This window comes from Asterias amurensis, chromosome 9 (assembly GCF_032118995.1).
Source record: "Asterias amurensis chromosome 9, ASM3211899v1".
NCBI classification, from domain to species: domain Eukaryota; kingdom Metazoa; phylum Echinodermata; class Asteroidea; order Forcipulatida; family Asteriidae; genus Asterias; species Asterias amurensis.
In genome coordinates, this window is record NC_092656.1 from 1969836 (window position 1) to 2041924 (window position 72089).

Here is a 72089-nt window from a genome sequence, read left to right on the forward strand (position 1 = left end):
AAATCTGAAATCAGTCTTTCAATTTATGGATACAGATTTGTGAATAAAATACCCTGCATTTCATGTCATTACTGAACCACTTGGCTTTATGAATGGTTTGTTTGCAAAAGGGAGGATCACTTTATCTTACCTGATTAGCGAACGCACCAATCAGATTCCACCTTGCTAGGGAGTAATCACTCGACCATCCATTGGTCAGATTTTAACCCGCAATTCCGTTGTATGTTAACGTTGCCTAGAAGTGTCGTTAATACAGCAAAGTTATTTTAGTACGTAAAGCATTTGAACAAATTCAGAAAAAAAGTGACAAGTTATCAAGTTTAAGGCATCAAGTTTCCGTGTATGAAAACTAGTTAGGCTTCTTCTAATAAATTTCAAGTATAAGCCTATAAGCAGTTATGTTTTGTTTGTTTTTTTCTTGCGAACATTTTCTGTTTTTGGTCTCAACAATGTTATGCAACACGGCGATTTTAGAGCATCTATGTGAGGTGGTCCCACCGGCGGCAGAAACGTTTGCCGAGCTGCCGGGCCAGTGTAAAGGGCGGTGAAATTCGGAAAAAGACAATCGCATAGAGTGAGTAAGGAACACTCAATATAGCAAAAGGCGCACCTTTCGCTAGTATCATACAACATCACCTAGGGATTGCAATGAAAAAAAAAATCTTCTTTTGGAAGAAATTGCTTGCCTAAAAATGTACCTCCTTGCCGCGGCCTTTGGTGATGACACTACACGATAGGGTTACATTCAGGGCAATCATTTTGACTACAGTCTGCAGCAGATTTACACTATTGTCAAAACACTTCTTGTTGTACAGCTGTACACACAGCGAGCAACGTTATTGGTTGACTCCCGGGTAACCGCCAATAAGTCCTTTATTAAACACGGTCCTCCAGACAAACCAAAGACACTTCAGAATACTCACTGGTTTTGAATTGAGCATTTTCAGAGGAAACTAACCAAATCCTACTCCGAAGCTAGAAATTGCGATGAAATTAAAGACTCAGCAATTTTGAAGCCTTCATACAGAAGGGATGTTCTTTTTACGGACAGATTTTGATCCTAGAGGATTTTATAAGAAATGGGCATACATCGCTTATAATCCTTGACAGTTTAATTTAATGGCAATATTGTAGAGTAGTCGTTTGATTTCGGTTGATGTTATAATTGCAATTTGTTGCCATTATTAAAAAAAAAAAAAAAAAAAAAAAAAAGGGCCAATGATAAGCCTATGTCACATGATAGTTTACACTACGATTGACATCAGCGTGGTCACAAAATTCTGGATGGTTTAATTTGTGCAACGTCGGGGTGATTTTGTAGTTCCATTATATAATGTATGAACACCACGCGAGTTTCATATTAGCTGTAATCGAACTTTTCGAGCTTTTACTCCAACAAATTAGGGAATTGTTTGAAGAACTAAGATCAACAAATAATTTGTGCATGATCCGTTTACACTTCAACTTTATCAGATAATTAAAGATTGTTTACAGAAAAAAACATATTGACAACAATATAGTGGGTAAAATATAATTGAAAAAAGATTAATCAATTACACAAGTATTCGCTCAGTGGCTAAACACATGCAGTGAGACTTGTTTATCACATTAACCATCCATTTTTAACCATGCATGTGTTCTTGCCATGGTTGTGCCGGTCCACTAGACAGGCATACATGTACAGTACGCGGCAAATCACACTGTGTGGGTTCCCTCGAGTTTCGCAAACAAATATTTCCTGACTTCAGTCACGAGTCAGGAATGCAATATTCCAAGACAGTATTGGTCTAAAATGAGGCAGGCATCTCATGTATTGGCTAGGCTGACACCCTAGAAGATGTCTCGTTTTACAGATCAAACCATTTAGCCGGCAACTGTGTACCCCCATAATAGCACTGTAAAGAGGGCTCATCGAGTCTGCCAAATATCACTATAGACTTTCGAGAACGACTTGTCTTACACTTAGCAGTCCATGGTTTGGCTGAAAATGTGATGGTGAATTCTAATTCCGGCATCCATGGTGTCCTATGAGTGAACTTGATGACATTGCACTGCAAGTTATAAAGGTCAAGGGGCATTTGCACAACTCGACGAAGCCGATTCGCTTGGCACTATAATATTGCATACAGTCGAGCAGGTTGTGAAGTGCCCATGACCATGCCCTGTGGCACCGCAACCTTTCAATAAAGACGCATTTTATTGTCTATAGTTTGGATAAATCTATTTCTAATTCTGACGTTCATCGCGTCCTGTAAGTGAACTTGATGACGTTGCACTGCAGCAGGCTGTGGAGGTCAAGGGTATGGACAACTCGACGTGGCCCACTCGCTTGTCCTACACTGCACACAGTCAAGCAGGTTAAAAAAGTACCGATGACTACACCCTGTGGCACTGCAACCTTTACAACATGAATTAACGGGAATTGTCTTTAGTTTGGATGATTATGTGATGTTGAATTATCATTATGGCGTCCATAGTGTCCTGTGAATGAACTTGGTGACATTGTACTGCAAGTTCTAAAGGTCAAGGGGTAATACTCGGCAAAGCATGCCCAAAACCATGTTTCTACACACAGTCTAGCAACTTGATAAAGTACCCATGACTGTACTGCACCCTGCAACCTTTACAGAATGAAGCATTTCATTCTAATGTATGGCATTCACGATGTCGTGTGGGTGAATTTGGTGGAAATTGTTCATTCATTCATTCAATAAGGTTTATTAAAATATCGCAAAACTACACGACAGAAGTTAACAATAATTAAATTACCGTGTTTACACTGCATGTTCTAAAGATCACTTTATATTTTGGACAACTCTGCAAATCACGCTCTATACTTCACAACAGTCGCGCAACACAGAGAGGTTTCATTTGACGTTTGCAATAAAACTTCGGGTCATTAGTAAAAGTTAAATTGGTCCTTCACAGGAATTTGTTGTGTAATTTTTGTTCATACGTCCGTTAGATCGCGTCGAATCATTCAAGAATAGACAACAAGTATTAATGTCTGATTGCAATTCGGCTATCTCCTTTGGCTTTCATTATTGTGTAACATTCTGTCCGTCCATCGTGTTTACGGAGCCGCCTGATGTAAGCCTATGGGCAAGTTGTCAAAATTCAGTTTCCTCGATTAATGAGGAAGCCTTTACTGTCTCCAACAACCACAAGTACAAGACGGGAGACGGGGAAAATGCAATCACCCACAGTCCACGTACATGGCTGTGTCCACGAGACACATGTAATTTCACGCCCGACCATTCTATCAGGAGAAATCAAACGGTCAACTTGTTTTTGCAGGCTTCGTTGAGGACCGCACTCCCCCAAAAAATGAAATTGCTCATTCCGGCACTGTTCCGGTTTGGTCGATATTAAAGATAAAACAGCTAGCTTCCTTTCAGGCCAGGCCCCTAGAACAATGCAGAAGGAAGTTGAACGGCCTCATATTATGTTGACAATGAAAATATCTTCTGCAATTTCTTAAAACGGTGTTAAAAGTTTATGTCTGTTGACAACAACTTGTTCTCAAATTAATGCACTCTGAAGAGCTTTTCATTTTATGCAACTCTTATTGTTAATTGGATATGACACGCGCTTCCTCAATGTTTCTTTTTTATAAGCTTTTAGTGACCAAATCATTCTCATAGTTGAAGTCTTTTTTTTTAATGTGTTATGTGTTTATGTTTAATTGATACTTAGTTAACATGGTAAGTTATGTACGCTGTATTCGGCACTTCTTACCGTTCGTTTTCCCTTAAGAATAAATCTTCCAAATTCAATAGATGTTAAATTTGCATCGGGATAAAGAATATTAATTTTTGGTTTTTACCCATACACCGATGTGTGTTAGCACTGTATACTCAGTACTTTCCCGAAACCTGTGAAAAAATATCACAGGCATGTTACTCGGGTGGGATTCGAACCCACGACCGTTGCAATTCTAGAGCAGTGTCTTACCAACTAGACTACCGAGGTTGCCCGGTAGCTAGAAGCAGTTTGAATCCTATGTTTTGGCAACGGGTACCAAATTCAGTTTGTCAGAATCACCATTGCCAATCTTCCACCCTTTAAACTGAAACTAAATACCAGGGGTGACTTGCCCAGGTTATATGTGCACAAAGTACCCCCTGGGAACAATCAAATTAATATTGACACGGGTGCCAGTAAGGCTACCTATAGGCATCATTGTCTCTAATGCACAGGAAGAGTTTTACATTGTTTTGTCTCGATCTATCCCCGAGGAATGCAAAAAAAAATTATATTATGATTGTGCCGTTTTTTCCTCCTTCGATCTTCTTATTTTTGTTCTACTTAACTTTCTGTGTCTTATTCTCTTTTGAGGAAGAAAATGTTCCATTTCGTTTCATTTCGTTTTGTTTTGTTTTGTTTAATAATTACACGCAAATACTGCGAAGCATGTTTGGCACACACGAACATTTTTGTTTTTGTCCGTCGCTGTCTTCTTGTTTTGCTGCATCGTCGTGTGCAATGGAAATCTTGCGCGCAATCCTAATACTAAGACCGCAAAACTGTGTCTTTGTATGATCGCGCGTCAAGATTTCTATTGCGTGATCATCGCGCGACCGACTATAAACCGGCCTTTAGAGAGCATGCTTAAAGGAACACGTTGCCTTGGATCGGACGAGTTGGTCTATAAAAAAGCGTTTGTAACCGTTTGTTATAAAATGCATATGGTTGGAAAGATAATTTAAAAGTAGAATACAATGATCCACACAAGTTTGCCTCGAAATTGCGTGGTTTTCCTTTTACTGTGCGAACTAACACGGTCGGCCATTTATGGGAGTCAAAAATTTGACTCCCATAAGTGGCCGACCGTGTTAGTCGACGAGGTTTAAGGAAAACCGTGCAATTTCGAGGCATGTATGTGTAAATCATTGTATTCTACTTTTACAGCATCTTTCTACCCATATGCATATTATAACAAACGCTTTTCAAAGACCAACTCGACCGATCCAAGGCAACGTGTTCCTTTAAGGGGAAAGGACGGTATTGTTTGTTTTTGAACCATTTTTGCTATTATTTGGTTTTGATCTCCTTTATTTCCCTCCTTTATTTTTATTTTTTGTCTGGGGGGTGGGGTTGAGCAACCGTAAGCTTAACCTATTGGCTTCTCGGGCACTATCATACAGTGGGTCGATATCCACCTAGGAATATGCAGCTGCTGCGTTGGGGGATTATTATTAAGTAGACTGCTCGTTATGATGTTGATTGTGCGGCCGGTAAAAATTATACGAACATGTGAAACCACGTTATGGCCAGACTTGATCACCAACAGGGGGCGCTTTCGTTTATACCATGCTTCGGTTGGGTTTTGGTCCAAATAATAAAGCATAACAGATGTTTGGAAATCATTTCATCGTGGTTATGAGTAAAAGTCCCATTTTTATCCCAACTAATTCGGTTTAATACGTTCTCAGAAATTCCAGCTACAGTAACTCTTTCTACCTGATTTGTTGCGATGTCTAAAAAACACTAACCGCTTTTTTTTCAAATGAGTGTTTACTGGATATACTTGTATTGTCTATAGACGATGGAATAGCTCTAAAAACCAAACGTGTACGTGTGTGGTCGTACACTGAGATAGAAGTGAGGTTTATGCGCTTTAGGGGAAGGTACACGTTTTACTAAAAACAAGTAATAATTATTGTATTAACTTAAAAACTGAATTGGTAACGAGCATTGGAGAGCTGTTGTAAAATAGTGTGGGAAACGACTAACTCTGAAGTAACGTAGTTTTGAGAAAGAGGTAAATTCTCACTAAATAATAATAAAATAAATAGCCAGAAGTCTTTTATTCCTATCTGAAAGCACACAAATTCGTCCAACAAGATTGTTTTTTTCTATCATCATTTTCTCGCAACTTCGATGACCAGTTAAGCTCAATTAATTTGCACAGGGTTGTTATGTTAATGCTTAAGTTGGGATAAGACGTTTCTTTGACAAAAATAGTTACCAAACGTGTTCAGTGCCTTTAAAATCAAGGGGAAACCTCTTCCGCGGGCCAACTTTATAAATTAAAACCTCTGAGTAAAATCAGCCAGTGAGACATGCTTTCTTGTAGAGTAAAACTGTACTGTAATGTCTGCATCCAATAAATAATAGCACAGCATCTGTTCCATCCTCAGGTGCTCTTTTCGTCTGTGAACAGGCAAGACAATTATTAACACTAAAAATGATGGCTACATGAGGTTTGAGGCTCCGATCTGTTGCAGCTTAACATTACCAGAAACATGATACTGTAACATCATCTTCTGGGATGGGAGACAAGAAAATAATATCACAGGAGCTGCTTTAGCAGGTTTCTTAACAATTCTCTGCTACGCAGATGAACATGATACAATCAACATTGCACATGTGAATGGTTAAAGGAACACTTTGCCTTGGGTCGGTCGAGTTGGTCTTTAAAAAGCGTTTGTAACCGTTTGTTATAAAATGCAAATGGGTAGAAAGATATTGTAAAAGTAGAATACAATGATCCACACAAATTTGCCTCGAAATTGCGTGGTTTTCTTTTTACCTCGTCGACTAACACGGTCGGCCATTATGGGAGTCAAATTTTTGACTCCCAATGGCCGACCGTGGCCGACCGTAAAAGGAAAACCGTGCAATTTTGAGTGATACTTGTGTGGATCATTATATTCTACTTTTAAGACATTATTTCTAATCATATGCATTATATCAAACGTTTTCAAACGCTTTTTACAGACCACCTCGACCGATCCAAGGCAGCGTGTTCCTTTAAGCTGGTAGCCTTACTATGATAAGCGTTTATTGTGCTATGCTTAGCATAATTTTATGTTCGTGCTTTAGCAGCTAGCTCTTCGAAAAAAAATAAATGGACCCTGTACTAGAAGAAAAACATGAACAATTCTCACAAAAAGCCTAGGGGACAAATTGTACATGCGACATGAAAGTTTGGCTGACCTTTTTGTGGTAAGCGTAATTTTGTTGTGCTTAGAATAATGTTTGTGTTTGAGCAGCTCTATGAAATTGGGCCTGACTAGAAGAGAAAAAAAGACGAAAAAAAGACGAAACATTCTCACTAGTCCTATACGTGACAAGAATTCATTCAATGCTGCCAATCATAGTTCTAATCAGTGTTCTTGTTGTTTCAGCTAGGGTAATACCCCCAGGGGGGAACCACTACCGAACTTCACGGTAATAGTCGGGGGGGGGGGGGGTATCATGTATTAAACTCTTCAGGTGAGTGAGAATTGACGGATTTCAATAATCTATAGCCGTTGGTTATTATTCAACAATGGACTGTGATCACAGGGGAATAGATTGGGGGCATGGAAGGGTCATCCCTTCATGGTGAGGAGCTGCACCGATCACTATCCTGCATTTTCAAACTGGACACCTGTTTACTTGATTGGTCGATATGAGTTTATCTTTTACACAAGTCAAGGACAAAATAATGACTTTGTTATTTTGTGTAATAAGGAGTATGCATCCTAACATCGTGGCGAGATTTTATTATGAAGTTTTTAAACCATGCAAAAATACGTACACCACACACCTTTATAATTGGTTTTAATGAGTTTTTTTTTTGTTTTTTTGCCGAAATTTCGGTGTGTATGGACAATGAAGCCATTTTAATTATGCCTACGACCCGTTATGCGCAAACCATCCGGGAAATAAAATCTGTTTCGTTGGGTGAGAGGGTCGCCCAAAATGTTATCTTTGGGGCCAACATTCATACGTCAAAAACACCAACAGTACCATCTGCCCCAAAAGGTGGAACCTTGATTCACCCACAAACAATCCGTTTTCTCGCCGAGTCAAAGGTTAACAAAATAATATTACGCTACTTTTAGTGTAGAAGCGACTCGGTGATCGATAAAAACAATATGTTTTAACATGAACGGTCTTCGATAAGAGACCATTACAGGATGTGGCTATAATGATTGATTTATTATCCTTAACAAACTTGGCCTACCCGAACATTATAAAGTTTCCTTTTTTTTTTTGTAGCCCTAATAACTGTAGGCGACGGCCCATCCCCCCACGCCCTGAGTCGATACAATGACTAAGCGAAGGAGTGAGGGCGCTCTTCATTTTACCAGTATTCAGCTCCCAGACGTACTCTTGCAATAATAATCGACTTAACTTTTAGGGTACCTTACTAACGTTGTTTATTATGGTTTGATCTTTCCAAACAACTGTCGACGCTCACGTAAGTTATTCGACTGCAAATTCCTATTCTAGCAATCAATTGTGTCAAGTATTTAAGTAACATCAAGAAATACTTGGAAGTGATTCCTATTATAAAAGTGCTTATTTATTATGTTTACTTTTCCGTTCAGTGTCACTGTCAGTGTCACAACACAGAGACACAGACAGTCAGTGTCAGTCATCATTATCATGGCATGTCAGTATTCCAAACAAACATAACATTAATTAACATGCCGGTACTACCTCCATGGGTAGGGTAACTATGTTTGTTATTGACCAGTTCAGTCGTCAGTTTGGTTGACCTGTCACAGTGTCAGCACAACAACACAACAGCACAGCCCTAGCTAAGTTCAAGGGACATGTAGTAGTCTATTTCCACACGCAGTGTGCAAGTTAGCGTAGATGTATTCCGCAGGATATTTTGCTGACTTAACCAATGCTGGAGATGGAGATGCAGATGTGTCACTCAGTGACGGTGACAACGTCATGGAGGGAGGTGGTCAGGCATGTCAGGTTGACCATTAGTGATTGTCAGCCAGACCATGATCATTCCATGGCCAGACAGTCTCTAACCTAAGTCTAAAAATGTTATGATTGATTGAAACAGTCCACAAATCCGACACTTTTATGTTATCATTTTTAATGAAGTAAATGGATTGGTGCCACTTCATCCACTTAAAAACAGTCTACCTAGTCCTCTGTTACAGATCTACTGACTGGCGCCTTCAACTCAAAATGTGTTTTCGCATAATATGAAAGGTCCTCTAAAAATAGCCTAAAGATCTCATTTACTACTTTAGTCTTTAGCCTAGGCTATCAGTTACCTTTCTACGTATAGCCTACATGTACTGGGTAATCATGTCGGATCATGTCTCTATTTCAAAGTATCATAAATTATTATTTCATGGATTTACAAAACGATTAATTCAAGTTATTGCTGTCTGCTCTGAAGCCTTACAAACTCTTGGCTTCATCAATAAAACATACCCTGTACTAATAGTATTAGTATATTGTACATCAGCTTTTGTACATAAAATTGCCTTGTTTCAGACTAGCAAATGTCACAAAGGTATGACAGGAGACATGGTGATGATTTTATAGATAAAAAGTTCCCTAGTTTTTTGCAGAAATCTTGAGCCTTTTGAAATTTTGAGTGGACTGAGTATTTATCATTTTAACATAATATTATTAGGCCTTTATGTTTACACTATTAAACAACAAGGAAACTGACTTGGTAAATTTTATATGATTAGAGGTTCAACAAAGACACATTGACCAGTGCAAGATTGAAGTCAAGGACCTCCGGATTAACTTGTTGGCGTATTACGAACATATTGTAATCTGAGCCATCTAGACCTATTATAGCCGTTTTATAGCCCTTATGGTGGCTTATAAACCTGTTTAAAATCTGCTGTAGTTAATTTTCCTATGTTCAACCCCAGATCATTGTTATCTTTTAAAAGCATGCACTCCCATGAGTTTAGTAATAGATCAGTCAAACTGACAATACATTTTTACACTTATAAATTACATTTATCTTTGTTTCCCTGTGCCCAGGATGAGTGAGTCAACGAGGCCCTCTGGGGTTAGACAAGAGCCGGAGGGTTGTCAGACAATCAAAAAAGAAGATGTAGAAACACTCTGTGGAATGGGCATCCCGAAACCATTGGCAGAACAGGTAATTAGTAAGCCCTTTTCACAATCTCTCATCCCTAGTGGTATGCTTCCTGACCACCACTTTGGTCTTTGTGGTTTTGGTTCATTTTGTCCGACAGAGTTTTCGTTTTCTCATGAAAACCTGTGGACAAAATGTTTAGATCAGATTTCACAGGTTGAGATTAGTTGTAATTCAAAAAGATTCCAGATAACACCATCAATGATGACCTAATCGGACGATTTAGTCATCGGATAGTGGGTTTGTGCTCAGTCAGGACACTTTTCCTTGAAAAAGACACTTTAAGCATTGCTTCTCTTAAAGGAACACGTTGCCTTGGATCGGTCGAGTTGGTCTTTGAAAAGCGTTTGTAACCGTTTTTTATAAAATGCATATGGGTAGAAAGATGTTGTAAAAGTAGAATACAATGATCCACACAAACATGCCTCTAAATTGCGTGGTTTTCCTTTTACCTCGTCGACTAACACGTCGGCCATTTATGGGGGTCAAAATTTTGACTCCCATAAATGGCCGACCATGTTAGTTCGCACAGTCTAAGGAAAACCACGCAATTTCGAGGCAAACTTGTGTGGATCATTGTATTCTACTTTCAAAACATCTTTCCAACCATATGCATTTTATAAAAAACGGTTACAAACGCTTTTGTTTTGACCAACTCGTCCGATCCAAGGCAACGTGTTCCTTTAACCAAGCGTCTCTAAGTGGAGCCTGCAGTGGCTTAGACAGTATTATGTTGGACTAACCCCTTTATCTATCATAATGTAATGTGGAGGTTGAACAGATGGGGATGCTCACATAGTTTTGAAAGTTCAAGAATTGTTTTAAATATTGATGAACACTCTTGATGATATTGTACAGTGCCTAGTACTGCATCATGTAGGTAATTTTGACATCTTTTTGCCGTTCGACGTGTATTCATGACACCTCAAATACAAGTCAAGCGTAAAGTGCTTCAAGGAGAGACAATGTCTCCTCTGCTAATCAACCTTGTCTTGAACACCTTGACATCGAGGAAGTAACCTTAGGTGATAGTTTTGTAGTGTTGTTGGGTAATGAACCATCGTCACCCAACCCAGACGTCTTCTCCAATGTGCAGACGATGCAGAAATAATATCAATTAGTGATGAGGAGAGCTGCTTAACGGTCGATTCTTTGCTTACTTTACGATTCGGAAGGCTTTCTGCACGAATGTGTTTGAGCAGAGTTGATGAAGCAAAGACACTTATTCACAACAACCAAACAAAACTTATACTTTAAGATCAAATTGTATTGTAATAATTAATCAATCTCCTTTTTCAATATCTTGTTTTCTAGGCTCTGTTAATTACTGGTTCTAATTCAGTTGAAGCAGCCGCAGCCTGGTATTTTGAGATGCAGGAAACTGAGGAGATCGATCTCAACCTGGAAAGTGGAGCTCTTGCAAGAGTGGGTCAGGTACAACACATCTCAGAATTCTCGGGAGTTTATCATAAAAACTGTAACTAGTATTGTTGTTATATATTTATTTGGTTTGTTGTTATTAGTGTTAGTTTGTTGTTATTGTTATCAGTCAGTATTGCTGTTGTTATTAGTTTTTTTTTTCATGTATTAATCACAAGGGAAAACTTGGTTTCCCTTGTGGTTTACTACTTGAGTTTTTAAATTCAAAGTCGTAACCCCCATAAGGTGATCCCTCTGCTGTTTGACTTGCATGTGATCCCTGGCGAGACGACGGTTATATGGCTTCTGAATGACACCCCGAACAAATATAATGCCAAAGTAGGGAGACCGGCAACACAAGCTAGATACAAATGTAGTTGAGTCACTGACCTGATCAGGTCAGTTAATATGGAGGTTCATTTTTATACAGTTTTTATATCATCAACAGCTCTGCTCTATTGCATGTTACCAAGTAAACTTTATGCCAGCAGTTATTTTGAATAAATACCAATGGTGTTCTAAAAGGAGTTCTAGTGTTCTGCCTTAATACGGATGATGACATTGTACTCACCTAGTCTGTACATTTATGTTGATCCCTTGTCCCTCAGGGAGGAACTACAGCCTCAGTTGCTCCTACGTCTTCGTTTGAGGGAGAAGAAGTCAAGATGGTTTTTGTAGTCAATATGGAATTGAAGATGGGAATTGGAAAGACTGCAGCGCAGGTAATTTGAATTAAGTTTATTTAGTTTATTTTTGGTAACGGTACAATTTTGTGTAAAAATAACCTTGCAAACAAAAGCGTTACTGGCCTGACGTTTTGACCCTACTAGAGGGCTAGGGTTGAAAGGTCAAGCTATTATTTTATATATTTTTTTCCCTCGGTCCTTTTGGTTGGTTAGTTGTTCGCAGCAGCTAATTCTATTTTCTCAAAAAATAACCTTGACAACACTTTGCCAGTGAGTCTGTTATACTGCACATTATAATGACAAGATGAAGCACAGGTGTTTTTTCTGGTGAAATTACATTATCAAGAAAAAAGTGATTGCTTCTTAATATTTGTCCTGACTTGAATCTCATAAAATTCATCTCTGATGAAATTCTTAATTACAGTGAACTAAAAAGATGCTATTATGAAACTATGTTTCTGTCACACAGAAAATGTATTGTTTTGTATCTCCATGTCAGATTAGGCCTATCTCTTAGAAAATAGTAATTGGTTTATTAAAGGAACACGTTGCCTTGGATCGGTCGAGTTGGTCTTTGAAAAGCGTTTGTAACCGTTTTTAATCAAATGCATATGGGTAGAAAGATGTTGTAAAAGTAGAATACAATGATCCACACAAACATGCCTCGAAATTGCACGGTTTTCCTTTTACCTCGTCGACTAACACGTCGGCCATTTATGGGAGTCAAACTTTTGACTCCCATAAATGGCCGACCGTGTTAGTTCGCACAGTAAAAGGAAAACCACGCAATTTCGAGGCAAACTTGTGTGGATCTTTGTATTCTACTTTTAAAACATCTTTCCAACCATATGCATTTTATAACAAACGGTTACAAACGCTTTTTATAGATCAACTCGTCCGATCCAAGGCAACGTGTTCCTTTAAGAGCACTGACTTATTGAAACAAAGTTCAAATAGAAACTTCAGTCTTCATTGGCCAGAAGTGCACCCTTGGACACAAAAAGTGCATTCCCTTGAACCACGCCACCCCCCCCCCCAAGATTTCCACTTATTTTTTGTTAAGTAGAGCTTTGATACAAACAAAAGCTTTTCATCAGCAAGCTTCCGGATTCAAACTTCTTTTAATCATGTTGCACGAAGATAAGTTTAACCAAATACAAGTACATGTATGTTGTCTTTGATTGTATCTTCTGCTTGATTTTGTTACAGGTTGCTCATGCGTGTTTAGGTCTCTACCGAATGTTGATTCAAGATGGAGTCACGTATGCTCCACTGCTGTTTCAATGGGGAACTCTAGGGTATGTACTGAAACAAGATAGAAATCATGAAGGGTAGGGTCATACTTTGGTGTGACCCCCAAAATTAAATTGTGTTTTAAAGGCACTGTACACGTTTGGTAATATTGTCAAAGACCAGTGTTCTCACTTGTTGTATCCCAACATTACGCATAAATAACAAGCCTGTGAAATTTTGGACACAATTGGTCATTGAAGTTGCAAGACAATTATGATAGAAAAAAATCACCCTTGTTGTACAAAATAGTGTGTTTTCAGGTAGGAATAAAAGGCTTCTAGCTAGAAGTCTTTGTTTTATTTTAGTGAGAAACTACCTCTTTTTAAAAAACTGCGTTACTTAAGAGGTAGTCTTTTCTCACGATGTTTTATATTTCCAACATCTTTCCATTGCTCGCTACCAAGTAAGGTTTTATGCTTATATAAATACTGAGTAGTTACCAAACGTGTACAGTGCCTTTAACACCATGCTGAGAGGATGTATGCCCAGATGGTGTTGTACCTTATGGTTACACCATATGGGCAAGTGCAGCCCTTCAAAAAGCCCTAGAATTGTCCATGTCACATTTTGGTAATAATTTCTGAGGTTACCTTGAAGGTCTGAGTTTATAATTGTGGAATATTTACCTTCTGACAATTTTTTATAATCATCAGCCGTCGTTGCAAAAGTTGTTCTGTATATATGTACTTGGCGGAGCAATCAAAATGTTCTCAAAATGACAACTTTGATACAACTTTTCTGCATGAAAAGATTTATGTCTCAAGCATTGTTTTTTTATTTTCTACACACTTATTGAGAATCTTTGCATTTGTTTCACCATGATGGTGCCATAGTTGGCCCTCAACTTAATGGCATACAGACATGATGCATCAAGTCGATATATGAATTATGAATATTGTGTAGTCTCCATTATATGACTTTATGATTCACATCATCTGTCATTCATGCTCTTATCTGAAATTTGAAACCGTTGAAAGTATCGGTTCACAAAAGTACTGCATTTGTAGGCTGTGAACTCTTGTTGAAATGAATTCATATACAAAGACCATTGGGGATCGTGGGGGGGGGGGGGGTGCTCAACCAAGGAAAACCTATCCATGCATAGTACAAATCCTATGATATAGAGGTGTGGGTTACCTCAATGTGGTTGACCTCAACTTGACGTTGTCATATGTGCAAATGTCACTCACCCCTACCTGAAGCATCTTAGATGATAAAACCTTCCTCCATCCTGTCCATGATAAAACATATCCATGCATGGTACAAAGCCGATGTAGGTGTGGATTACATCAACGTGATCGTTACACTGGGGGGATGTCAGTTTACCTCTGTCTGACATGACCATTCTAGTAGGGTCATCAACCTCTTAACTTGACATTGTCACACTTGCTAGTGTCACTTACCAGTAACTGAAACATCTTAGATGATAACATGGCAAGACACTTAAGTCCTTTCTCACCCCTGACTCGTCCATCTCTTTGTCTTACTTCAGACAGCCAACACAAATTGTTTTCAATTGAATGATATTATCCCACTGTGTAAATGAAGTCTTGTGATTATTTTTCAATTATGTTAAATGTTGAAATAATATAAGTAAAACGTTTACTGCAAATGAGATAACTCTTCAGCGTCTTTATGCAGTTCTTGTTCAAATGAAAACAGTTCACATTGTGAAGCTCTGCTGAAAATTCTTTCTCGTTTATGATTTTGGTCTTGTAAAGTTTACTCTGTTCCGAGCGAGAGGCACTGCAGTGAATAAAGTTACCAGCCAAAATACCATATGTTACATGCACAATTTTTGACTGGTGTCCTGCTAATTTCTGCTAAGCACAAAATATGTAGGTTAAGCAGCTCTTTGAAATTTTGCAAAGTTCACTTCACTTTGCAGCAGAATCCTCCGTTGCATGTTGCTGCATTTAGCAGGGTTTTCATTTCAACTCTGTCGCATTTCCTGCATAATAACAGGGTTTTCATAACAACTGTAATGCACTTTGAGGTATTAAACCGAGTGCCTAGAAAACACCCGATGTTGGTCAGAGTAAAAACAGGGGGGTGGATTTAAAAGGAATCGTCCAAGTACCCAAACCTTTTAAAAATGGGTTACACTGGACTTTAGGGTGAACAAACCTGTTACAATCACATGAAAAGTGCACCTACCGTCTTTGTACACAAAGTGCCTCCTTGTAAGTGTGTTTGTGTGTGCCGTGGACAAATTGTACAACGCGGGACTTGCGTAGAAACAAAGAAAAAGAAAACCGTCAAGGAAATTGGAAGGTGTTATTGTAAGAGGCTGGTTCCATCCTCAGTCAGTGTGAAAACAGTCCAAGGAAACTAATTATTGATTTCCTTTTCTGCCGCTCCCAATGACTTTGACCAGGGTATCTGCGTTTGAAAGCCATTGCTTCTTTTGTTACTTTCGTGTCGGGTTGCAGTTTTGTTATGATAATAGTTTTATTTCATTTGATTATTTGACTGTGTGTGTGGTCTGCAGGGGGGGGGGGGGGTTTATCTGTTTCCTTTTTCTTTCTCTCCACTATACCTCACATGATATTGATTCACTCCTGTGGGCTCCCACTGGGATTTGATCAGACGGGGAGTCATCATGAATTGGCTGCCGATGCTAGGAAAAATATTTGGATAAGCTGAGATTTCAAACTGATCGATTGCTGATGACGAAATATTATGATGAAAGACTTTTTCGGTAACCCTGCTGCCGTGGAACTAATATTTCGGAAATACATCGCTCCCCCGGAAAGTGCTTCTGACCTGGGGGAGCAAAAACACTTGGAGAGGGTTGTTTTTGTTTTTTAACTAAGAACACAAAATGAGTAGTTTCTTCTTGTGCCGTTGCCCCCTATCAAAGGTTATTATCCTTTGGATCAAATATACTGTGTCACAATTTGTTCTAAGGGAGTTAAAAAGATGTTGTTTTGGGGTGTTTTTTTTTTGTGTGTTTTTTTTTTTATTTTTTTTTTTTTTTTTTTGGGGGGGGGGGTTTGCTTTCTCGCTGTTCTTTTCTCAGAAACTTGTACGGAAAGGTCATCAAATTTAAACGATTGTCTCGCTCTTCTTTTTCTGAGAAAGGTCAGCAAATTGAAATGACTTTTGTCATGTGTGTTCTTTAATCATAGAAAGTGAATTGTACCTTCTTTAAGGGTTTGGTAATGAGTACATTACACATTGACTCAACACAGTCTACATGCTTCATGGCGACTCTATGTACTTTTAACCAAATTGTTGAACTTTAGTCAAGAATGATATCAGCTAAATTATGTTCCCATTAATTGTGTCAATGGTAGCCCAGATCTCGAAATAACACATGACAGCCACTGCATTTGCTGTGGTGCTTTTGCTGTGGTGCCTTTTGCAAAGTTACAACAGAGATTTACACTGTCCTCATCCAAGTGCCCCTTCAGAGGAAAATGGAGGTGCCCCTTCAAGAGGCAAGTTCAAGGCCTACTGGCCTTTCGTCATCAAGGCATTTGTTGCTGAGCAAAACGCCATCTCCTTTCATCATCAAGGCCTTTGTGCATTAAAGCCATTATACACTTTCGGTAAACAGTATTGTCCAAGTCCCACACTTCGTGTATCACAACTTATATATAAAATAACAATCCTGTGGAAATTTAGGCTCAATCGGACATCGGAGTCGGGAGAAAATAACGGGAAAACCCACTCCTGTTTTCGCGCGTTTCGCCGTGTCATGACATGTGTTTATAACAAATCCGTAATTCTCGTTAACGAGAATTTATATTGTTTTACCGTTTTCTCAAAAAGTAAAGCATTTCATGGACTAATATTTCAAGAGAAGTCTTTCACCATTACCTTCTGTAAATCCTGTAAATTATTTGTAAATCTGTGAACTTTTTTTTTTTTTTCTGTACCGAAAGGGTCCAATGGCTTTAAAACGGTAAATCAAGTTAAAAAAACAAACATTGTGGCTATGCCATCCACACAGGCAAGTGTGGTTTTTCCTTGTGGCTTCACAGCTTTTCTTAAAGGCAGTGGACACTATAAGTAATTAATCAAAATACTTATTAGTACAAAACCTTACTTGGTGGCTAGTAATGGGGAAAGGTTGATAGTAAATAAATGTAAAACGGCTCCCTCTGAAGTGCCATAGTTTTCGAGAAAAATTGTAATTTTCACAACGAATTTGATTTCGAAACCTCAGATTTAGAATTTGAGGTCTCAAAATCAACCATCTAAAAACACACAACTTTGTGAGACAAGGGTGGTTTTTCTTTCATTGTTATCTCGCAACTTCGACGACCAATCAAGCTCAAATTTTCACAGGTACAGAAAAAAAAAAAAAGTTCACAGATTTACAAATAATTTACAGGATTTACAGAAGGTAATGGTGAAAGACTTCTCTTGAAATATTAGTCCATGAAATGCTTTACTTTTTGAGAAAACGGTAAAACAATATAAATTCTCGTTAACGAGAATTACGGATTTGTTATAAACACATGTCATGACACGGCAAAACGCGCGAAAACAGGAGTGGGTTTTCCCGTTATTTTCTCCCGACTCCGATGTCCGATTGAGCCTAAATTTCCACAGGATTGTTATTTTATATATAAGTTCTGATACACGAAGTGTGGGACTTGGACAATACTGTTTACCGAAAGTGTATAATGGCTTTAATGGAGGATAGCAAATACAAGAAAATAAGGAAATTATTATAATTTCTTGAGAAGATAGAGAGGCCTTGTGGCTTTGCCCCTCGACCTTGTGGTTTTCCTTCAAGTCAATTCACAGCTACTGTACTGTAGCTGTCCAAGGGTTAAAGGTCAGGATGAAAGGCTGGGGTTTATTATGTTGTATTTTAAATTCAAAAGTAAAAATTGATATTTGAAATTGACGTGACCTATATTATTGGTAATCCCTTGCTGCTGCTTCCCAGGTTGTATCGTAAACTTGGGTGTGAGCCCTGGCTGGCACCCAAAACAAAGAATTTGACAAAATAGGGAGACTGCCAACATAGGGCTAGATAGCTCAGTTGAAAGAGTGCGGGAACCCTAATCAGGAGGTTATTGGCTCAAAGCCAACACTAGTCTTTTTTCCCAACAGATATTCACAATTATTTACAAAGTCAGTTTACCGTAAAGTGTGTTTTCTTTTTGATTTAATGTGTCCACTTGCAGTGAAAAAAGTGTAGTACTGTCCGGTTCTGATGCGAACCATCTCTTGGATCTGCAGAAGAGGTCGACACTCGTGGGTCTACCGTGTTATCTAATTAGAGATACTGGAAGGACACAGGTGAGAGGAAATCTTCTATCGTGGCTATTAAAGGGACATGTTGCCTTGGATCAGGTGAATTGGTCTATTCAAATCATTTGTAATCCACCTGTAAAATCCACTATGGTTGTAAAGGTGATTTAAAAGTAGAATACAATGAACCAAATACACAAATATGCCTCTGAGTTTCTTTTGTTTTTCTTTTACTTTGCGAACTTACACAGTCTGCCATTTTGTGGAGTCGACGACGTTAGTTGAGGAAAATGACGTTAGTTGAGGGAAAACCGTGCAATTTGGAGGCATATGTGTGGATCACTATATTCTACTAACAAATTTTAAAGCATCTTTCCAACTGCATTTTTTAACAAATGGTCTCAACTGCTTTTCATAAACCAACTAATTTCCTAGGCAATTCATGTCCCTTTAAGCTAAACCCAAATGTAGTTGTGGTTGTAAAACACACCAGTTGTAAGGTCACACACCAGTTGTCTAGCTGCCAGTAAGAATTGCCTGTCAAAAGAGAGTGCTATCATTCCTGTTGTATTGTGATAGAAGTTGCAGGAGTAATAGCGCCCTCTTGTGCTGAGAAAGTTATCTGTGACTGTGTTTGTGATAACACAATTGAAGAGTGTTGAAACCAAGACTAAACCAAGCAGTGGAAACTAACACAAAAATGGCGATTAGTTCAATAACAGCATCACAAGGAGGCAGTGGCCATACAATAGCAGTTTACTTCTGGGTACAACCATGTCGACAACTCGTTTGGGAGGAGTGTTGGTTCTGAGAAGAGCATGGCCCAATTTCATTGAACTGCTAAGCTCAAACATTTGCTTAGCATGAAATGTATTCCTTGATACAAACAGGATTACCAACCAAATTTCCATTTGTTGCATATTGCTTGTTACTGGTATTCAGCTGTTGTTTGCTTATCCTGAATGTCCTGTGGAAATTTGGTTGGTAACCCTGTTTTTATCAAGGCAACAATTTCATGCTAAGCAAATATTTGTGCTTAGCAGCTCTATGAAATTGGGCCCTGGACGTTTTGAACAACATACTCTTATCACCTTTAGGAGAGAGAGTTCTGTTTGAAATGTTGAGACCATCAGTTCATCTCAGAACCACCATTACTCCTCTCAAGAATTGCATGCAAGGTTGAACCAACAATGTTACTACTAACTATATTTGTATGTTGATGCACACCATGCAAAAAGATTCAAACACATTGTAAGTTTTTGTTTGTATGTTTTGTCTCGTGCATTTCTCTCGTTGAGTGTCATCATTGATGGCCAGTCGATCAATCGGTGAATACAAGAAAACATATACAACATATAGGATATGAGGCATTGCATGGTGAGCTATCAATAAATTTGGTTTGCGGTAACACCATGTGTGTATCTACTTGCCAGTTAGAGTTTGTTCTTGGAGAACTGTCTTTATATAATTATACTACGGCGGACTATATTTATCGGATGTTCAGCAGACTAGCAAATATAAAATAAAATAAAAAAATAAAACAGTGGAGTGGAAGGGGTGATTGGAATCCTACTACTTTAGAATACTTTTGAACATAACTAGAATGTAGACTAGGTACACTGAAGGTATTTAGTGAATTCAAGAAACTCTTTTGGGGGATTTTTGGCATGTGAATGCAGTTTGATTTTGTTAAGCTTGTTATAAGAATGCCAGCAGCATTACTTACCTCAGCTGTTCTCATCAGACTCAAGTTTGGAAACCCACCCATTGCTCATGCATGGCTTAGGTTTTCCAAATGCATCTACATTTCAAAGGCAGTGGACACTATTGGTAATTACTCACAATAATTATTAGCATAAAGCCTTTCTTGGTGACGAGTAATAGGGAGAGGTTGATGGTATAAAACATTGTGAGAAACGGCTCCCTCTGAAGTAGTAATTTTCCACGAATTTGATTTCAAGACCTCAAGTTTAGAACTTGAGGTCTCAAAATCAACCATCTAAACGCACACAACTTCGTGTGAAAAGGGTGTTTTTTCTTTCATTATTATCTCACAAGTTCGACGACCGATTGAGCTCAAATTTTCACAGGGTTGTTATTTTATGCATATGTTGAGATACACCAACTGTGAAGGCTAGTCTTTGACAATAACCAATAGTGTCCACTGCCTTTAAGGGATTTATTTATCCGGAGTTACAATGATCTCATTTCAGGTTGCGCCCGAATCCGTCACTGTTCTATCTGTTTTTGGACCTGCTACCAAAGTAGATCAAGTCACAGGCACTCTCAGTCTTCTCTGACATCTGGTTCTGTGGAAACTTTATCAGTTTTGTAAAGGACAAAACAGCATGTTGTTTGTTGATTCTTCATCGTGAACGTTAGGGGAAATAATTTCGCTACTTGCATGTTACCTCAAAAGACTGGTTTGTAAGTCATGCTACATCTTGACAGTACTGTGTGTTCCTTCAAAGCTTTTAATAGAACTTTTAAGAATGCAAATATGCTCTCTTCAGAATGGATTGCCAAATGTCCATCGAGTTATTTGCCAACATTGCTTGGATTTATAGTGTTTCAGCATGTTGCCTCCATTATCAGACGTCTCAGCATTGTAAGTTGTTTTGATACAGTGCAGAACAAACTTTCTGGTCTTCAAAGTTAGTTATTACTAAACCTGTTTTTGTGTTAGTTAAGCGTAACTGCACAGGGGGTTTCAATGAAAACAAAATGAACGATTTAGAAATGTATGACGTCATGGTGACGTTAATAAGTTTGTTGACCGTACTGTCCCATTTGGCGTATTGCCCCTATAAGAAATGTACAGTCGAGTATGGGAAGTGAACGTCTCATTTGAGGGCGCTATAACCTTTCCTCCATGATAGACCTTTCCATTGTTGGCATGAGCGGCCGAATGTTAGCAAACAATCGGGTTTACACAGATGTTCTGATAATTGTTGTATTTATTTTTTTACAAACTGTCAATTGAAATGGTTTCTATGATTGTTTATAATTGCTTTGTTTTCACCAAATTCAACACTATTTTCGAATAGTTGTGTGACATTGTTACAAACCGCGACCACCTGTTTGTGTTCGAATGTGTGACCTTGTTATAAACCGCCACCATCTGTTGTGTTTTGCACTCCTAGGCTTTCCTTACAAAAAATCACTCGGGCTGTGACTTTGCGATAGGAATGTCGATAAGATGGTGATGACATTCGGTCTGGGGACACTCTCCAAGAAAGGGAAGGGGTACTCGGTATATGGCCTACATTATGACATTGTTAATAGGAAGAAAACTGTAAACTGCAATGCCGCCCTCTATTGGTTTAGTGCCTCATTCTTGCCTTCTATTATTTTGTGGGTATAGGTCACCTGGTTCTGTTGATTGTGTTTGATTTTTGTTGGCAATGGTTGACTTTAAACAATATGTATATACAATATTTTGGGGAAATGAAATTGCTCAAGGCTGTTTGGGGATTCTTAAGGACGAAAAGGATCGTTGTGAACCCACGTTCCTTTGCATTTAATAGAAAGCGCTGGGCTGGAAAAGCTGTTGCATTAACTTTTGCTTGTGATTTATTAATATTCATGTATCGATCTTTGAATAACCCCCTGTGTCATTATAATATGCAATGCGCACCGAAACATGACAATATTATGGAAAACAAGTTTGTTCACCTTAATGACAGGTAAACAGGGTGTCCAAATTCAAAGCAGGCTGTCCAAAAGACACCTACACACCCATCTGGCTACGTCAATTGAATAATTTTCCTCTCTGGGCGTTTCTACCATGAATCACGTTAACCATGACTACTGTAGTCTAACGAAATTATTTCTTTCAATGGCGGTACACCAAACCGGTTTTATATCCGAACTAAATAATACAACACTTACATAGCAAATAAATAATGTGGTTATCTATGTTTATAGTTATGTATGTTACCCTTTGAATAAATGCGGGCAGAGACTGCAAGTGTACTGGTAAAGTAGCTCTTTAGTTTTTTTTTACAGTCAAAACGGTGAATCTGTTGGGTGAAGACACACTTAAAGGAACACGTTGCCTTGGATCGGTCGAGTTTTGTAACCGTTTGTTATAAAATGCATATGGTTAGAAAGATGTTGTAAAAGTAGAATACAATGATCTACACAAATATGCCTCGAAATTGCGTGGTTTTCTTTTTACCTCGTCCAATAACACGGTCGGCCATTTATGGGAGTCAAGATTTTGACTCCCATAAATGGCCGACCGTGATAGTTCGCGATTTAAAAAGAAAACCGTGCAATTTTGAGTGATACTTGTGTGGATCATTATATTCTACCTTTAAAACATCTTTCCAACCATATGCATGTTATAACAAACGGTTACAAACGCTTTTTGTAGACCAACTCGTCCGATCCACGGCAACGTGTTCTTTTAAGACGTCAGTATCGGTCTTCGGCCCAAAACAGAATGAGCTTAAACGGGAAGCAGCCCGTTGGAGGGCGCTAGCCATGCAAGTTAAAGCAATGATTACGATAACAATAAACGTGTGTGTGTGTGGGGGGGGGGGGGTTCGCATCGCACCCATGACATGTAAGTTAATAAATATATAAAAATAGCTTCAATCTGAAATAAGTATGCTTATTTAAACTGCTTAGCGTACATATTGCTGGTTCTAACCAGAACTGAAGTTGAGGTACTCGTAACGTTTGAAAAAAAAGTACTAATTTCGTCTCCGTGAGAAATCTAATTCACGGCTGCTGCTTTGGAGTCGTGTCACCTTTTGTAGAAACGAAATGTAAGAAATAAGTAATTAAGACAATCAAAATGGTGTTAATTTAGTTTTGTGTTTGATTTTAATAAATAATATAAAATGTTAAGCAAATTATTTAATGAAGTTGTGTTGCTTCCTTGAGAACGATATTCTTGTTATGACTTGGAAAAACAGTCATGGCCATATTTTGTTGGGTAGCTTTAGGGAAAATGTTTATTAATTTTGTGGAAATTAATAATAATAATATCGAAGTCTTATATAGCTCACGTATCTACCAAACAAGGTACTCAAGGCGCTGAGTATATACAAACTTTCAGAAAGATATGTTATTGAAATGATGAATTGTGATACCCAATTAAGTAGCACCTTATAAGGGTTTACAAGGTGCTGTGGCGCATTTAGCAGCTACAGCCAGGAACACAGGGGCGAACCCCTTATCTTTTTGATAAGCGCACTGTGATCTTTTACATGCGTTACACAACCCATGTGACCAACGGCTTTACGTCCCATCTGAAAGACGAAGCAGTGGTAAAGTGTCTTTCTCAAGAACACAAGTGTCACGGCTAGGGATTCGAACCCATACTCGCCGATCAGAACACCAGAGTTTGAACTCGGTGTTCTTAACCACTCGGCCACGCAACTTCCGAAATTGTGCCTTTGATGATAAAATTGAAAAAGCATGTAGTTTGGCACTTAGGTTTCATAAATTAAAAGGTATTTGGCTACCATAAAGCCATCGCAGATGTTTGAGAAAAACTATTTTTAGTTAATGTTTATTATATTATTTTCATCTTATCAGTCATGGCTTTGAGAAAGCTCAGTTAATAGTAAAGAACCGGCATGTTCACCGGTGGTTCTTGGTTCAAATTCCGCTCTGGTAAATTTGTCTGCGTTTAACCCTTAATTAAAGTTTATTTACAAACGACAAATCTTCGATTGCCATATTATCGGTAATCTGTTTCGTTATTATTATATGGGGGTGCTGGCCGAGTTCCAGACTTGCATAATCAAAGACACAATCCCATCACTTCCGTACCATCGCGAGATGGATCACTTGAGAAAGTTAAGATGAACTCCCTCGACGTTTCAAAACGCGGTCCATGTGGTATCGCAGTGTTGGGAGGACGAGGGGAATGACAATCATTCATGTATATAGGCCTAGAATGCAAGGTTTGACTATGGATGGTTTTATCGCTTAAATCATTATGTGCCCCACGACTTGCCCATTACGTCAACGATCTTATGGAAAGACAGATGGTGTTTAATCAATTAATGGAACATTAATTAATGGCTAGATACCGATAACTATTCGAAGGTTTGGAGATTGCGGGGGGTACTTGAATGACGAGGTTTGAAATTGGTTGGTATGGCCTTGCACAACTGGGTGTTATTGTTTTCATTTTTAAAGTTCATTCAGTTTGGCGATATGAGAAACGATGGGGAAAAAAAAAATATGTATTTATGGTAGGCCCACCTCTCTCGCTCACCTGAAGCAGACACAACTAGACAACTTTTGCAACAATCGAAAAATGCAAAATTTAAACTTCAATATGCGAAGTTTTTTTTTTTTCTTCTTTTATGCAACACCCACCCCATTTTGTTTGCGCGTATTATCGGAGGGAAATTGCGATAGTCGTTTGTTAAGGCAGAAATGTATTGTCAGTTTGTTCATTAGTCTGACTTACAGGCACTGGATACGTTTGATAATTATTGTCAAATACCATCTACTTGCTTGGTGTCTCTCCATAATGTGAATAAAATAACAAGACATCTAGAAGTTTCAAGAAAATATTGAAGGAACAAACATCCTCGTTGCACAGATACCTGACGTTCAAATATTTTAGTGAGCAATTACCTCTTTCTCTAAAACTACAGTTAACTCAGAGGGAGTCGTCGCATTTCTCGCAATATTGTATAATAAATGTTATGCCGTCATGTAAGTTTGAGTAATTACCAAACGTGTCCGGTGCCTCTTAGGTGGATGTGTTCTTCTTCTTCTTTGTTGTTGTTACTAAACAGTTTACTGCACAGCATGTACGCCTACATTGATTTAAGTGAACGATTTCTTCGATCGTAGTTCTCCGGAGTTCTTAAGTGCTTGGTGGAAAAATCTTAGCATAACCATTAATCCAGATTGATCCGAATTAATTTGCTTCCAAAGTAAGATGTTAAGAAATCTATAAACATGTTGAAGTTACATCATGAAGTTAAAACACAGCAGTCAGGTCTGTGCTAGTCTTCTTCCCAAGCATCGATCGAGCGTAAGTGACCGTCTGTCGGTGCAGTGTGTGTCTTTCTGCATTGCATTAACATTATTCGTACCCTCGCACATCTCACACCAAGCGTAGTCGCACACCGCACTACGAATACAATTTCAGAAATCGCTGAATTTTAAATTTGGTTTGGCCGTTCGTGGTGAAATTGCTTGATCTGCGTGCCCTGGCTGCGGGTTCTGCGATTTGGAAGGGGAACAAGATGGCGGACAGTGGTGCTCAACGGGGATTCCTTGTGTTGGTTGCTTTGCTGGTAACGTACAACGCCTTACCTGGCGATGGTAAGCTAATTTTCTTGAATATTTGTCCATTAGAGATAGGCATAATTTAGTTATGAACACAGTTCTGGTTATGACGTTGCTGTATATTAAATGTATTCTCAGCCAGTTACGGCAAATAAGCAGCAAATTCACATTCCTGTGTAGTTAAGCAAATCTGCCTCTTCGGTTGCCACTGTATTCTTTAACTTAAAAATCAAGCACGCAGTTTATGTGCCATCTTGTTTAGCATGCATTTGACATTACTCAGTTTGACATTGGTCTACATCGTTCATTTGAATGTCAAACTTAATTCAAAATGAGCAAAGATGGTTGGCCAGAGAATTTCTGGCGTCTACATTTCTTCCCAATGAATACAATAATAACAATAATAAAAAAGAGAAACAAACAAACAATCGTCGACTACTTTAGTTTTGTATGGTTGTGAGGTCTGGTATGTTGCTGTAATGGGGCCTATAAAATATGTTTTGTTGGCACAGTTTGTGTCTTAAACATGGAGCTGATTTTGTGTGTATTGGTTTATGTTTGTATACTTCAACGTAACATTTTGCTGATTTGGGGGGGGGGGGGGGGTTGAACAAAGAATTTACTCAGAGTGGGATTCGAACCAACAAAATATTTTGCTATAACATGTTTGATGTTGTTTTGTTGGTATCTTTGTTGGTTTTCTGTCGTTCTCTTTCGTGACTGTATCGTTCTCTTGACAGGGTTTAACCAAAGCATTATAAATTCAAACTAAATTTATATCCGATTATTTCTTCCCAGCGACCGATTTACTGCAACATCCCTCGGGGTATCAGGAGAAGCTAGTCAAGGATCTACTGACGGAGTACAGCCGATATGTCAGACCAGTTCTCAATGAAAGCAAACAGATGGAGATATTCTACCACATTCGACTCTCGAGAATCCTCAAAATTGTAAGTTTTAGTCTTGATTTGATTTCGTTTGATTTGATTTCATGATCACGCAAATGATACTTGGCTTTATGAAGACTGAACAATATTGAGTAATTTTTATGTTAATTGATCTATGTTCTGTCTTAAAGACAGTGGACACTATTGGTAATTGTCAAAGACCAGTCTTCTCACTTAGTGTATCTCAACATATGCATGAAATAACAAACCTGTGAAAATTTGAGCTCCATTGGTCGACGAAGTTCCGAGATAATAATGAAAGAAAAAACACCCTTGTCGCACGAAGTTGTGTGCGTTTAGATGGTTGATTTCGAGACCTCAATTTCTAAACTTGAGGTCTCGAAATCAATTTCGTGGAAAATTACTTCTTTCTCGAAAACTACGTCACTTGAGAGGGAGCCGTTTTTCACAATGTTTTATATACTATCAACCTCTTCCCATTACTCGTTACCAAGTGAGGTTTTATGCTGTTAATTATTTTGAGTAATTACCAATAGTGTCCACTGCGTTTAATAATAATGGTATTTAATATTTTGTTGCAGAACATGTAATGTGTAATACGACTTACAGATGAAAGGATCATGATAGCACATGTATACAAATACTATCGTTGTGTTAGTGCAATGCCAGAAATGTGTTTATTGTGAAAATTTACCGTTAATTTTATGGGTTAAATTTGTGATTAAGTTGCGTGACCAATATTTTGCCGTAAGAAAATCGTAGAACTGTTTCTCTTGAATTGTGACATACTATAATCAAAACGAAAACATAAACAAACTTTGTTCAATGTTACCGCGAACAATGAACAAAACCGGTAAAAAAAAATATTCCGACAGCTGTGGCTGATTTGAGTCCAATATTAATATTAATTAGTTGCATTTCATGCAAACGATGATGAGAAAACAGCTTATAGACCACGTGACCTTGTTCATTCTTTCAGTATTCTGGCAGGCACAATACTAAACAGGTCCTATGGGAAAGTTGACATTTTGTGTCATATATTCCACACAAATCAAAGAATTATGAAAGTAAAGCTGGACAAGTTTTGAGATGTGCCCCCTTTCAGCCTATCAAAAGTTGATAAGAATTAGACAGTGCAGTTTCCATAAAATATAAGATTAATGTTTGATGATTTCTTCCATTAGGCTGTGTACAAATCCTGCCTGCAGGAAGTCCAGGCTTTGTGGCTCGTTTGTAAACATGTGGTGTCACAGGTCACATCGTCTATAACTTGTAGTTAATTTAAGGAAAAATACATTATATTGGACTCATTTGTTTTGTACTTAAACTAATTTTATATTTCCAATGTTCTTTATTGATTATTTTCTCATTTGTGCATGTGTTTATTTATTTATTTATTTATTTATTCTGGTGGGTTTTCTGCAGTGGGGGGGGGGGGGTGCTTCACACGTCACTCCTTACATTCCAACACCTGGGATTTTAAGTGAAGCCTTTGGATAATAATGTATTTAAATAGGCCTTACTGAAAAATGTGCGTTATTTAGTTCATTTTGACCCACGTATTTGTTTTTGCAGGGCCAAATTCACAAAGATTTGAGACTAATCGCGTATCAATTTTAATTGCTAATCAAAGTTTGATTAAGAAAAAAACAAGCAGAAAACGAGATGGCATCTTAAGATTGATCTTAGTATATGTATATGCTTTGTGAAATCAAGCCAGTTGACTCCACAACTTTCATTTCACGTATTACCACTGACTCATTTCCAATCATCTTAATTTGTGACGATCAACTTTGTAGTTTTCATTTTATTTTAATCAGATCTGATTTTAAATTGTGACTATCAAATTGTAGTTTTTATCTAATTTTAATTAAATCTAATTTTAATTTGTGACCATCAAGTTTGTAGCTTTTATCTAATTTTAATTTTGACTAATTGTTTACTACTATCTAGGTGTGCCGCCTTAATTTGATTCATCTTTCTTCTACTCTTGGTGTTCTATATTTGATTTTGATCAATCAGCAATCGCCATTTTTTATTAATGCACCCTATTCTCTCCTCAATCTTTTCTACTTGATTTATTATCTATTTCTCCGCTCTCTCTCTCGACGTCTTCTATCCCTGAAGGATGAAGTAAATCAGGTCATGACAACCGTGGTTAGACTTGAGCAGGTAGCTTCTTCATTTCCAAGCCTAAAGAGGAAACAAAAAACGTGCATCGTGGACTGTGTTTCTTTTCTTCATATTTTGCATGTTTCTTTGCACGCTCACTCTGCACTGATTATCAACTGTCAACACTCGCACAGCATTGATGCACACGCTGCATGGTACATGTATAATGATTAGCACTGGTTGGACCTATAATGGCAAGGGTATGTTTTGATGCCATTTGGACATTGGCGTGATTGTGTGAGTCTTGCATGCGAGTCCAACCAGGGCTAGGCTTATTTACAAGTGAATATTACGAGGTTGATTATAATGTATCTGTAAACATGTATCTTAAGATGGTGTGAAATGTCCATGGATTGATAATTTTAGAATTGTTTGCTGACGATCTTTTCAAGAAGCGAAAAGTTTCATCTATTAGAGCTGTTTAATGTTATACCGTCACATTGTTTGGTGACCACTCTTAAAATTAACGGAGATACAAACTAGAAACAACATCAGCGTTCGATAGATGAAGCATTTTTAAAAACACGTGGTAATGTGGTAAATGTAAAATAATAATTTTGTAAATGTTACGCCCCACAATTAATTCTGAGAAGTGATGCTGTCAGAAAATTTCTCGGATCGTATTCCAATGTGTATGGACATAACCACTCTGGAGTTTTGGCGATAATATCTCCAAAATGATACCACCTTTTGAAATAAAATTTCCAAGGGTTAGTTTTATTTAGTATTTAAACAATCAAACGGTTCCAAAGGCAAAAGGTGCTAACCTTTAACTAGATCATGGAGATAGTACCTCCATGAATAGATCCATGTAAAGGCGTTACCGAAAGATAAATGTTTTCCGGCTATCATCGCACTTTCATCACGCAAACGTATTTCTATAATCCATTGATTGAATATTAAGTCTGTTGTATAAAGCATGACCAATCAGCATGTATGTTCTCTTTGTCTCATTTTAACCCCCACCCTTTGAATAATGTGTTGCATACGTCATCACTTCTTGTGCACATCGTGGACGTGTAGGACGAGAGAAACCAAATCCTGACGACAGCAATATGGCTGGAGCAGGTATGATAGTATAGGATCACCTGATTTTATGTTATTAGCAGAGGTGTTGGAAGCACATAGATGATAACTTCCTCTAAACTTACTTAATTACGTCAGAGTTCCAGAGACTTGCAACAAAAAGCTCAGAAACAATACCTCATTTTCACCGATAAGTGTGTTACCATTGAACTTAATGGGTGATCAGTTAACCTGTCCGTCCGGGGCAGTCAGCACTGAAGTATTCTGGTTTGTGCATGATTCAATTAAGTTTACAATTTCTTTTGCAAAGGAATTACATTGCGATAACAGGTGTTAATTGTCACATGAAAATGGTGTTTTTGCTTTTAGCCTCTTTCTGCGATAATTGAGCTTTTCCGCAATGCACTCAAAACAATCCCGGGTCAGAATTGGTCTGGATTCCTAGTCATAGTGGGGCCTGTCCTATATGTCCTCGTCAGGCTGACACAGAGAGTTGTTTTTAAAAAAGAAAAACGGATTTTAATTCAGATTATGTGTAATGTTCACCCATGTTTGGATCATAGACACATAATGTGAATTCAACATGATCTCATGATTATTTTACGAATATTTTACGAAGTTTTTATCGATATCGCCAAGAACATTATTCTACTCAAACATTTCAGTTCACTTTTTCATCTGCGTGAGTTCCAACACCTCTGGTTATTTAGCACATTAACTAACCATGTTACTAACAGCAACAGTGTAAAAGCGGAACTTATGTGGTGTGGTGTTCACAGGTTGCACAACGTCAAGGAGATGCATTATGTTGGTAGGACATTTATGTTATGGGGACAAACATTTTTTGACAGTGTATACTGCAATAATTGTTGTCAGGGATATGTATTCATAAAGTGAAACGAACATTGAATAATACCCTTATGAAGAGAGGTTGATAAATAAAACACCAATGATTGCACTCGAGATATTTCAAAAAACAGTTGACAAATGGGTTCAGATCATCTCAGATTATTTTACTGATTTGAAATATAATGCCCAATAGTCTCAAAATGGCTAAAAACACTTCCTCGTGAAGATGAATGAAGTTCATGTATTTTACGTTGTCTAAATATAAAATAAAACATTACCCATGTAATTAAATTGATATTAAAATTGAAAAGGTCTTTGAATAGTTTGTATCTAGTAAGAGTTTGCTGGGGTTTAAACTGTGATAAGTTGCACGACAATGTTTTGATTACGCTTGATACAAATATCACATGTGCCAAACAAAACTATGGGATTCGGTTAACATCTTCCTTGTTTTTTTTTTATTTATTTTTTTTTTTTTAAGTTTGAATAATTGCCAGTGTGATATATTAATGATTTGTCATCGATATACTTAGAAATGGACGGACGATTTTCTGACGTGGGATCCATTGGACTACGATAACATCACTACCATTAACATCCCTACTCGCAAGATGTGGATACCAGACACGGTGCTGTATAACAGGTCAGTTGAGTTTACAAGAGAATTAAGTGTTTTGATCTTTTTATGCTCAAAGGCTCATTTGGAAACAGTGTTTGTGCCCTTCCCTTATAAAATAACCTGAAATATATCTTGTAACAGCAATTGTTAACAAAGTTTACCCACATGTGAACTGACAATAAGTTCGAACTTGCGTGCATACACATCAAGTGGATGACATGAATGTTTGGACCAAATCCTCGGTTTAATGGACACAATTGATTCCAAATAAGTTCACTTTGGTAATGTTTGCTTTTGTGTAACCTATTGTAAAAACCGATACTCCTCAGTAAAAATTGTTTGCTTTACTGTAATTTATTAAATTGTACTTGGGTTATTGATCAACTTGTATTTCCCCCTCCCCCCCCCCCCCCACCCATAATGCCCAAAGCTTTGTTTCGTTTTATAAAGCATATTATTCCCTATAATTATTCCCTAAGTCTGAGTTCATCTTTTTGTTGTATATATTCCTACATTGTGCATGACTTCCTTTGTTGACGAATAAGACATGAATTAAACAATAAGTCACCACAAATGATCTTGCGTCCTTGTGTCAAAATGCATTGTTAACCTCTCTCAAGTAAAGGTTTTATTTGTCTTAACTCCCTTAGTGCTGATGTGGATAAAGAGCCGGGCACAGGCGTCATGATGACCAATGCAGTCGTCTCATATAACGGTGAAGTATTCTGGGCAGCTCCCGCCATCTTTAAGAGTTCATGCTCCTTGGACATCACGTACTTTCCCTTTGATAGGCAGACGTGCCGTCTGAAGTTTGGACCATGGGCGTACAAAAGTACCGAAGTCGTCATGAAAACTGAACACGGTAAGGCAATAATGTTTTATTCAGATGGATTTAATAAGAAAATAAGAATTAGCTATTGCAAACTTCTTAACAACCAAAATGACCTATAGTGTAAATAGATAATGGCCTGACGTTTTGACCTTAAAAGAGTCTTTCTCGAAGGCTCGGGGAAAAAAATTATAAATGAAAATGTGTGATCCTGTGAAAACTGTTAGATTACCCTTTCCTACCCTTTAATTGTACTTCCTTCTCCACGGAGGTGCTCCGGCAAAATCAACACTTTCAATTTTAAATCCTGGCGACTGTGAGCCATTCACCATTTTATCAATCTCGGTAAAAAAACTGACGGTACGATTTGTTCAACCCAAGAGAGCTTGCATTGTTTGAAGAGCACTCGGGGGCAAGGAGCGTGTATGAGAGGCCAGTGAATTGTCGTTAGACATTCATTACACACGGCTGGCTAATGTGTTAGGTCCCTTGTGGTTAGCAATACACCGCTAGTGAAAATATACAGAGAGACCAGACTAATTTCTGGCTTCGGGTCTCAGTGGCTGCTGACCGAACTTGAAATTTTCATCTTGCAAATTGATTGACTATCTTTGATTATCTCGTAAATTTTGTATGTGTTTCCATTGAATGTCAAAGCAAGACGTGTGGACACGTAGACACAATTCGGCTACTAAAAGCAAATGGAATATGCATTTAAACCATCCTAAAATAAATGACTACAATAATACGTCAGCCTACCTAGGGTGTTATGGCTAATAAATTGCGGTTTATAGCATCGAACTCGAGCTCTGGTGTCGGATTGAATCCCAGTTTTGACACTTCCTGTCTCTCCACCAAGGGGTGTCTGCGAGGGTAGAGGTTGATATTGTGTTTGAAAATGTCGAATGCCACGAAAGCCCGGTCTGTTTCAATTAATAGTACTGCCGTATGACAGGTTTTTTTTTTTTTTTTTTTTTTTTTTCTTTTTGCACGGACCACAGAAACTGGTGATTGGACGCAGATGACCCCTAACGGCCAATGGGAACTTCTGGACATGCCGGTGAAGTCAAATCTAGTAGTCTACGGATGTTGCCCCATCCCTTTCTCGGACATCACCTTTACTCTAGAGTTGCAGAGGAAGGCTCTCTTTTACGTCTTCACCCTCCTCTTCCCCTCCATCTTCATGTCGCTCATCTCATTCCTCAGTTTCTACCTCCCGGCAGAGTCCGGTGAGAAAGTCGGCCTGAATATCACTGTGCTACTCTCACTGGTGTTCTTCTTGCTCTTGGGGGCGCAACTCTTACCTCCAACATCGGATACGGTGTCTTTGCTTGGTAAGTCCTTTGATTGCCTTGTTGATGTTGTTGTGTCTTTGCTGGTGATGCTGCTACTGTTGCCAACAACCCCTATGTGTGAAGACATTTGTATTAAAAGTTATTGTTCAAGCATAAAAATAGTTCTTTGATTTTACTTCTATCTACAGACTATACTAAAGCTCCCCGATAAGTCAAAAACCCAGTGGTAATGGTTAAACAAAAAATATGCAAGGGAGAGAACGCAAATGTACAGTTTATTTCATTTCTGCTCATGTTTCTCTGTAGGTCAACTGCTGGCAACAATCATAATCCTCATGTCCATCGAGACTGCCGGCTCGGTCATAATCCTCCGTCTTCACCATCATGTCCCGACCAGCCCTCCACCCCGATTGGCCCGTAAGCTCATCCTTGACTGGCTCGCTCTCGCTCTCCGCATGACGGGGAGACGCCACGCCTTCCACGAAGACTACACAGACCTCACACTAGAGAAGGAAACGTTGAAAGCTGACGCCCACCAAACCGACGACCCATTTGAATTCGACCAGCAGAACTCTATATTCAACTGTCAGACACTCGGTGTCAGCCTCCTGCAGCAGCTGCAGTTGGAGGGCGGTTCAAACGGACCGAAAGACGGCGTGGAGCAGGGCTACATGTCGGACTCTGACTACGGGAGTGACGCGACTGATCTTAGTATTGGGTCCACTGTGCAGCAGATCGGAGGATACATTGATAGGCTGGTGAACAGGTCTAAGCTACAGGAGAAGAAATCTCTGATCCAGCAACAATGGATTGATATGTGTGTCATTCTAGATAGAGTACTTATGGCTCTGTTTGCTATGGCCATAATCATGACGTCACTGATTATTCTACTGAAGATGACGCAAAGTTATGCTTAAAACATCTGGACTCGGTATTATGTGAACAAGTACTTATTTTATATAAATGTTTGGCAACACAATGCTTATAAAATTTACTGGGTACCTATTCATCCAACTGCAAAGCTGTCCAACAACCGCAAGTTTCTTCCGTTGATGTATTATTTTGTGTCAATCAAGTTTTGTTGCCGCCAGTGAAACCTGACGTACCCAAATCTTCTGACGATCATCAAAATAGTTTGCTGGTGATGTTGTCTCTGTTGTATCTTTAAAGAAGTGGTTTAAGTCACAAAGAGTCCGAAAATGCCGTTAGTAAGTGACATATAAAGTGTAAGCCCGTTGTTTCTTGAAATCCTTGTGAACATAGACCTTCGTTCCATTTTTTAGTGCTCGCGATTTATATTATCAATATGCATAACTCTTCTCAGTATGGCTTTATAGGGCTTTAGAGTTGCGTGTTTCTTCACTCCACATTATAATAAAGTATAACAATATAATTATAAATATTAAAAAAAAAAAAGGTCCGGTTTTGATCGAAAGCAAAGGCCATCTACCCTACTCATTGTATGAACATATTATTTATAATATAATTGTGGAAATATTATTTCCAAACATGACCTGCATTAACGATTTTTATTGTAGTTGTATAATTCTGATATTATATTGCTGTTTAACATTTGTATAGGCAAATACACGTTGTACTTAATTTATTTTATAATGCTCTTCGCTTAAATAATAATAACTCCTAAAGGTGAGGAAATCATATACTGCTGTATTTTCTGGAATTATCAGTTGTTTACTGTTGAGATCCTAAACTGTAAGTATTCGGTTATTTACTAAAGGCAGTTTTTTTTATTACAAATTTATCCAAAATAAGAAAAAGTGCAACGGGCAAACCTTGCATTTTCTTTAGACATTCATCACAATAAAACAAAAAATGAAGGGGTAAGCCTTGAATTTTATTACAAACAAAAACATGCTTCAAAACGCGCAGGGGTGAGCTTGCATTTTATCCGAAATTCACAAAAAAAATACGCAAAAAGTACAGAGGGTAAGCCTTTTATTTTGTTTTAATTGTTGTCAGAAATAAGCATCGAATTTCATTCAAACTTCATTAAACAAAATAATAATAATTGCAAGGCAGGTAAAGCCTTTCAACTATTCAAAATGTATCAAAAATATGCAAATTTGGCCTGGAAATGTGTACAAGACTACAACCTTGTGTACGAAGCAAATTTTGCCTGACAAATTGTGTACACCTTGTGTACTGAGCAGAATTTGCCTGAAAATGTTTACAAGGCTATGACCTTGTGTACTAAGCAAATTTTGCTTGAAAAATTGTGTACACCTTGTGTACTGAGCAGAATTTGCCTGAAATTGTTAACAAGACTTTAACCTTGTGTACTAAGCAAATTTGGCCTGGAAATGTGTGCAAGGCTACAGCCTTGTGTACTGAGCAGAATTTGCCTGAAAATGTTTACAAGGCTATAACCTTGTGTACTAAGCAAATTTTGCTTGAAAAATTGTGTACACCTTGTGTACTGAGCAGAATTTGCCTGAAATTGTTAACAAGGCTATAACCTTGTGTACTGAGCAGAATTTGACTGAAAAATTGTGTACAAGGCTATAACCTTGTGTACTAAGCAAATTTTGCCTGAAAATGTAAACAAGACTTTAACCTCGTGTACTGAGCAGAATTTGCCTGAAAATTGTTTACTAGGAAAAAATTTCCAGAAAATGTTTACAATGCTATAACATTGTGTACTAAGCAAATTTTGCCTGGAAAGTTGTGTACATGTACATGTACAGGGCTACAGCCTCGGTTACTAAGCAAATGTGTACAAGCCTTGTGTACAAAGCAAATTATATTGTTTACAAGGCAAATTGTACCTGAAAATGTGTACAAGGCTATAACCTTGTGTACATGTAAGGTTCTTAAAAAATATGAAAGCCAAGACAGTTTTCTCAATACAGTGTAAATTTATCTAATGTTCGAACAAAGTACAAGAACAAGACAGTATTTCCAAAAATTTGGCTTGAGTACAGGGTTTAGCATTTTATTTTACTCAACATTCATCAAAATGTCAAATCAAGGCACATTACACTCCTATTGTATCAGAAACATCATGAAAGTAGCACCATGGGAACATGTATCAGCAAGAAAAATTAATCAGTGTCTTGGTAAGCCTCGAACTACAACTTTACTCAAAATTATATTCAACATACCGATAAGAACACGTACACTTGTACATTGTGTTAGTCTTACACGAAATTACGAAACAAGTGTTAAATCGTTTGTTAGTTATATTTACAACAACAATGAAAGAGGTGCAAATATTTAAGTCAACATTTTTTTTTTTTCAAAATAATTAAGCAAGATGTACAAGGGGTAGCTGTTTCAATTTTACTGAATTCATCAAATCACAAAAAAGCAGCACAAAATTTATGTTCTGCGTGGTACCCAATGGTTATCAAAACTCTTAAAAGGCAAAGCTTTGCATGTTAATTAAGTATGTACAACAAATCTGAACAGGGGCAAGGGTCAAACTTTGCAATTCGAACGGAAAAAAACCAAAGAGAACAAAAAGAAAGCAAGGGGTGTTTACTCGATATTAATTTTACTCAAAATCCATCAAAAATGTATAGAACAAAAACGTGCAACTGGTAAACCTAGAGAAAAAGTTATTGTGGTGACTATAAAATCTTAGTTTGTAGTTTTTGCTAAAGTTAATGTTACATCAATAGAATGCTAATTGAAAATTGACAGTTGTCCAATTGAGTTAAGGGAACCAAATCTTGGACGCCACGAACCGTGTAGATGAGGCATCGAACCCGTTAGAATCACCAATTATGTTATTACTTGTACATAGACACTTATTCGTCGTCAATGTGTGTTTTTGGTTGGGCCAAAATTGCAAGAGTAGCAAAAATGGTAGTAAGTAAATACAGAAAAAAGAAGAGTCTGTCCAGTGCGCGTGCTGCATACTTCCACTCTGCCAGTATTTCTTCATCCCCATCTTGGTCGTTGCTTCTCCCTGCTAGCAGTTTCAAGTTGTTATTGATGGATAACACTGCCTTCTCCAGTTTAGAGACCTCAGATATATCATCAGTGGAGATGGCCAATTTTAAGTTCTTCATCCTTTTGGCGAGCTTGGATTTCTCGTCCAGTATCTCGCTGTCGTAGCCAGCATTATCGTTGCCGTTGCACACCAATAACGCACCTAGCGGCTTGCCGTGGGGGTAGGCCATTGAGCCAAGGATGGGCGACAAGAAGATCAAGAATTTCTTGAGCCAGAGGGGGACTGGTTTGTCGTTGGGGAGCCGATTGTGGAGATAGAGGACGAAGACAGAGAGTGCGACTGAGGACGAGGTGATGCTGATGATGACTACAAAATATTGACCTTTGGGGAAGATGAACAATACAAATTTGTACAATTGAGTTTTGGTGAATTATCATTGCGTGATATTAATACGCTTGACACGTTTTTGTAAATTATCAAAGACCGTGGGTCGATTTCACAAAATTGACTATTCCTAAAGTCAGGACTAGTCCTAGGAGATATTAAAAACAAGGCAAGTCCCAGTAACTCGTCCTAACTCGAGACAAGACTAGTCTTAAATCCACTTTGTAAACCCCAGCATCTGCATAAAATAAAACATTTGTGCAAATGTGGGGTCAATTTGTCATGCAAGAAAATAATGACAGAAAAACACTTACTACAAGTTGCACAAAATTTGTGCAACTTGTAGTGTTTTTCTGTCATCATTTAATGACCTATTCATTTGATTTTCCCCCCAGAAAATCCAGTGCTGTTAAGACCATGCATGTAATTGTATAGTATTAATTGGTTTTCACCCATACACCGATGTGTGTTAGCACTGTATACTCAGTACTTTCCCCGAGTCCTGTGAAAAAATATCACAGGCATGTTACTCGGGTGAGATTCAAACCCACGACCCTTGCAATTCTAGAGCAGTGTCTTACCAACTAGACTACCGAAGTTGCCCGGCAGCTAGAGGCAGTTCGAATACTATGTTTTGGCAGCGGGCACCGCAACGATATAATAGATGTTAAATTTGCATCGGGGATAAAGAATATTAATTGTTTTTTACCCGGTATATGGGTAAAAACCAATTAATATTCTTTATCCCCGATGCAAATTTGACATCTATTAATTGTATACCGAGAAACAAGCAGATCTAACCAATCTTGAATAGACCTTATGCACATGACGTCATTTCAGTTCGTCGCCCTCACCTTGAGGTCAAAAGGAGGTTGTTCATTGGCCAATCTATGTGCGTTTCGATTGTTTCGTCACCGTTTGACCTCAAAGATGGCGGCTGGATGACGTCAATGCATAAGGTCTATATCCCTTTACACCATATTAACTCACCAATGAGAGGCACTTGTTCGGATGAGGCTGGTATTGTTTCTGCAACCAGCAGAAGAAACACAATCAGTGACAGTAGAGACGTCAGAACAAAACTGATCTTCTCACCAGAGTCAGCCGGCAGCAGGAATGTAAATGACGTCACAAGAGAGAGAAGCATGCATGGTATAATGACGTTGAACACGTAGAATAAAGGTCTTCTGTGGATAATGATAGTGAACGTGATGTCTGGATAAGGGTCTTTACAGCATTGGTAGTAAACCACATTTTTCTTAACGTTCATGGCGTTAAGATCCCATTCTCCGTTGTCAGTGTACGCAGAAGTGTCACCATACGCAGATGTGTTGTCGAAGTCTATCATGGCGCCGCTGTAGGACCATGAACCGAATTTCATTGCACACGCTTGGGTGTCGAAGGGAAAGAAGGACACGTCAATCTTGCAGGAGCTTTTGAGGATGGCTGGGGTGTTCCAATAAACATACCCTGTGCTTGTGACTGTGATACCAGTTTCCATTAGCCCATGGTATTCAAGATCCACGCTGAAAATAGAGGTTATAAATATAACGTTTACTTGCGGTGTTGTGTCCTTGGAATAAAATACAATAGTGCGACCTCTAGCGTTGAAGTTGATTGGGGTTACGCCATCTTGAATGGTTAAGTTTAAATGACATGAGGTGAACATGAAAGCAAATTGTTAAGATAACTTCCGAGTCATCGTGATTTCCATTTTCCATACTTGACTGCACTAATGGCGTGCGTATGGCGGAAGGAACACAAAAAAAAAACTAAATTAGTTCTTAATCTCCTGTTCGATACAATAAATCTGCCGTAATTTTCACTTAAGGGCAGCGAACACTTTTGGTAATTACTCAAAACAATGATTGGCATAAAACCTTACTTGGTAACAAGTAATGGGGAGAGGTTAAGAGTACAAAACACTGTGGGAAACGGCTCCCTCTGAAGTAATGTACTTTTCGGGAAAGAAGAAATTTGCCACGAATTTGAGTTCGAGACCTCATAATTTAGAATTTGAGGTCTCAAGCATCTGAAAGCACCACTTTCGTGTGACAATGGGTTTTTTCCTTCTTTCATTATTATCTCGCAACTTCGACGACCGATGAGCGCATCTGGAGGTTTGTGCAAAAGTGCTGATCAATTTGAGGAGGTTTTAAATAGAATAACGCCCGCTTTACAACGGCAGCTGGGAGACCTTGGCACGCTAGGTGGCAGCAAACTTGTTCCTGGTAAAATGTCCATATTTTACATTGTTTCGAATACGTGCACAGAATAAAGAACAATGGGTAAACCTGGTTAAGTCTGCTGCCACCTAGATTCCCCAAAGTTCCACATTTACCGAAAATGAGCGGGACAACCTATGTTGAATAAACAACTTACTTGTTGTAGAGCACGAGGTCTGGTTTCCAAACGGTCGAATATGGTAGAATGGTATGGGCAATGCCGTCATACAGTGCAGGATCCCATTTCAGGAATGCGTCTTGCCACGACTACAAAATGAATGGAAACAAATATACACGCACAAGTTCAGTCAGTTAAAATACAAGTAAAAATCAAAACTTAGCAAAGGTATTACAGTCAACTCATTAAGATTAAAGTATGTCTACTATTGGAGTGTAAACTGCATGCAGTGACGTCATCTTAGAGATACGCTGATGAAACTCTGAAAATGCACAGTATACGCCCAGCACAAAAAGAGGCCAGATAACAACTTCCTTTATATCTCTAGGTGAGGGCGCCATACTCAAATGACGTCATAAGCAGGAGGTTTGTGCGATAAACTTGAACAAGGTAACGAATGAATGATTGCAAGGGTCGTGGGTTCCAATCCCACCCGAGTAATACGCCTGTGAAATTTTGTTTACAGTGCTAACACACATCGGTGTATGGGTAAAAACCAAAATTAATATTCGTTATCCCCAATGCAAATTTAACATCTCTTAGTAAAGAATGAAGGTTTGTTACTCCGTTTCCTAATACTGGATGATGCAACTATGACTGGTCATGCATTAATATAATAAATGTTGTTATAAGCCTATACATTGTTGAGTTCTTTTAATAAACACTTATGTACTTACAAACCGTAGCCACAAGCTGGTTGTAATCTGTTGCTTTTTTTCATCCTGTGAAAGAGTGAAAACCGAGCTAAAGTTAGTGAGAATTACGCATCATGCAGCAAGTCCGTGGAGACGATCAGTGTATTTTATTCCGTTGTTCTTTTGTCTTGGTGCATTGCAAAACAAATCTACATTTTTGTGTTTCACTGCAATCAGCCCGCTATCCCTGGAGGGTTTGCCCTCGTCATGTGACCTCGTCAGTTGACCACAGCAAGCTTGAGTTGCGTCTGAATTTACAGGTCAGCCAATTAATACAATCTTTTGGAAGCTACGGAATTACATGTTTAATGCATTGTGATACGAATGCAGATTGCACAGTGGGTTCAGCGTCAGTTTCGGTTTTGTGGCGCAATCCTTTTGCAATAAGTATATAACCTTATTATTATAAAAATGGGTGGATGGTTTAAGATCTTTTTTTATGCAGTTGTTTCAACCAGTTAAAATAAAATACAGCACTGAAGCAAGTAATATTTCGAGAGAAGTTTTTTATTATTTCTAGACCGTGTACGTTATGTAAATATGTGGAAGTTTGTACCTGTGTCTTATAAAAAGTACCCGACCCCAACCAATAAATCTGCACCCCTAATCGATACACAACGGTGTAAGGGTAAAATCAAAGTGAATATTCTGTACCTCCATTCAAATTTAACAAATACAATTCAAACACTCTTGTAATTTCTTCACCATAACATACCATTTCGGCAATCATCTGTAAGGCTGCCCCGAAGGTAACTACGACGGTCTCGTTAAAATTAGCAACCGGTCTGATTTCAGGGTTGTGTTTGTCCAGTAAGTCATGATAAAGACGTACCTCGTGCGACTCTACCTGGTATGACCCTGCATTTACACCTGCGGGAAATTCAATTAATTGATGTGAGTACAAAACAACACGTGCTTATTAGGGGCTTTGTTTTACTTGATTAAATATTAGACTTTTAGAGCTTGAGGGACATGTGTAACAATTGGTAATAATCAATGGCAAAGTATACACATTATATGTGACTCAACAAATACATGACATAACAAACATGTGAAAGCTTAAGGCTCACTCGGTTACAGAAATGGCGAGAAGAACAAACAATAATTGAAATTGTGTCCACTATTTTCAAATATTGAGTTTTAGACTTGGATAAGCCTTACCGATGGTTCGATTCCATTTTCATGCACTTCGAACAAACGATTCCAAATGTTGTCCAGACTATCTTGAAACAATATAAACTATGTGCAAATCTGTGAATATTATGCTCACTCTAACCGATGTTATGATAAGGCGTTCATTGACAATTATGTGTTTTTCAATAAGACGATTCATCAATAAAGCCAGGTAGGCCTACTCTCCTTTCAAGATGCAATGCAGGTACATGAACACTTATCAAGTGAAACATTTGTCCATATCCAAGACATCTATGAGTGACGTCAATCTAAAAAACGGGTCTGTATACTTTTTTTTTTTTTTTTTTTTTTTTTTTTTCTATTGACATCCAACAGCGGAAAGCCGCCACTTACAGGAATCGTTAAAAACTATGTACGTAGGAGCCTACATGTTTTGTACGGGAATATCTTTGGTATTTGTCCTTACTTAAAAATTATGTACAATATATACGGCCCTGATTTTACATGTTGACTGGTGGAAAAAATCCTTCTTTAAAATCAACGTCGTAGTAGGTGTGAAACCCAAATGACGTCATCTTTCGAGTGACGTCATAAATGTACAGACCTATTTTTCTCAGAAAGATGTCAAAGCATGTTGACATTTGCAATGAAAGGGTATCGAATAACATGGTAATTTGAATCAGTTGAACATGAGGTTAGATACTTTCAAATTTGTCCCCATCCTTATGTAAACCGAGTAACATATCACATTAAGCTGGACATTCCCTTCATCTGTAAAATTACTCTTGCTGGTGAGTTCTAAAGTCAACATGCTTAAGATTAATGTATGCCTAAGTCTGAATGGTCTAACCTATTTCATACAGAATAGAGTATTGCACTGAAATCAGCAACACAAGCCAAGACCAGGGATGATATTCCCATCCAGCCAAAGTACCATGTTAAGTGAACTTGTATTTGTTTCATGTGTATTTACAAACTGGTTCATTTTAGTTTGTCGAGCAACAATGTCTACCTACTTAGTTGTGTAAAACTTGGCCCGGCTTTTGGGTAACTTTCCGTATCGGTGTCAGGACACTTCGTACCTTTGCGCATACGGAAACTTTCCCCCTTGCCCTTTCAAAAACGAAGCACTTTAAACGTGAACTTTGCATAACTATAATGTTTGTTTTTGCAAAAGATAGTTAATGGCCTAACGTTTCCGACGTTTCAACTCTTAAGGTAGTCTCTCTCTTTGTTACACAGAAGCTGTTTGGGCTGGTTGTTGTACATTTCTACCTCACCATTGAGGTAGGAATTAGGCACTGGAAATCACAAATAGTGCTAACAGCAAACACCGTATTTTTAGGGATAAATCAAATGTAAGTGTTTACCTTGTAGTGTGAGAAGAAATGTTGACACAAATATCAGCAGATGCATCATCGTCGATTGGTATCTTTAGACACGGAAAACAGCAGCAAAATAAATCCGCTTGTAGTGTTTACAGCCAATGTTGAACTTCGCAATACAAATCCACATGAAGCTTAAGGGTTGCAGTGATGTAAGACCATTCTATCAGATTGACTCTGCAACATCAATCTGGTCATGGATTGGTGATCGGGTACAATGGGTTTGGTCTATTGATGAAAAAGGTGATAGATACCAGCTGGTATCTCCAAATGGGTGGCTAACAATAGAACGCATCTAATCTCTTGTTCGATCAAGTCTCGGAGTCTTTCAGACAAGAAGCTTCACCTATTGCGTACCACGGAGGTCTTCCTCCATGGTAACCATGGGCCCAGTCTCATAAAGCTGATAAGCAGAAAACATTGCTTAGTAAATTTATATGCCAAGCAAACAATGAGTAACCAGTCGTAACAATTCGACATTTTTTGGACTTTTTGGCTGGTAACCAGTTAAGCTATATTTGTCTGTTATTGACAAATTGTTTTGCTCACAGGCTTTTTGAGGTTGGGTCTTGGTTGGATGAGACAGAAGGTATCATCTAAGAGCATTGTTTTTAGTAATTACTCAGAATAATTATTAGCATAATACCTTATTTGGTGACGAGTAATGAGAGAGGTTGATAGTATACAAATATTGACTGCTTCGAGTGCTATGGTTAAAACTATGACTCCCGAGGTGATCCACGGAGCGTTCTATTTTCCCGAGGCGAAGCCGAGGGAAAATAGAACGCTCCGGGGATCACCGAGGGAGTCATAGTTTTTAACCATTGCACGAGTAAAAGCAGTCAATATTTGTTTTATAACACCCCAAACATTTCTAAATACTGTACTATTATTATTAAGTTACAGACCTGAATGCTACAATCCACGGACGATGCGAATACAGATTGCAAACACTTTTACTTACTGTGTTGCATGTAGTGTCGTGCAATCCGAAATGGTTACAGACTATTAATTTATGATCCTCGTACACGCAACGGACGTCTGGGTACTGCACGCCGTGTGCTAGTCTGTCGGACTAGCGCACGGCGCCATGTGCTAGTCTTCGGACTAGCGCATGGCAAACCGACGGCCGTCATGTAGCAAAACTAAGACATGTCATGTGACGCGCTCTAAACCAATGAGCAGGCAGAATCTTTGCAAGGGGTGTTATAATATAAAACATTGTGAGAAACGGCTCCCTCTGAAGTGACTTAGCTTTCGAGAAAGATAGTAATTTTCCACGAATTTGATTTTGAGACCTCAGATTTAGAACTTGAGGTCTCGAAATCAACCTTCTAAAAGCACACAACTCCGTGTGACAAGGTTTTTATTTTTATTTTATTATTATCTCGCAGCTTCTACGACCAACTAATTGAGCTCAAAATATCACAGGTTTGATATTTTATGCATTTGTTGAGATACACCAGGTGAGGAGACTGGTATTTGACAATTACCAATAGTGCCCAGTACTAGTGTCTTTAAGGTGGTATAACTACGGTTAAGACATGGTGAATGAACACCGAGTTGATTATGGTTGACCAATACATTTACAAAATCTTCAAATACTCAAGCGTGGTTCGATATTAGATAATTACCATTATTATTATTTTGGGGTTTTGTACACATTATTGAACTAGTCTGAGAATGTTGTTACTTTCAAATATTTATTACATGTCATCGTATAAACAGCTTGATACATCTCAACTATAGATCTATATTTGTATGTACATTGTACATCTATACATTATTTTTACAAAATGAGGCAAATTTACAACTATGTCTCACTCTGTTTGTACTATTCGAAGCAAAGCTGCAATCTAATAAAACAAAATAAAACATCAAAAGGGAAAGAATCAGCAATGGTATTATACTAAAGCTTTTTTCAGGCCGGAGCTGTAGTCCAAGCCGAGGTTTTGAAAAAGGACCGGGATCTCCACCTGTGCATGTGGTTTTGCACTTTTCCAAAACGATAGAGAGAGATTAAACATGCCTCTTCTAACAAAACTCATCTATTACAATCCTACAAATTATAGTTAGACAATTGGTAATAATAAATGGACACAAATATTTTGCATAGTAGAAGTAATTAAAAAACAGTAACGTATTATTCATTAACCTCGTTCCCAGTGGTGTACAATCTCGTCGCAAACATGGTGCTTCGATGGTTGTGGCAAGATTTACACTGTCCATGGTAACGAGGTTGTGTATGCATGTTGGTAAATGCAAATCAAATATGGCCGACTCGGCAGTCAACATTAATAATGTGTTGTTAAAGATGGATTGCACATAGCGTCATCGACCGCCATAGTTGATGATAAACAACTCTCAGCCAATGATAGACTTTCATGCGTGCACGTTTTATCAAAGATAGTGCTCAATGACGTCACGTGCAAACAATCATTAACTAAACAAGTTAACAAATGTTGTAAGTACTACTTGTTAAAGTATAGATTGCCTATAGCGTCTACTTATATAACATTTCGATTTCGCCTTTAACCAACCAGTGTACGTTTAAATTGTTTATCGCAGAGGTAAAGTTTCGTTTAAAATAAGATACAATTTTGTTTTAAAAAAAATTAAGATTGTCCAGCACTTTTCACAAATAATTTGTCAAAACATTTTATATAGCGATTTTATCTACCATGGCAGGGACCACCAGGTTGGTTATTATGAGCATTTATTTTATATGTTAATTCCCCGGTTTATTGTTCCGTAAAAAGGGGAAAAGTTACAACAAGTCCTCTTCCAAAGTAAACGGCTTGGGTTGGCACAGGATTCCAACGGTGGTAACAATAGTAGTGACCAAGAAAGTCCACATAAACATCCTATCGAACACCAGCGCCACGTACTTCCACTCCGTCAAAATCTCCTCATCCGAATCTTCATCTTTAGCGCGTTTAGTCAGAAACTTAAGATTATCCAAGATGGAACTCACAGTCTTATCAAAGTGCTCTGATGCGGGTTGAATCGTAGATACCACGTTAAGGTTCTCGTTACCACTGTGAAGTTTCTTGTCACTCCCTAGACCACCATTAGTGATGTAGTTGTTCTCGACGACTGTTTCCTGCGGGGCCGGAGCGACTTTCATTGTGTTCTTCATGCAAAGCACCTTGGCTATGTAGTTGAAGGATAAGTTACGGAGCCAAGCGGGTACTGGTTTGGTACCGGGCAGACGGTAGTGCAGGTACAAGACGAAGACTGTCATGACTGTGGACGCTGAGACTAGTACGATTGTAGCCAGGTAATATTGCCCTGCAAGGAGAACAAACAAAATCAAATAAGTTCAATGTCAACCTAACTTTATTTTGATTTAAGCCTTCAGTTTCCCTTACAGCGACGTACGACTTTTGTTGTCGTGGGGGACTCCGTAATTTTAACTTCCATTGTAAATCTAGAGCATATGGTCTATGGAAACATAAAGTCAAATATAAAAAAAATCGATGGGTTGAGATTGATGATTATGTAATAAGAAATGTTGGTCGAAGTTTCGACCAACAAGGCACGGTATGGTCTTCAAGAAAATTGCGTGTGTTAATTAATGTTTGTAAGTTTATCATAAGAATATTAATCGTGTGTGTAAGTTTTCATCTAACGTGTATAAAACCAGTTGTTCTCGTAGATTAATCAATGTTAAAGGGTGCCTCAACTTGCAACAGTGCTTAAGGATAGGGCGAATATACACCACTATGGCTCGTCAATACACTGAATCGTCAGTGTTAATGTGTTATGTGTTTAGTTGTTGTCCAAAGTAACTTTGTAAAATCTTAATTTATGCTTGAATATTAATCGTACAGGTCATAAACGCAGGACTAGATGGAGAAACGCTTAAATTGTTTTGGGGGTAAAGAACTGTGCTAAACTGAATCGTGAGCTGCTATGTCTAAATTTCGCTCGGCTCCAGCGCCTTGCCTGATCACCAAAGGCGCTGGGATTGGCAAACGTATCAAGCACGTGCATTGGTCCTTCTAGAAAATGCTCAGTCCCATCATGCATCACACTTACACCGCAATGAACTACATATATGACGTACTTCCTCGACGTGTTAGTCGACAGGGTAAAAAGAAACCGTGCAATTTCGAGGCATGTTTGTGTAGATCATTGTATTCTACTTTTACAATATCTTTCCAGCCATATACATTTTACAACAAATGGTTACAGAACGATTTTCAAAGACCAACTCGACATATCCAAGGCAACGTGTTCCTTTAAAGTAATTCTGAAGCGCACATACAATAAAATTGTCTACAGTCGAAACTTTTTTCAAAGCCTTACCAATAAGAGGCACCACTTCTGACGTAGGCGGCATCGTTTCAGCCACTAGGAGAAGAAACACAGTGAGGGCCAGCAGGATGGTGATCCCCAAAGTCACCTTCTCCCCAGAGTCAGCCGGCAAGTAGAAATCCAACACAGTAATCAATGAGATCAGCATACACGGTATCATCAGATTGAACATATAAAATAGAGGGCGTCTTCTGATGACGATGGTAAACGTGACGTCAGGGAACGGTTCCGGACAGCATTGGTAGTACGCGATGTTATTTCTGACCGGCATTCCGACGAGGGTCCACTCTCCGTTGTCGATGAAGGCTGAGATGTCCCCGGAAACTGAGCGGTTTGACAGGAAGATCTGGAAGCCGTTGTAAGCCCAGGAGCTGAACTTCATCGGGCAGTGCTGTTCGTCGAACGGGAAGTAGGACACGTCAATCTTACAGGTGCTTGTGTAGATGGCCGGTGCGTTCCAATAGACTATGCCGGTGTTTGTGATGACTGCATTGGTCTCCATCATACCACTAAACCCAGAGTCGGCACTGGGGGAAAAGGTAAAAGGTGTTTTTAATGTAATAATACATGACACAAATTAGTGTTGTTATCAATAAGTTATTAAGTTGCACAAACGCTAAAGTTCAGCAATAAGGGTGTATATTGATCTGCTTTAGGTAATTAAGGGGAAGGTACACGTTTGGTAATTACTCAAAACAAATATTAACTTAAAAACTGACTTGGTAACGAGCATTGGAGAGCTGTTAATAGTATAAAACATTGTGGGAAACGACTCCCTCTGAAGTAACCTAGTTTTTCAGAAAGAGGTAATTTCTAACTGAAATAATAAAAGACTCTCAGGCAGAAGTATTTTATTCCTATCTGAAAGCACACACATTCGTTCAACAAGGGTGTTTTTTCTTTCATCATTTTCTCGCAACTTCGATGACCGATTGAGCTCAAATTTTCACAGGCTTGTTATGTTATACTTATGATGGGATACACCAAGTGAAAATACTGGTCTTTGACGATTACCAAACGAGTACAGTGCCTTTAAAGACTGGAATTATATCTACCTCGAGAACCGACCTAAGTGACACTTCTCGTATTTCCCCTAAGTACGGGGCCAATTTGTAAGAACTAATCGTGTTTTAAGTTAAAAAGTTAAAAACCCAAAGTGTTGCCGGTCTTACTTTGTGTACAGCACGATATCCGGTCTCCATATTGAGTCAATAGGAACAATCAGTCTGTCTGTTCCTCCATAATTATCAGCATCCCAAATGAAGTTGCTGTCCGTCCATTGCTGGTATGAATAAGCAAACAAAACAACAATGATTTAATCGTTTACAAATAAATGGGCCTTCGTCAAGGTGTTGTCATTTTGACGCATGCCGTTAACGGCTTATGTGCTGCTAGTTTCTTCAAAACCTTGATTTTGGACGTCACAAACTACGTTTCAAGATGTCTTGAAGAGAGATTTGGTAGACTTTAACATCACGGCCTCAGATGGCTAACCACCGCTCCAGCTGGTGGTCTATGCTGTAAGATGGGATGAGACACGATCACCAACAAACTGACAATATGAGGAGAGGAAGATGTCCTTGATGGATGCATCTAAAGTTGACATTGTTGTCCGCGACAAACGTCTGCCAACTGACGCGTCGTGACGGATTGATATTGAAACCAACATTCGTGATCAATCTTACGAAAAATTCAGAATTGTACATATCATTATAACATATTAAATACATTTCATTGATAAACACAAAATAAACAATTAGCAATCCCTTAAAACAAATTCACTCATGCAAGTCTTCCTGTTTTCGCTAATAACTTACCATTCGCATCCACAGGTTGACTGTAATGACCTGGTTCTTCTCATCCTGTTTTGAAAAAAAAAAAAAAAAATCATACCTGGTCAAAATATTTACCTTGATTTATAACTGTATGATAAACATTTCGTCCTAATGGGAGTCAATAATTCGACCGTGAGTAGTATGTTCTTAAAAAGGAGTTGTAACTCGAAGTGTGTGGTGCAGGTTGTTGTCCTGTTGACTTAAAGGGAACGTTACCAAGGGAACCAAGTGGAGGTAATTAATAACAATGTTTGAAAGACCACGACTTCAAAGAAATGCATGTTGGGTTTGTTACAATTTGAATCTGAGAAAAACTTCATGCCTGATGCAAATCCATCAAATTCGTGCAACGAGGGGTTTTCTATCTTTCAATTCTTGCAACTTCGATCGACCCCAAACTTTCACATGTTTGTTATGTTTAAAAGCGTTTAAGACACTGGTCCTTCACCATATTGTTACCAAAAGAATACCCTGCCTTAGTCTATGTGTGTCATGTATTATCAATTAAGTTGATAATTGTAATGTGTACAGTTTGGCTCCGGATAAATAAGTCAGCAATTGGTAGCTTGAATCTCTTCAGCTAATAAATAAATAATGTTCAACACATGCGCCCAAACACAATGGCAAAACAATTGCAACGTTTTACATACGTTACTAATCATTACGTCACGGCCATTATGTGTTATATTTACCATTTCTATGATTTGTTGAAGTGCTGCACCCAGCTTGACTTGAACAGCATCGGATGAATTAGCAACAGGTCGGATGACTGGGCTGTAGTTAGAGAACATGTCGTTCAATAACTGGTACTCATCAGGAGAACCATGTGCACCTGTATAGCAGATAGAAAAAAAGGTTAATAATAATAATAACCCGTTTTTATATAGCGCTTTTCACACGCGGAGGGCGTCTCAAAGCGCTTCACATTATTACCTCTGGTCACTGGGCCTTAAATCACTCCTTAAACCATCTCAGCTCCCTGGTGGGGAGTATACAGCCTTGTGCAACATTAATATGCGTTACTCGGCTAACTTAATCACAAGAACCATCTCTGCCCTCGCAGGTACCCATTTACCCATGGGTGGAGAGAAGCAATTATAGTTAAGTGTTCTTGCTCAGGGATACAAGTGTCACGACCGGGATTCGAACCCACACTCAGCTGAACAGAAGCATCAGGGCTTGAGTTCGGTGTTCTTATCCACTCGGCCACGACACCCTACGTTTAATGAAGGGATGGTGCACAATAATTGTTATATAGTATATTCATTTTGTCTTTCTTTTGTTGTTGTTTGGTGATGCTCAAGTGAGATTAACGGATATTTATATTATACATTTCTCATGAGCTGTGGTGTTTCTGAAAAGCAGCAAGTATTATTAGAACCACTTAACCTAATAGAGGGACTTACTATATTGATGTCGCCGTATGTCATAAAAAATATGTTAATATGTTTTTAAAACTATTGTAAGACTCTGTAATTTGTCATTCGGGTCACCAAGTTTGTCAATTTTAATAAAACTCAAAATTCAAATCTAACCTAAATGTATCGTCACCTTCTTAATTTCAAATCCTTGATCTGTTGTTTATTTGATGGGAAGTTTGTTTGTTCGTATGTTTTGTTTGGGGATGATTTTGTTTTACATCTCTGCTTCAGGATGTGAGTTTTGACGGGCTTTTTTCTCCCCCTTTTTTATGGGGGAGGGGGCCATTTTCAATATAACACCTTCAATACAACTGTGGATGCTGACTCATTGGAGAAATAGGCGTATGACGACTGCTCGTCTTACGTTCAAAGTAATTGATTTTGGTCAATCGACTTAATTTGCATTCAATTTCTTCTGTAAGCGCTATTAGGTAATTTGTCCACAAATGGAAGCAATTGTTTTATCCACTTTCTTCTTCTCGGTTGAATCGATATCACAAATGAAGATTGCTGATGAGAAAGCTTGTACATGTAGAATCGTAAGTACACGAAGACAACATGGTACAGTGTTTACCGTCCACTAACCAAACATGATTCGATTTCATCATTTAAAAAAAAAAGGAAAAAGAAGTAGAAGAAAAAAAAACGTTGTTGAAAAAAATAATAATTGAATCAATAAAAACTAATAATTTCATCCGAGAATCTTCGCATGAGGGTTTGATGCACCCGTAGGTTGAACTTTCAAATGATAGAAAAGGCACCCCAGGACGTCTTCAACAAACTGACGATCGATCTAACCCACATTCATAAAATGAATCAGATATCGACTTGGTTCGAAGCATGACAATTCTACAATTGTAAAGTTGTTATCGTTCCACAATGCCATCGAGATGGAAACCTTGGTGAATGTTTGAGAAAAGCAAAATCGTAAAATCCACACCCTGGTGAAGTTGGTGCGTTAACAATGCAATTGCAATTAAAGAAGATATGAATAAACATAATGAACAAAATTTATAACAATTCAGATAAATAGAGCAAAGTACTTGTATATTTATTATTAATATTTTGTTTGGACCGTGGGCACAGCCATTCCATCTTAGGTATACGTTTTTGTTGTGTCCATTGTATGAACAAAAGTTTAAAAACCACTGATAAAATGATGAACACAAGTGTTTGAGTGTGTCAAATACAAGATTCGCAATTAGTATATCGTTGTTCATTTGGTGCCTTATTACCTTAAAAACAAAACTTGAAAACGAAAATGTAATGTCTTTTTCAAAATACCTTTATGTTAACTTGTATGAAGCCCTTTTGTTACTACAATGTGAGAGAATGTTCTATTAATGTGCTTTATAAACTAAACATTTATCAGAAAAAGGGGGTAGGGGAAATACGACATCAATTTTCGTTGATTCTGATGTGATGAAATCACAAAAAAGATTACAACTGTACACACATGTAAATCCACAGTGTTACAAGCACGAACCACTTCATAAAGACTACCTCTTATTCCAAGACTTGTGGCCTTCGATCGATCCAGTGCACGGTGCAGACGGTTTTTCAGTTATAAGACAAATACTATCGACTTTTCTTATTCTGCAACGGTTCCTCGAGAGGTTTAGAGAATGATAGAATGGCGACTGGGTTGAGAATGTTACTTAGGTAGGCCTAATCCCCAAGACGCTGTGCCAAAGTTGGCTTTGTTATCTTCCCAAGCAAATAGCAACAATTCAATATTAGTGTACGCCCAATAGAATGATATTGACGTACATTGCAGACACTCGTCATGTAACTTAATTTTCTTGCTTTTTATACGAATACAACTATTTTAGGGCGAAACTTGTTGAGTTTCAACAGAAAATGAAATAATGTATAAGCTTTGGTAAACTGCTTACTACAGCAAAGAACGGTATGAATGGGAACAACACACATCGGTGGCCTGAACGTTAGCAGATTCTTTCTCGAAGGCTAACGATGTCTGGCTTTCGAGAAAGTTTCTGCTAGGATCGAAACTTCACGCCAGTAACTATGTTTTGCTTCAAACAAATATTTGCTATAGAGGTTAAAGCCACCCGCAACGCACATTGTCTCATTATGTATTATGTGGTCATTTAACTATATTTTAACAATACATTTTGCGTGCATAAATCTGACTGGTGTTAGCGGGTGTTGCGGAACTGTTGCTACAATATATCTGGAAAACTCATATAAAACAGACCCACTTTGGAAAGGTTCCAAGACTCACTTGGCTATTTCTTTTAATCATGGAAGTACGAATTTCACTCATTTTGTGAGATGATTTTCATCCAACAATGCAAACATATTTCACAAAAATCATTGACTAGAGTGTTGGTTAAAGGAGAAGCGAAATGGTGGACAGCCGTAATGTTTAAAAAAATAAAAAAAATTTTTTTTGTTTCATTTTCGTTTCACAAACTTTGTTGGATACGGGACTCGAGTGAGCAGTTTAGTCAATCCTCAAAAACGTTCAACTTTGAAAATATATCAAGGAAAACCATTCGGGAAACTTAATCAACGTAGGCTACATCATAACAAAGTTGTTCAGATATCATTGCATTTCATGTAGCACAAACAAAATATATTTTGAGTGGTCTTCTTGCAAGTTAGTTTTCAGGAAGGCTTCCCTTTCCTTTAAGTTTGGTGCAGTGTCCTACCGGGCACTTAAGAGAATCCAACTCAAGCTCTGGTGTTTCTGATCAGCAGAGTGTGGGTTCGAGTCCCGGTGTCGCATGCAATTATGTCCTGTATGCAATACTATCCGAAGGACATTATTACATGTGCAATAATGTCCGCCGGACGGTTTTGCATATGCAATCGTGTCGCCCGGAAGCTGCTCCATAATGCAATTGTGTCCTTCCGGACACATTTGCATATGCAGTTGTGTCCGCCCCCGTGCAATCTGTCCTTATAGTAAATTAAACGGAGACCAGACAACTCGTCCGTCGGACAACTCGACGGTTCAGACGACTGGACGGTTACTGTAGAGTTGTCCGAACGGACGAGTTGTCTGACATTCAATAAACGCCCTTGGTCGACGGAACACGTTCGCCATTTTTTTACAAGCTAAGTGCATGTCGTGAATGACATGGGAAATGTTCGGCCGTTGGGTATTCGCTGCAATCATAAAACACGTGAATATTCATAAGTAGGATTTGAAACTTTGCATGGTAGAAATACGATATAGAAAGGTTTGCGGTAACACCATGTAATGACTATCTCAAAAATGAGTTGGGGTGTTTCTGAAAAGAACCGTTGGTTTCAACTCGACGTTTCGATCAGTATGCTCTGATCGTCTTCTTGAGAATGCTTTCGAGTTGAAACCAACGGTTATTTCCAGAACCACCCCAACTCATTAGAGATAGTCATTACATGGTGTTACCGCAAACCTTTCTATATACATTGTAGTGAATATTAATGCTGCATTACGTAGGTTCGTGCATGCACGCTCCCTACGCGCGCACATACATATACAGTCATGTACATGTCTGCCGGACGGTTTTTGCATAGCCCTGCACATGATTGCATATGCAAAAGTGTCCGGAGCGGACAGTATTGCATGGCGGACAAAATTGCATCTGACACTGGTCGTAAAACTTGTGTCATTGAACAAGATGCTTTACAATAATTGTTTTTTTCTTCGGATGCCGCATTAAGCCGAAGATCCCGTGTAGGGGCCTACTACGATTAGTGGTATTCCTACACGTGTAGGCACACACGTAAAATAACACAGAACACTTGTGGTGGAAGAGGGGGTTCTTGTTCACATAGCAAGCACCCTTGTTTACATGACTATTTCCTCAGTCTTGTGAGCTAAATGTTAAAGTTCATTTATGAGACATCATTTGTAAAACAACCAGAAACACGTAATGGTAACAACACATTCAAATATCCAATGCTGATACACTGTCCCACCCCTTGCTAATTGGATGGTATTTTGAGTTGGTCTTTGAGGGCATTCGGCTATTTCTACCTCCATGGCTAGCTATACAAACCGCCATGATGTTCTTATCGCTGCCTAAATCCATAAGTATTGTAGGATGAGCAGAGAAGGACAATAAACCGTCACAACCCCGGGGCATTGTGGATTGGTATTTTCTTTAATAATAACCCGGATTGGTTCGTATGAAAGAGCCCTTCTCGGCTATGTTAATGTTGGTGTAACTCTCTATTCTTAAGGGTTTGTAATCCCTTTTGGATCCCACAGCCAGCATACACGACAAAAAGGAAATTCGATTTACTAAAACCATATTCAGCTGCAGTATATAGAGTCTGACACAAACCACTAGAACCGTCGTGTCGTCGGCCTATAGGTTTATATACTGTTATTCTGAAGCTGTTAACAATAACGAGCTTTCCAGCCTAACATGACAAAAGTATACAAGAAGTCAATCAGGAACAAGTACACTTTAAAAGTAGTGTTTAGATTTCAACACATTTCTAAGCATAATTTGTGTACTTTGTCACATTTTTTAACTAAAACTTGCTTTTGCTAAAGATTCGTGTGTGTGGGGGGGGTCTGAATCCCACAAACCATTTTAAGCAGGTGTTCATCATTTAATCATGTTTAAAAGTTTGGAACACCATTTTGTGTTTAGAATGTTAACACAGTTGTTATGTTCTCTTTCAATATTTGTATAGTATCCTTCAACGAGTTGCGTTGACCAGAATGTGTTCCTACCTGCTAACAGTTCCTCGAACATGCTTGTGTATCACTGAGCGTTTTTGAAAAGAAGAAAAAATTACAACCAAAAAGATGTTTTCTTTGCGACTTCCATTTGTGTCGTGCATGTGGTTGAGGGCGATGTAGAATGATCATTTTAAAAAGGAATTGTAAAGTTGTACTAAGTAATTTACTTTGTAACCCCCAATTGAATGCAAAGAAAACATGGCTATAATGAGTTGGTGGAAGGCCCGTGGATATTGTGCATTCACTTTTTGTTTCATTTATTTCGGGCTGCAATTCGTAAACGTCCAAACACTTTACAAGGACCAGCAAGAGTGAACTTTAGCTCAAAAGACAAATGGCTGTAACATTATGGAAAGGTTTGCGGTAACACCATGTAATGACTATCTCTAATGAGTTGGGGTGGTTCCGAAAAGAACCGTTGGTTTCAACTCGACGTTTCGATCAGTATGCTCTGATCGTCTTCTGGAGAAAGCTGTAACATTTTGACTCCCGCGAAGCAGCAAACACATTATAATTACAAACAGTTAGTGTCTCGCGACATTGTTATAAACGTTCTTAAAAACAACATTAAAACTTTGTTGTTATAGCTAATATAAGTTTAGTATAGTCTGGTTTTAAAGAACGGTTGTTTACAAACTTCAACCAGTGGGATTACTCTGTTATCTACATTAGGCCTATAGAAGAGTTTCTGTCCCACCTCAAGAATATTATAACTATTTATAAAGGATGTGATTAGTAACAGAAGCGATTAAAACATTTAATTGTTTTCAATGTTCAATTGTCTTCAATGTTCAGACTCACCACTCGTTAAAATAACCAACAACTTGTTCGAGTGTTGTGTTTTACTACACACCAATTCAATGTTCGAAATATCTACTTATGGGTGAACTTTGAGAGATACTTTATAAACTGTAAGACCCTTTATGTCACCGAATCATCACCAATGTATAAGGACCGGTTTGTGATCTGCAGAGCACCACTACCAAGAAACATTGATGTCACAAACGAATGTTTTACATTGCAACAGGCCGTGGTATAAACAACGTTTCACGCGCAGAGTTCGGCCTGAGTAGCGTCAACTTTATGAAAGCCACGACGGGGATTATTACATCTACATCTATTCAGCGCAAACCTTTCTATTACATGGTACCTTCTGGTTAGTGTATGTTGGTCAAAATGGCATCGGAACACTTTAATGTTGCAGTTAAACACACCATTTCGCTGTAATAGTATAATGAGCGAGAAAGAATTGGTAGAGAAACAATAAATTATCGGGAGCCAACTCCGTCCCGGAACGGAAGGAGTGGAAAATGAAGTTGATACACAGAGAGAAGCAAAATGAAACCAAGAACAAACAATAGTTACCGTATAAGAAGCAACCAAAGATGACCAAAAGTGCCGACCACATCTTGACGATAAAATCCAGTTTCCACTTTATTTCTCCAATGTTTCTCTTCTCCGGCCAGTAAGGGCAAACCAACCCCTTATTACATTAAAAGTGTATCAAGTATAGTGTCTACTCGTTGAGTAACGGGTAGGCCTAACACAACTATTCGGGAATAAAGGATTGGTCCGTTAGACATGTTACGTCATCTTTCTTTTTGTGTTGCTACCGCAATCCACAATGGTCATCCGGACAGTATGTAGCTGGTCACTCATGGTCGCTCTGTCCAAAGTGGGATGGCGATATACATTATTGACCACTAGTACCAGCGATGACACATGATTAGAAATTGATCGTGTTGAGCATTAGACAAATTAAAAGGTTTGGGTAAAATTCTAGGTAATGATTTTGTTACTGTTTGACGGAAGCAATTAAGACATGCAGGTCATTGATAAGTGGAAAAAAAACTAGGAGGCTGGTTTGAAGCAAGTGACGTAACTATAGGGGAGGGACACGTTCCTAAAATATGCCCCCAACCCGATGCCCCCTCCCATTTTAAATCTGTACTTTTGAGATTGGCAATCACCCGAATAAAAAGTTTAATTTCCTAAGCTGCTATGTAGTATTTAAAGTGAATTATAAACTTGTTTTTCTTCTGCAAGCAATGTGTTTGTTTTTATAATTAAATTAACTATTAATCAAATTTTTCGGTTAAATCTCTCAAAAATCGGGCATAGCATCCTAAATAGTTTCCACAAGCGTTTAAACTGAAGATGTATACAATATAATTGATCTGTATTATCGAATTAGGCCACTAAGTTCGGAATAACTCTCTTCAAGTTCTACATCAAAGTATTTGACAAACTTTGAAGATACATATTGTGTTATGTTTATGTTGCTTAAACACGCGTTTAAAGGGCATGCACTTTACGCCCTCTACGTTCACATAAAAATGGGATATTTACACATGTATACTGAGTGATATGAAAGAAGACAAAATGTCACTCCGTTCGCCCCTATCCAAGCTGTAGGATCGATCAAACAGTTTTTTCTCTCTGTTTTCTCAAGTACAGAGGACAATTTCCGGCCGAGAGAAACCCTAAGCATTAGGGGTCGCTAGAAATCCCCGGGCCTTCGGGGGCTCAAAGTATAGAGGTTGGCTGTGTAGATTTAGCTTCGGGGACACGGCAGTGATAATTAAGCGTGAAAAGGACACGCCGTGTTTCGCGCTTCTGGTTGCAGTATAGTGGTTGCAGTCAATTGCTTTGCCACGGCCGCGGATTTAGTGTAACTGTATTTTTGTTTTCTCTCTTTTTCCTCAGAGGCGAATTTTTAAAGAGAAGATTACAGACTTTCACTCACAACTCGAAGCAGTCTCATTAAATTTATATTGGAAAATAGTCCATCAGAAATGAATATGAGAAACAAAATCACATGTGGATCGTTTAAGAGAGGATTTCAGACTTCAACTCGAAGCGGTCATTAAATTTCCATTGCCAGAACTAAAGTAATTTGACAATTTCCATCAGAAGTTAGCGTGGGAAATATAATCACAGTTAGAATAATGTCAAATTGAATGTGCAGTTTTCGTTTTGTCTGATTGATGTTGTTGTTGCTGTTGTTCTAATGTTCGCTGCCTTATGGCGACCGGTGACAAACCGAAGTAGGGGAAACAAACAGTCCAAATGGGGAATTCCACAAACTGGGGCGCTTCATTGTGAATTGTATGTAGGCCCTACATAGATGGGAAGAAATGAAAGGACAAAAGATGTAACCAAATGGATGTAAGGAATGTAATCATCATTGGTGCTTTTTCATTCTTCCCAAAATGATTTTGTGTATTTTGTGTAGAGAAGATATCATCCTTGGGTCTATAGTTTCCTTTTCAGATATAACCACAAATGGCAGAAAAAATACTACTGCCATTTCCAAAATCAGGGCAGTTTGAAGGTTGCCTACTCCTGAAATTATACAAATAGATCCGAGGCCAAAGCTCAATCTTTGTCACTGTTTCTGAGACGAGAGGCCAAAACCATATATAGTGGCATTGACAAACTGACTTACAAATTCAGCAGATACCTTTTATTTTTATAAGTATCAGTAGCACCACAGCAAAAAATGTTATCTGTAAAAAATGTGACTCAGCATGTGAGAAGCTGGTGGGACCTAAATAGATGCCCCCGATACATTTCCCCCCATGCTTTACCCACACATAGACAATTACAGCGACCCACTTCAATATTATATTATTGAACACACCATAAAAATGACTTCAGGGTCTATTACTCTGACCCATATAGGTCATAAACGTGTGATATTTGTTTGGCAAACTGAATGCCAGCAATCTTCAAGATTCATCCCAACCAAAATATGACTGGACACGTTTTGAACACGGCCATGGTGGAATACACCGGGAGCCTAACTGCATAATGTTAAGCACTGACGGTTCTAGATGTTATTTTCTCGACATATGTTTGCATTCGATTCCTCTCTAAAAACCCAACTCAATTTCTCCCACAGCCCTCATCGGATCGATTCGAAACTCTGCTAAATTCCCTTAGTCAGGGTTATAAAACCGGCCAGGAGAGTGCATGGTAATGCACCATGATTTTAATATTGTCCATGTAGATATTGATCCTTATGGATAATACTCGCCATGTTTTGAAAGCCCTCGGGACAACATGAATCTTGTGAAAACCCCTGTCCGATCTGGTGAGAGCTTGTCGTTGGTGCTCAAAAAAAATCTATACAGGTTTGCTCCCAGGTGAGCAGTGCACCAGCCAGCAATCCATCTAGTTGATGGCTTCATTTTGTTTTCTTCTTGAGAAAGAAGTCACTGAGGGATGGCCACGGCCAGTGATCTCTGTTTCAGAGGGACAGGTGTACTATGGTCAAGATTGCAGAGCAATATCATGAAGGCATCTAAATCGTTTTTTTGTTCTTCTAAAATCCCCTTGCCTTGCAGCAGTAATAGATAAACGATTTTTGCAACACTAATATTGCACAGAGATTCTGAATCTGAATTACATAGTTAGCAAAGCATTTTAAAGAGAAAGTCTCGCCAATTTGTTGTAAAAACAATTAATACATTTCAGTTTTAGACGTGGGAGTAAAACCCTTTCAGGGAAAAACCCACGCAGTCAAAATGTGTATTTTCCCGTTCGGTTTCAAGATAATTTCCATCGAATCAAATCGAAAGGTCTGAAAAACGAATGTTGAGTCCAATTATAAATGTCACAACTTGGCCCACAAACGTGTCCCTTTGGGCTTGGACGATTGTGACCATCCGTCACGCACACTACTGTACACAGTTTCTCAACTGTGGATGAATGTGTTCCATATAGCTGCTGCAGTAGCGGATCGTAAGTTGCAAAGCTTTTTTCTCCCACAAATAAATAAGAAAGCAAAATTAAAAACAACCGCAAATGTTTATTAATGTCTGTGTTGTACTTAGCACTGCTTTCCTCGTTGTGTGATTAGTAGAGCGGAGTCTGGTATTTTATCGATATGAACCACTTAACATTTTAGTATGTCAATATCCAATAATGTACAGGTATACAACCAATGGCTGCAAAGATGATATAATTTCTTAAATCCGTTATACCCAATACCTCATATAAAAAACTGTGATATTACAATGGTATAATAACATACAGTTGGCCATATTCTGTACTAGAATAACTATAGCAGTAACTTAACATACACCATTTTTTGATGTCGAATTCGGTGATGGGAAACATGACAAATAAAGCTGTATTTGGGACATCATCGTATTTGTAATGAAGCAAATCGTTATGGAAACTTGAACAAATAAATTTCATGAACAAAACAATATCAGATAAACAAATGTAATCAACCATCAACATAAACAACAACAAGGACACGAAAAACAACACGAACAACAACAACAACAACAACAACAACAACAACAACTACAACAACAACAACAACAACAACAACAACAACTACAACAACAACAACAACTACAACACACAACAGATAAACAAACAAATAAATAAGAAAGCAAAATTAAAAACAACTGCAAATGTTTTTTATGTCTGTGTTGTACCTAGCATTGCTTTCCTCGTTGTGTGATTAGTAGAGCGGACTCAACTCTTTTATCCAAGCGCAACATTCAATTACTGACTCCGGTTAGATTCAAGAAGAATGCCCAAACCCAGACAGTTTCCTCTTAACCGAACAATCCCTCCCTCCCCATACGAAATAGAGAGACATTCCCTGAGTGCCCAATGATTAAACCTTTCCGTTCCTTAGTTCATCTATACGTCTCGTCCTCACCGAGGCCCGCTTGTTGAAACTCTACAAGGACACGTATAAATGCTACACTCGAGGACTCTTGGCTTGACACTTCTTGGGAGATAATGAAGCAGCCATAGTCCTTGCTTGACTCGGTGATGAAGGATGCTATTTAGTCTAGCAGGCAGTGGTATTTGTATGGTATCATGTTTTATTTATGTGCAATTGAGCTGTCTTAACTGTCACCTTATGCAAATGTCATCTTGTAAAGTGTTTGGTTTGGTTTACATGTTAAACTTTGTTTCGCAAACAGCAACACCTCCCTTAATGACAAGCGATGACATAATCGAAAGACACTTTACAATGTTTTATGTAAGGCGCGCGGGAATGATGCAGGAACACGTGACCATTATTTAACATCAATCCATCGTCACTTGAGTTTGTTCTTCTAATAACTCCAATCATTTGCCTAAAAATTGTGGCGCAATCGATGTCGACACTTAGCACTCGCCTTGACACACTATTCTAGCATCTGTCGGCTATCTTAATTTATTAAATGAGGTTCCGAGCGCTCACCAACGCCGAAGGGGGAAAAATGGGTGGCAATCTATTGATTTAATTATGGATAATTTCAGCATCGACTCAACTCCATCAGAGCGACCAAGAGACTGACTGTGATTTTTTTTTTCTTTCTCCCTTCTCCCCTCTTCCTCTTCTCCTAGTCAGCTCAAGGGTTGATGGGATGTGCTAGGAGTGCAGGCATGCAGTGAACTCCAGCGTTCAAGTTGTCATACAGCGCTCCGAGCTGTCAGCAGTGGCCGAGTTTGCAGAGAGATACCAGGAGTAAGTAGGTGACCCTCTACCGACTCCGTCATCATCTTACGGCGAGTGCCACAACCTACAGCTGGGGCAAACCCGACCCCCCTCCCCATCACGCACGCGTGTCACGTTCCCCATCTCCAGTCAGCGCAGGTTACTCGCCCATTTTTGTTTTATGTTGGCTAAATCGTCACCCCGATAATCTTTTGGACGGTGATTTCTTTATGGAGGTACGCGAGAGAGGGCTTATTTTGTAGACGGTGTTTTACCACGGTGCTGTGAGCGGGAGTGTGCCGTTAAACGGTTTATCATGGATCAGTTTCAATTTAACACAGTTCTTGCTTCGCTATTCCTATTCAATGTCATCCAAGGTAAGTAAAACGTTCAATTATTTGTTGTATTTATGTAAAATAATGGTTATATCATCACTTACTTTGTTTTGTTTGAACTTCACGTACCTTTTAACATGACTAATAAAGAATTGAAGTGTCAACAACTCTAAACTGGCTTGTTCTTAACAGTTGTAACAACAGAGCACATTTCTGACACCTTTTAGTGCACAACCTTAACGAACACTTTGATAACCATTGCTTGTGTGTCGAACGTTGATGGCATTTTGTGTATTTTGTGGTGTATTTATAAAGATTTGAAGAAAAAACTGCTACCGGCATCAAACTGTACATTTTACAAAAGAAATTCAATATGATGTTTGTTAATCAATGCAAATGTATTCAAAACCATGTATAATTAAATTTGTTGTGTGTCAGTTTTTAATGTCTATCAACAGTTTGCTTGTATCCATAAGCCGCACTCATGCATTCATTCACCACTCTGCACATTATGTTCAGTTAAGCACGTTAATTTATGCAAAGATGGTTGAGGGTATATTATTTCATTTTTACCCCTTCCCGTTGTCTTTGATTTGCGTTTTTTGCTATCTTCCAGTTCTCTTTCTTGGTCTTAACAACACACCTCACCCGAAGAAATTCAAAATTAAAACATTCCAAAATGCACCGTGATTTTGTTATTTTTCTACTTTGATTTATCTCCCGTTTTTTGGAGTTATAGGCTATAGAATTATTTTCCAAGATTTAATTGAATGGTGTATGGGATATGGCCATTGGCTTTATTTTTATTTTTTACCATCAACATGTTGCAGAGAATCATTCTTACAAGATCTTTGTAAAGTATGATTTTAAAAACGATGTAAATTCTGGCATAGTGTGATTCAAGACATTCAAGTTATAGGTTGCGATTCGCAAGGAAAGTCAGTGAGGGAATTCCGAATAAATCTGTCCAAAACCTCATTGGATTGATGAAGTAATTTCACATGTTTTCATCTCTTTTTTTCCTTCGTTAGACTTTTGAAATATGTTAAGGCTACCGCAAAATAAAATTAACATTGTTACAAATCCAAGCATTAAAAGGGTTTTAGAAGATTACTGCACTTTTCTTGAAGTATACACACAAGTGTGTTCAAAAACAAGTGGTTCACAGACAAACATTTCAGCACATCTCACTCTTCTTTCTCTGAAACTCTTCTCTCTGCTTCAGTGACCGCATGATGGGTTTTATTTTGATTTTTTTTTTTTTTACCTGAAATAATTTTCACTCGACTACTAACCTCACAATGTATAACATGTATATATCTTATTCCCACTACACGTAACAAGCTAACAACACCATGATGTTCTCCTATGGCTGTAAGTTCACAACCGACTCTCTTTACCTGTCTCTTTTATCTCTGTTTTTTCTTGCATTCCTATAAAATTTCAAATTTCGATTTTAAAATAAACTTACTGACAATTCTTTACCTCAATACTTTGAATACGTTTGGTTTCCTTTTTTGATCCAAATTATCAAATCGAAAAAATAAGACACATTTATTTCACTTTTGTTTTCTTCTTCTTATTGCATGAAGCAGACCGGGATTATTTTTTTTATTTTTTTAGCATAGAGGCCTACGGTAAATAACACACATTAAAATATGCTCATTTTGGCACTTTTTATAATGTTAACTACTTTTGCCATTATGAAAAAGTTCTAGCGTTTGCAAAGCTTAGTGAAGAAAAAGTGAACCACTGACTTTAATTAAAGAGGTGTGTTTGATACTATGAAATCTATACATTGAAACTGTTTATCATTTTACAAGGGTAACGACACGGGGCAGACTCGTCGAAATTAGATCTTCCACTTGAACCAAATTTGAATACAATGGCTTCATGAATGCACGTATTTTCCGTAACTTCGTTTTGAGTTTTTGCATGAAGTCATTTGCACATGTCCTGTATTTAAACGTCAGGCATGATCAGCAGGCATGAAAACAGAATAATTTAGAGAATGAAGCAAAGATACCCAGTTCTTGTTATGTTCACGTTGTGCTTGTCTCACTTGTTGCAAACTTTCAAAATAGTACCGACACAAAATTATCTTCTGCTATTTTCTAGTAGTAGTCTTCGAATACTTTGTGTTATATTTCTATATCTGATAATGCACAACATTGTTGAACTAGCTTAACTTCACTCACCATAATCTAGTTTATTGAATGATGTTCACCTCACGAATGAATATATGAATTAATAATGAGTTCCAATAGCATTTGGTGTCTGTCGGTGTTGAAACTAGGGCCATTCATTTTCCAGTTTGTTTTGTATCTGGAACAACATGTTGTAATACCTGTACTACCGTTTACCTTTGCAACTCGAATTCAATAATGCCTTAAAACAGTTGTAAGTGATGGTACAACGTTACTAACAATGTACTGCGTAACTGGTCCGGTTGTCTATGTTTCCAGTTTGCCCTCAATTTTGGTAAACCGAAAAGTGGGAACAAACATTTTTCAAAGGCTGTGGCATAAGTTCACAAAAGCAAGAATGTCTATTCTTTGTTTTCATTATGGAGACCAAGTATAACATTGTGGTTATACGAATCGAAAAGGACCCAGTGTGACGTCAGCATTCCCAAACTAACAAAAAATCTTGTTTGCAACATACCAGTTAAAGCCATTGGACCCTTTCGGTTCAGAAAAAAAAGTTCACAGATTTGCAAATACATTACAGGGTTTACAGAAGGCAATGGTGAAAGACTTCTCTTGAAATATTATTCCATGAAATGCTTTACTTTTTGAGAAAACAGCAAAACAATATAAATTCTCGTTAACGAGAATTACGGATTTATTTTAAACACATGTCATGACACGGCGAAACGCGCGGAAACAAGGGTGGGTTTTTCCGTTGTTTTCTCCCGACTCCGATGACCGATTGAGCCTAAATTTTCTCAGGTTTGTTATTTGATATAGAAGTTGTGGTACACGAAGTGTGGGCCTTGGACAACACTGTTTACCGGAAGGGACCAATGGCTTTAAGGAACCAACCTGTTACAAAATGCCGAGCCTGCTTTCCAATGTTAGAGTTGCCAAATATTTTAGAGACTAGATTTAATTAACGCACTGCTAGACTCACCATGTCAGTTCACTTCTTACTGTTAACATGTCGGGTATTGCACCTTCACATTACTTGACATTATATTAGTTTATTTGTTTGTTTGACCTTGGCCACTCCAAGTTTGCAGTCGGAAGCATTCTTATTAATTTTAATACACGGGAGTAAAAATGTATGTAGACAAATTAAATAAACTATGCACCAAAGGACAACCGAGCAAGAGGTAACGCTAATGTGTGAGCTCATATATTTACAAAATTATTTATGCTTTCTTGGAGAATGCAGAGAAAGATTAAAGGAATTATATCAACACAGTTGGATGATATTATACATACAAGCATATGAATCGGTTTAGGACACACCTTGGTCATGGGCAACATCTGGGAAAATAAATCAACAAAGAAAAAAGGAGAACAAGGGTGTGCAATTTTTGATAGATTAAATTATTCAACTCTTCAATGCAAAGGTATAAACAAAAACGTGAACAGGGTTTATTTTAGAAATGTGACCATGGGATTGGTAAATATGTGAGAACATTGACAAACAAAAATAACATTATTACCACAAACAAAGTAGACTCTTCGTTTGTACTATAACATTAAAGAAAAACTGCAGTACTACTTTCTTTAAGCTATGTTGGGATTATACGTTTAGATGAGTTCAGTAAACATTTGTTTACATATACTATGCTGTCGTTGTTGCTGTTATTATTGTCGTTGTTCGTGTCATTATTGTTGTTGTGGGTGTTGTTGTCGTTGTCGTTGTAGTTGGTGTTGGTGTTAAAGTATTTTTCCTGTTGTTGTCGTCGTCGTCGTCGTCGTCGTCGACGTTGATGTTGTTTTTGTTGTTGTTGTTGTCGTTGTTGTTGTTGTTGTTGTTGTTGTTGTTGTTGTTGTTGTTGTTGATGTTGTTGTTGTTGTTATAACTGCAAAATGTTTTATTATAAAAAATAAAGAACGAACTTTGAAGGCTTCCCCAAAAAAAATATCAAATAGGCCTACCCGATTCCAGTTCAAGCAGACAATGTGACTTTAACTGTACTTTTATTGATACAAGAACCAGCTAGGAAAATGTGCTGGCTTTGTCGCGTCTAATTTCTACGATTCATTTGTATTAACCACACGTTTCTTTCATACAACTGGGGCCTTAAGCGATGCCGACTTAATAGAAATACGGTCCTTTGCAAGAAGGATAATTGGGTCTTAAAGGAGCCAACATAAATATGGAGAGGAAAGGTCTCTTCCTTTGTTCCTGCGGAGGGACTCTTAAATAGAATGAAGGAATGAATGAAACCGACTGAATGACATAAGTGGGTTATCACAACAGTAGGAATGTTTAATTATGAAACATGAACATAACTTATTGCAAACATAGCATCGAAATATATAGCAATAAAATATGCTATAGGCTGCTTGCTTCAATGATAGACTTAAGTAAAACATTAAAGGCTCAACTGATTAAGGTTTTCTTTTCTTTTCTTTTTCACATTCACAAAGTAGAAAAACTGTTCGCGTGGTATAGTATAGGCTCTATAAATATTATACATTCATATTTTTGGGGAAAAAGGAGTTCACCGAGTTTACAACTGCGTTGATACTCCGCCAAACGACGCTTACTCCGATCGAACAAAAATCCAATTCATAAACAAGAAGTCATTAATTAAGATCGGGTTCTTAATTGTAATCTCTTAAGTCATTTTTTTCTGGGTTTTTTTTCTTCAGAATTATAAAACGGATAAATGAATGTTTACAGTTTTTCTTGGCAACTGTGTCTTGTTGTTTGTGTTATAAGTTTGTTGCATTGTGTTTGAGCGTTTTACAGTTAGTGTCTACAGTTGCGCTTACGGCGCATTAACTTCATGGCCTTTCCTACTACTAACAGGCTGACATTATTGTCTTCGTACACCTGATTTTAAAGCACGAATGATAACTATTGGTAGTTTCCTGAATAATGTTTGAGGTTTGAAGTCTTCTTTGACACAAACGCAAACATATACCTTTTCGCAAAATACCCATTGTGCAAAAAGCTATAACTGTTGATTGAGGTGCATGTTGGTCTAGCTAGGGATCAAATTTGATCGCTAGCTAAACCAGCATGCACCTCACTCCATGCAACATCAAAAACGCACGTACTGAGTATTTGCGATACGGTCTATTGACTATATTAGACGAGAATCAGTCCATTCGATATTCATGTTATAACATTATGTAACGAACAATCTTCTCAGGTACACTGTGTACCACTGGAACCTATCGACTGGTGACGACTCTAATGCAGAACTATTCCAAAGTTGTTCGTCCGGCTGAGACTCCCGATGATGCTATTGTTGTACGGTATGGAGTGGCTCTACAACAAATCATTGACATGGTAAGCTATATTATGTGCTGTTTATTCTATATCATTTAAAGGATTTGGGTACTTTTTTTAAATGTCCATAGATTTACATTAAACTTACAGGGTTTGAAGATAACGATAGTGGAAAGATTCCCTTCAAATATTACTCACTGAGGTGCTGTGGTTTTTGAGAAATGAGTAAAACAATGTCATGCAAAATACATTTATATGTGCTTAAAATAATGTTGGTCTCATGAGACCAAAATTATTTTCATGACATTGTTTTACTCATTTCCCAAAACTAACAGCACCTCAGCACGTAATATTTTCAGGGAAGCTTTGTACTATCATTATCTTCAAACTGTATAAGTTTAGTGTAAATCTGTGGACATTGTGTTTGTTGTCGTACAAAAAGTACCCTTCTTGTTATCATTAGCATTATTACAACAAAGTTGAACAACAATTTACAATAAATTTTATCAAATGCCGATTTGGAGTCCCATTAAGGGCTTTGCATATTGCATTATGGACCCTTCACATGCAGCGCCATGACCAATTTGACAGGTATACTGCTAATCCAAAATCAGTAAGGTTGTCTGTGAAAACACGGAATTATTGGTATAACTATATTGGCCTTTTATTGCATATCATCTGGGCTTATCGTTTCATCATAGCCCTATTCATCAGACCTTTAATATATCCAGTGTCCAGCTCTAACAGTCAAAACACCCATAGGCAATCCAGTGGGATTCAGAGTCAATGGTAGACGGTTCGTCATAATAAAGGCGCGTCCAGAGGAGAGAGACAAGCGCGTCTAATAATGTTCGGCAAACTCGATTTATTGAGAAATCAAATAACGTATTCAAGTCAAGGGGTCTTCAGGGGGATTGTACATTGCATCCACAGATACGTGGTTTTAAGACAAATCACGAGCCAACACTGCAAGTACTGGATGGTGTTAATATTACCACTAATCATAATTAGTGGTATCACATTATAATGAGACCGCAAAGAGACTCAAAATTAACATCGCAGGGGGGTTAAATAACACTTTGGGGGCAGAAGTTAGTGATATGTTTACCAACAACTTACAGCGTTATCAGAAGGTAATGGTGAAAGGCTTCTCTTGAAATATTAGTCCATGAAATGCTTTACTTTTTGAGAAAACAGTAAAACAATATCAATTATCGATATCGAGAATTACGGATTTATTTTAAACACGTGTCATGACACGGCGAAACGTGCGGAAACAAGGGTGGGTTTTCCCGTTATTTTCTCCCGACTCCGATGACCAATTGAGCCTTTATTTTCACAGTTTTTTTTTATTTGATATATAAGTTGTGATACACGAAGTGTGTGACTTGGGAAATACTTTTTACCGAAAGAGTCCAATGGCTTTAAGTAACAACATTACAAGTTATTGATTTTTAAAACTATTTTTTTTTTGCAGCGAGGCTTTTTAAAACAGTTTTAAGGATGTTAGCCGTAAAATTAAAATGTATTTCAGAAGCTTTTCGAGAAAGTAAACTATTGACAAACAACAGCAACTAAACTACCGTAACATCAGTTTCAACTGCTCTTTACACAGCAGACTATGTTCTCATTTCAGCAAATTTTCGAGCACATTTAATTTTGAAAAACAAAAGAGGAGTTCAAAAACACAACTACCATCAACTGCGGCCTTTCTACGGTAGGGGGAAAACTGGAAGCTGGAATTAACTTTTTTTTTCAAATCGCAATCAGTCCTCACGGGGAATGCATCCGAGCGGGAGAGAACACTTGAGCGTAGAGCCGACGATATTAACCGATGTCACGGCGGTCAATGACGGCCCTGAACGGACGTGTCAATTATAATGGGGCAGTTTAGCATAGCATTGACGGTGCCAGGGGACAAGAAATTGCTATAAATCCAGCGTTAATTTCGCGGTGTAATGTTGGGTCCGGCCATCATAATGAGTGTTGAAGTCCCTGGGGTGCAATTACGATTTTTTTTAACCCCTATCCTCACTTCGGCTCATCAGGTTTTTGAGACTAAAATCACCAGCGTTTTCTTCCTTTTGTTTTGTTGTTCAATTTGTGTTGCTGATTTTGTTTTATCTCTCTAGAGTTGCATCTGTATCACAACTGTGTAACGAAAATGTCATGTAAACTGACATCAATCCGTTTAAAGTTGGTCGTGAAGGGTCTAATAAAACTGCAAAATATTCACAATTTTGTCTTCTGCCTGTTTCTCATATTTTGGAGATTTTGGTTTTATTTGAACAGGATGTCATTCGTTTCACACCCATCAACCTCCCTTAGGTCACCATGATCAAAAATTCCATTAAGGCTGTCTGGAATATAATGAAAACTCAACTGGGAATTTTTCAGCAAGGGTATATTTTAATTTCATTTGGTTACACTGTGAACGAATGGGAAAAAGAGGGGAAAGGAACTCACAAATGAATTACCAAGTAGGAACGTCTGCCTTTCAGATCGGTCATAGAATGTCATCTTAAAGGCACTGGACACCCTTGGTAATTGTCAAAGACCAGTCTTCTCATTTGGTGTATCCCGACATATGCATAACATAACAAACCCATGTGGAAATTTTGACTTAATTGGTGATCGAAGTTGCAAGAGATTAATGGAAGAAAAAAACTTGTTGCACACAAAGTGTGTGCTTTCAGGTGCCCACTAAAAGGTTTCAGGCCTAAAGTATTTTATTATTTGAGTGAAAAAATTACATATTTCTCAAGGACTACGTTACTTTAGAGGGAGCCGTTTCTCAAAATGTGATATTATATCAACAGCTCTCATTTGCTCGATAAAATTGTATGCTTTTGAACAATTATTTTGAGTAATAACCGAAAGTGTCCAGTGCCTTTAACGTAGATGCTGAATCAACGCGGAGTTCCTGTTGTATGCCCGAAGCAGAAATACTAATTTCGCAATGCATGCATTTTGTCATGCACTGTTGTTGCACCAGTCATTTGATTTACAAATATTTCTGTTTTCTTACCTAAAGGGTCAAAATACTCCTTGAGCAATTCCGGTTTTGGTTGTTGTTTGTTTAGTCTGTTCCTGTGTTTAGTAATGTTCCCTTTTCCTCTTCATACTTCTAAATGTGTGGGCTTCATTTCCTTTAAAGACAGGGTATACTTTTGGTAAACGTAAAAGATCATTATGCTATCATCAGTTGATGTATCCCAACATATGCATAATTATTAACTGTTAATTATTAACAAACCTGTGAACATTTGGAATCAATTATAGTCCCCGAAGTTACACGAACATGATGAAAATATAATAAACACCATCGTTGCATAATTGTGTGCTTTCAGATGCCGGCAAAAAGCCTCCAGGCATGAAGTATTTCTCATTTCAGATGCAGCTAATGTTTGTATGACAAATTACCTCTTTCTCGGAAACTACATTACTTCAAAGGGTGTCATAACATTAATATCTAGTCTCCTGTGCAGCTGCTCCTGTGCTCTTAAGTTTCTATAGGGTCATTACATTTTTGGAGCAGTAAACCCACATTTGTATCCCTCACTTTAAAATTCATTTGAATGGAAAGAACAAAAAACTCTATTCGATTAAATTACCCAGCCACGCGAGACAGAAATTCATGCATCCAATGAGGACATTGCAATGAACACTGGATAAAACCGTGTCACCTCAAACCTTTGCATGCCTCCAGACACTGTGGCAAATGTACACACTGCAGAGTGCCACAGTGTTAGAGATTGAGAGGATATTAAACCAACAATAACAGGCTCAGAATAATTCCATCTCAAACTCGGCACTTCACTTGGAGGTTCCTTTACCTCCCTGCCAATAAACTACACCACAGGATAAGAAGAAGGACCAGACAGCTTTGCTCCTCAGACCCCCCCCCCCATCCCAAACCTCAAACTCGATTCCTTTCTTTGATCGACCCCCAACGAATAGAAGAAAAAATGCTTCAGCTGAAACATTTGACGTCAAACCCTCTCGCCATCACATCCACGGCAAACAAGTCTCCAATTGCCGCCGCGAGCAACGAATGCCCGCGTATAATGAAAGCAACTCCCGGACCACGAGGGAGAGAAGGGGACTGGCACTTTACACGATTGCGACCGCTGTACATGGCGGTGGGGATTAACCATTGATGGATCTACAATGTCTGAGACGTCGACTTGCCCTTATAAAGACAAACCCAGTCGCCCTTGTGTGGTTTTATTTT

At 38.2% G+C, this 72089-nt stretch overlaps 4 protein-coding genes across 4 annotated transcripts in view; 2 read left to right on the forward strand and 2 right to left on the reverse strand.

The window, feature by feature from the left end:
- Nucleotides 1-8110: 8110 nt before the first annotated feature.
- On the forward strand, nucleotides 8111-35378 carry LOC139942013 (acetylcholine receptor subunit alpha-type unc-63-like). Its single transcript, XM_071938678.1, has 13 exons — nucleotides 8111-8194; nucleotides 9751-9871; nucleotides 11183-11302; nucleotides 11896-12009; nucleotides 13183-13271; nucleotides 18414-18527; nucleotides 25637-25785; nucleotides 26548-26699; nucleotides 29853-29897; nucleotides 31238-31347; nucleotides 31974-32185; nucleotides 33154-33486; nucleotides 33754-35378. The coding sequence occupies exons 2-13, from the start codon at nucleotides 9752-9754 to the stop codon at nucleotides 34362-34364; spliced, it is 2169 nt and encodes a 722-aa protein (XP_071794779.1). The 5' UTR covers nucleotides 8111-8194; nucleotide 9751; the 3' UTR covers nucleotides 34365-35378.
- A 752-nt stretch (nucleotides 35379-36130) lies between these two features.
- On the reverse strand, nucleotides 36131-43515 carry LOC139941728 (neuronal acetylcholine receptor subunit alpha-10-like). Its single transcript, XM_071938341.1, has 6 exons — nucleotides 43350-43515; nucleotides 41561-41715; nucleotides 40828-40872; nucleotides 40130-40239; nucleotides 38738-39273; nucleotides 36131-37744 (listed from the first exon to the last, which is right to left on the reverse strand). Exons 1-6 carry the CDS (start codon nucleotides 43396-43398, stop codon nucleotides 37218-37220), a joined length of 1422 nt encoding a protein of 473 aa, XP_071794442.1. The 5' UTR covers nucleotides 43399-43515; the 3' UTR covers nucleotides 36131-37217.
- A 1204-nt stretch (nucleotides 43516-44719) lies between these two features.
- On the reverse strand, nucleotides 44720-57181 carry LOC139941755 (neuronal acetylcholine receptor subunit alpha-10-like). Its single transcript, XM_071938370.1, has 6 exons — nucleotides 57014-57181; nucleotides 50212-50351; nucleotides 49502-49546; nucleotides 48857-48966; nucleotides 47676-48211; nucleotides 44720-46655 (listed from the first exon to the last, which is right to left on the reverse strand). The coding sequence occupies exons 1-6, from the start codon at nucleotides 57054-57056 to the stop codon at nucleotides 46132-46134; spliced, it is 1398 nt and encodes a 465-aa protein (XP_071794471.1). The 5' UTR covers nucleotides 57057-57181; the 3' UTR covers nucleotides 44720-46131.
- Nucleotides 57182-62061: 4880 nt separating this feature from the next.
- The window catches only part of LOC139941629 (neuronal acetylcholine receptor subunit alpha-10-like), a 21910-nt gene continuing 11882 nt past the window's right edge, over nucleotides 62062-72089 (forward strand). The window contains exons 1-2 of the mRNA XM_071938215.1: nucleotides 62062-62479; nucleotides 67776-67915. Of these exons, the coding sequence (XP_071794316.1) occupies nucleotides 62419-62479; nucleotides 67776-67915 (201 nt within the window). The 5' untranslated portion in view covers nucleotides 62062-62418. The remainder of the gene's footprint in view (nucleotides 62480-67775; nucleotides 67916-72089) is intronic.

Bases quoted from the DNA above. Each gene is read 5' to 3' on its own strand.
- LOC139941755 (XM_071938370.1), bottom strand. From the start codon at position 57,056: ATGTGGTCGGCACTTTTGGTCATCTTTGGTTGCTTCTTATACG. The intron at 49,547-50,211 runs GTAAATATAACA...TTTTCAAAACAG, and splicing joins TTCAACAAATCATAGAAATG to GATGAGAAGAACCAGGTCAT. The intron at 48,212-48,856 runs GTAAGACCGGCA...CTTTTCCCCCAG, and splicing joins GATATCGTGCTGTACACAAA to TGCCGACTCTGGGTTTAGTG.
- LOC139941728 (XM_071938341.1), bottom strand. From the start codon at position 43,398: ATGATGCATCTGCTGATATTTGTGTCAACATTTCTTCTCACACTACAA. The intron at 40,873-41,560 runs GTATGTTATGGT...ACTCTTTCACAG, and splicing joins TACAGATGATTGCCGAAATG to GATGAAAAAAAGCAACAGAT. The intron at 39,274-40,129 runs GTAAGTTGTTTA...CTCTATTTTCAG, and splicing joins GACCTCGTGCTCTACAACAA to CGTGGATCTTGAATACCATG.
- LOC139942013 (XM_071938678.1), top strand. From the start codon at position 9,752: ATGAGTGAGTCAACGAGGCCCTCTGGGGTTAGACAAGAGCCGGAGGGT. The intron at 9,872-11,182 runs GTAATTAGTAAG...CTTGTTTTCTAG, and splicing joins CGAAACCATTGGCAGAACAG to GCTCTGTTAATTACTGGTTC. The intron at 29,898-31,237 runs GTATGATAGTAT...CGATATACTTAG, and splicing joins CAGCAATATGGCTGGAGCAG to AAATGGACGGACGATTTTCT.